Genomic DNA, 72,089 nt, shown 5'->3' on the forward strand with positions numbered 1-72,089 from the left:
CTTTTCATTTACAAGCCAGACAGCATTACAATGGTTTTTACTTATTGGCTGGTACAAGAGCTAATGTGAAGATGGGTAGTGCGAGTGCAACAGCCAGAACTTCATGCTGTTAACGGAGGAGGAAAGGAACTCAAGAGCCAACTTTAAATATGTGGCAGGGACTTTGCAGACACGAGTCCTACAGTCTGTTTACAGTCTGTAAACTGAGCTTCATTGTTTTTTTGGTTTTCTTTTTTCCCCCCCAACTTCCTCCACTTAAAAAAAAAAAAAAAAGGCTTTTAAACACTGTAGTGATAAGTAAAGTGTTTACACCTACCAGCATTCACAAATGAAGATATTTCGGCCCCCTGATAACACACAATATGTGCATTATCATCGAATGTGTATTCCATTAAGAAGCAGACAGACCTGGATGAGATTGTAGTGGAAAGATTATGGAATGTTTCCTTTGTATTCTTGAGTGAAAGGGAATAATGGGATTTACCTGATACTGAGATCAGCCCTTGCTAAGGAGAATAGACAAACCAAGAATGGGAACAGAAACTTTTTATATCAGTCCAAGGAGGGGGAAAAAAAAGAAATAAATAGAATGGCCTCGGCTTCTTCTATAACTCTTCTGTGCTGATGTGGCAAGATACAAATTACTTACTATATTTTAAAAAATAATCTTCTGTGCAACTATTCAGTTGAAAATGCCAACATTTAAAAATGTAAATTAAAAAAAAAGAGAAAAAAAGAAAGTAGGTAATGATACAACGCCTGGAGTTAACAAAAGAAGTGCTATATTGGTTGGTAGATCTTTTGTCCCTCTAACTTTAGGAAGGAGAGAATATTCCCATTACACAATCCACTAAACTCGTCTGGAGCAGTGAGCCCAAAATGGTGAGCCTTTCCCCCGGCCTCTAACAAAGGCCATTGTGAAGCTATTCCATCGGCTGCTTTTCCAGATTTCATGCCCATTAAAGCATCAATTACCCCTGACATTTCTATCAGCCTTCTATTAAGTTTGCACTTACTAAATTTCCAGAAATTACGAGCAAATTAATCCAAGCATTAATCAGATTGCAGAGGGAATAACTTTAAAAAGGAGAAAAAAGCTCAGTATAATTTATGATAATAGATTTTTAAATTAATTGCTTCCTTTAGTTAATAATTTGTTCTCCTGCGAGCGCACACTTGATATTACACTGGAAGCAGTTGTTTTTCTGACTAGGTCAATTAGTTAATGTTTACACAGTACTTTGAAGATGTAAAGCACTATGTAAATGCGGACCTGTTATTGCTAGAGCAGTTGTTAATCACCGGGCTCTCAGCCTTCTTTGTACAGCATCTAACAAATGGAGCTGCTTTTAGCCCTTCTTGGAAAGGTGTTGCTTCTCCTTTCTTTCTCGTATATTTAGACGTCCTTCGGTTGTGTTGGTGGTTTTTCAGTTGTAGGGGTTTTCGGTAAAAATACTGAGTGAGTCTCTTCGGTGCACTGAAGAATCCCACGAGGAAGACAGACTGAAGTTCTACTTCTTGTGTACGGCTCTCTTATTATTGCCTCACTTAACAGGTTTAAAAGCTCACTGGACCTGAAATCACATAGATTGGAAATGGGATGAATGGGTTTATTTTTCTCCCCATGTAGGACTGAATACTTATCTCTTAGCGCAGGGACAGGGACACAGCTCAGTGAATTTCAAACTATCAGTTTTGAAGTAATTTCAAAACGATTCGAGTTTTGCAATGGTAAGGTTTAATTGAATTGAAATAAACACAGTATTTTCAAAGACGCTTGTTTAGTGCTGCACAGCAGGGGACATTCTGCATTGTATGCTGAAGTCAGGATAGATACGGAGACTACAATGGTAAGTGGTTAAGCTGCGGTAGAATGTCGGGGTTTGAAATGCGTGGAGCTGGTGGGAGTTCGGCTATTTGCAAGGGAGCTCTCCGGCGTTCATCCACGTATCCCCAACAAAGAGAAGTGCCTGTTGAAACGCAATGTTTATTTTTCTCTCGGCCTTTTTTTTAATTTTAGCCTTACCTAATGATGAGCTTTTATATAGCAAAGTTCTCTGAGCATCACAACCTTGTTGGTCTTTCGGGACAAAATGGAAAGTAAGCAAAAACAAAACAAAACAAAAGAAAAAAACCGGAAAGTGAGAATAGGCATATTGCAGACACAGACACCTAAGAAATTGTGATTAATACCACTCACCAGTTTTATAACGCCTTTGTCTAGTGGCACTGGCCCGGAACAAACAATAACAAACCAACCATAATGTAACATCCCCTGAGAGCCATTTGGATCATGCGGGAGCTGGAAAGCCGACAGCATGAGCTAGTGAAAACTGCTCTAATTACTGCTAAGATACACTCCGCAACCTGGCAGAGCTGTCTGTGTCGAGAGCACAAATGGTGCAGCAGTGCCACCACCTGAAAAAGGAGAGACGCTGAGGGGAGGGGAGAAAGCCGGAGGACGATGAAAATGGGTAAAATCCTACTAAGGGGCTGGTTTTAAAATCCAACTGACTTCCTATGACAGCCTTGCACTGTTCTCCCAGAATTCGAGTTGTTTTCATCTCCAACACTAAGCCCAAGGCATAGGGGTTATGGTATGAGGATGAACCTTAGCAGCAGTGAGAGGAAACCATGACAGGAAAGGGTTCTGTCTGGCATGTGGAGTGGGAAGGGGCAATGCATGATTGCTTTTTCCCTGAGATCCTGCTGGAGGCTGATGCTCCTTTTGCATGCCTCCCACTTTCCTGCTAGCCTTTGCACAGACGTACTGGGGTAAGAAGGAACGACAGCCATTTCACGCTCCCTTGCTAGCTGTTGGCATCGATGCTTTATGTCTTCTCTTAGTTCAGTGGCTACATATCTTTACATCAATTTCATGTGGTTTGATGACTGGGTGACAGTAACAAGATAGTAAGGAGTGTGCTCACCAAAGAAATATGTTTGCTGTGGATAGCAATGGGGTAACCTCGAGCAAGGTTTAAAAAAGATGCTTTTCTGCTGCAAGGGCCCATAGCCTGTGGCCTACCTGATAGATCATCTCACAGCCTTACATGCATCGGGGCCAAACGATGCAAAGAAAAATAATTGTGCTGCTTTCTGATGGCAGCCTCTCTCCACTTTTTACCAGGAACCGTTATTACTTTATGTTAAGTGTCCAAAGTTGGAACATTCCTACAGGAAAAGTCCAAAATTATTAAGGAATCTTGAATGCTGTGATTATGTGTAGTGAGAATGCAACAGAAAGAGGCAAAAGCTGTCTATTTGAAGTTGTCAATTTAAAGCTTTAGAGGAGATAGTATTTCTACCCCTCTCTGATTTGAGAGACCTGAATATAGCAGCTCCTGAAGACAAAGACTGAAGTATGCCATGTAAGTAAATTTACCACATTTTTAACCAGAAATATATTAAAATATTTTCTTTGTGTAAAATGATCTTGCATTCAGAGTTTCAGGCTCTATTGCCACTCTCAGTCCTCTGCAATACTGATGTCTGTGCTGGATCCATGGACTCTTAACAATCGAGGATGTGTTTTCATTAGGAACATTACGTTCAATTTAATATCAGTTAGGTGGATTCAGGTTGGTAGTGCTTTGCTGGTTGTACTGCATTCAAGCCTATTCAAGCAGAATGCACCAAAGGCTACTTGCTGGTGATCTGCTGATTGCAGTCAGTGCTGTCTCAGTTATGTCAGATTTCCACTGTCATTCTTAAACACAATTCTCTATTAAACACTGTCTCCAGAAATGTAAAGTAAAGAAAAAAAAAAAAAGTTAACCAGCTGGGAAACAGGTTGCTGAAGTGTTTATGACCATTCCCTGGCAGCGTGCATGATGAAAAAGCTGAACAGGTACACGGCAGAGCTAAGATCTTCCGGGAGCCTGTAAAAACAAATGAAAAGAGCCCACTCTTTGCTGCAGAGATGAGGCTAAGAGGGAGCCTTCCTGTTTGTTTTTTCTCAAACAAGGAGGAAGCCTTGAGCTTTATTTTCCTATATCTTGTTTAGTCACCTTGATTAGCATCTATATTCAGGTTCCTTAATGGAGAGCATGTTATATAGGTTGTTTGAGGTTAAGTAACAATGGGGAGCACGGCTAGCACAGTTTCCCATGTCTCTAAATATAAACACAATAAGAATCCTGTTAAGACAATGCAGCAAGATAGAAACAGGCTTGCTGCTGTAGCGCGTAGGCTCTTTTTCTTGTTTTCTGGCCATTATGTAAACTGACATTCTGTTTTTCCCATTTGAGAGCAGACCTCTGCCTTATCATCATCACAGCAGATGTGCCCAGAGAATGTTTACCAATAAGGAAAAGAGACATCGCTGTTGTCTGGGTTGTTTTTTCCTATATAAAGAATAGAGGAGTTGGGATGAAGGAGGGGGACGGAAGGCAGCCGGTGTCAAACCACTGCGGGACAATGTAAGCAGAGCCCCTGACGTGCAGTGAGGAGCTGAGCCACGCTGAGCCACTTCATTCAGAGGTGTGGGTGTGTAGGAGGAGTGTGAACTCGCACTCAAATCTCTGTGTGCATCCATACCCACAAGCACAATGCTGCAGTGTCTTTTGAAGGCGGCTATGCAAGCTTTCTTCCCCCACACAGTTACACCAGATCAAACCCTGCCATGCACGTGTGCCACCTGTGTGAAGTGCGTTTCAAACTATGTAAGCCACAACTTCTGTCATCTTCACTTTATGCTACTGCAGGTCATTTGCACCAAGATTAGTTCTTATGTTGCTATATTAGTAATGCAACTTTGATATGAAAGCTCATGTATCTGTAAGGCCAACAGGTGTTTTCTATAGATAGGCAAAAGGTTCCACTAGAAAACTGAATTTCTCTGCAAAAATACAGAATGGCTGCTTGGGAGCAAAATCAACTTCAAGTACGAACAAAAGCTGAATATAACAACTTTGAGGCAGGAAGAAAGTTTGTACAATGATAGTAAAATTCCAACTGTTAAATATTCATGAATATCTCTGAGTTTAAGGAAGCCGGAAAGTTACAACGTTCCACTCAGCACCAGATCTGAACTTTTCCTGTTGTTCAGATACTGGGTTTCCTTCTGCCTAAAGCAACTGCTAAACAGCAATTTCTAAGAGTCATGAGATATTCAGGGCTGGTGTTTTTGGCTGCATCTTTGTCTGAAAAAAAAAAACAAAAAAAAAAAACAAAAAAAAACACTGAGATAAATATATTTTGATATTTACTTGTATGTCACTAATGTCAGTGGACTCCATTAACCACCTCAACACCCCTTCTAACCAGACATGGACTTAAGCTGTCACCTCACCTGTGGCTCTGTAATTCCCGCATCTGCAAATTAGGAATGATGGTTTTCCCTGCTGAAGCGTTAGGAGAAGGCTTTGGCTGATACTGGTGAAGATCTTGGCAGATGTACAGTAAGAAAGCATAGAGACTTGCGAGGTGGTTTTGCAGCATTATGAAAAATGAGTGCCTTCGTGCTGTTAGTAGTGAATCAACAGGTTCTTTACATTTTTGCACTGGGAATAATAGGCACAGAGTTCAGGTTCCACGTATCTGGCTAAAAGAAATAAAAGCCAGAGGAAAAAAGTGAAATACTGACCCTGTTAACAAGTAAATATACAGTGTCAGGACTTGGAGGCATTCTGATTTTTCCAAGCTATAAATGTCAAAAGCCCAGTAGTGCCCACATTGGAGTGTAAATGCACCAAGCTTGGTGTTCAGTAAAAACAGCTTCATTCTCCCTGCTGTAGCTGACAAAGCCATGCACTGGTGTAGGTATAACCAACAGCAGAATTTGTCTTTTTCCAACTGTTTGAAAAGGTTCAGCCCCACAACAAAGTGTCACCATCTGTGAGGTCTCGGCAGCTGTATTCCAGGCTGTCATTCAATTTGTATTAATATGTCACCCTCTGTGTTCATCCCTTTGTGACCCTTTGGAGATGCCATAGATATGGAAAGCAAGGGCACGAGGTTAGTTCTTCTGCACTGGAGTCACCACACAATATATTTTGACCTCCTGGGATTGTGTGGAGTGGTTCATTAGTGCAGTGGAACTTATTCAAGGCTTTAAGCTTGTTCTTCCAGGTGTTTGTCTCTCTAATGATGCTTTTTCTTGTTTTCATCACAAATACTGATTACTAGAAAGACATAGGCTTAATAAGCCTGGAATTTTTGAAGACGTTTTTGTGTAATTGTTATAGCACATTTTATAGGCGCTGCAAACTTCACAGTCCTGCAGTGAAAAAAAAAAAATCGATATTTCTCCATCATACTTTAAAGACTAATTCCCTGGAGTAATCTGCATTCTCTACTAGTTTATTCTAAATAAAATTGATTTTTTTTTTTTCTGGGAGATTAAAACATGCCTTGAAGATTGTCAATGGTTTTGTTGCGAGGCCCTATTCATAGACTCCCTGTAGCTTAATTCTGTTTATACTATATAAGTTGAAAACAATAAAAAGAGTTGACAGTTTTGTCAGTTGTGATGCTCAAAAAAAAAAAAAAAAAAAAAAAAATTACAAAAAAAAAAAAAAAGGAAACGCAGACACCTCCTCCTCCTGTAGCAAAAGACGTTGTTGTAAACACACTTCAGCGAAGCGTTTAGGAAGATCTGACTCACTGCTTGGGGTAGAGTGGGCTGCCGAGTTTATCTGTGAAATGTTCAATCACGCAGAGAGCGAGCCGTGGGGCTCGGTGTGCTTTGGTAGCTGGGGGACCGCTGTGTATCACGCTCAGCAATAACTGACGTAGGAGTCTGTGCGCAGAGATAGGTCCTGCCGGGCTCTGGGTGCTGAGCGAGGTTTCGCTGTGGTGTGATGGGCCCAGCATCAGCCAAGTGCCAGGATGTGCTGTAAGTGCCCCGTGGGCAGGAGCTTCCTGCGCGGAGACGCTGCCACTCGTGTCTGCTCAGAAAAAATTGTGCGTTCCTCCTTAACAGGCTTCACAGTTCATTGAGAGAATTTGCCTTGTGGATGTCCCTGCCGACAGGTTGCTACTGCCTTTGGAAGCTGAAGTCAGCCTTGCATTATCGCTTAGCAAACACAGTATTTGCATAGTGGCCAATAGTGCAAATTTACAGTTCCCAGACAAAGCTTCTTAAAAGGCAGAGGAGCTGAGATCCGGGAGCTAATGCCGAGACATTTCGTTCTAACCGTGCTATCTCCCAGGTACTGAGAGACCACTTTGCAAGTGATCAGATAACCTTCTGAGGAGCCTCCCTTTTAATTCTCTTCAGGAATGAACGATCTTCCTCTGCTACTCTACTGGCAGAGCTGCGAAGTTTTTATGATTATTATTAAAGCAGCATAAAAACAAAACTTTTGTTCAAGATGATCCAATGAATATGATTTGCCTAAATTTCCTTCAGTTTAGTTGTGATGGGGGACAAGCAACTGCAGCTGGGTTCTGCAACAGGTTGTCACCGAACACGTATCTTACAATTCCAATAGGATGCTATTAATTGGCTTACATTCACTTAAAACATCATCCAATTTTATTCTAGACATATCCTGTACATTTGCTTTTCAGTGAATGGCTTTAAAGTTTGGAATTCATACTTAAATCTTACAGCAATGTATTTTCTTAGCACAGATAAGAATCATGAGCTCTATCTACATGAAACACAATCACGACACGTTTTTCTTATCCATTCACTTACATTCTTGAACAGGAAGAAGACTTCACACGTGCTCAGCTTTAAGCCCAAGTCTATTCCTCCTAATTTGGGGTTACATTGCTCTTAAGTTATGTTGTCCTGAATGCTGGCCTTTAAACTGTTGTAAATCAGCAGTAGCCTCAGGGGTATTAAAGGATGTTACACCAGTAAGTTGCCCGAATAACAGCACAGTCACTTAAAGGGTTCAGTGCAAAATTTAGGTTTGAACTCATAGTTCTGGAAGAACTCTATCTAAACTCTCTGATGCGGTCCTGTCCTTTGTCCCTAAGCATTTTGTTATGTTTTGTTTAGGAAATAATTTCTGACAGAATAGAAACACCAATAAAGATCAGATTCACTAAAGAAGAAAGGTAAGTCCACGTTTTATGTATGTTTTTGTCACCAGTGTTCTTCAAAACAAATTTAGGATTTTGACGAACTTGTAGTAAGAGTAGACATAAGAGCAGATATTTCTTCCAAGCAATGCTTAAGAGATTTTGCTCTTTTGAGTAAAATAGTTGGAATATAGTTAATGAAGTATCATCAATTTATTTGTTAAAAAAGTTGTGTTAAATTTCACTATGAAGTATTTTCATGTATTTTTAATACAAAAAATCATGACAGCAATCCCTAAGTCATGGAGGTGAAAGAGTAATTAGGAGCGTGTTACAAACAGATGTATCAGGAGTGGATAACTTAAATATTTCTCACAGAAATGAAAAAAAAAAAAAAAAAAGAAACCAGTTATAGGTTGCACCAGTTGCAGACTGGTGTGACTTGTTATGAGTGTGAGCCAGGCAAGGTACTCAGAGCAAAATTATAGGGTGGGAAGAAACAAAGCTAGAGGAAGAAAATCCTCATAGGAGTCTTTCCTATGTCACTGTGCTGGGAACAGATGGAAGAAGTGAGCTGTCCTATCTTCCCTAGGTCAAACTGCAAGAAGTTTTGAATGTCAGTTATGTCTGATGCTTTCTGCTTGATATGGGAATTATCTTCAAAGTAGTTATCTGAAGTTTACTATCCGGTGGAAGAAAACCACACTTAAAAATAAATACAACTGAAAGCAGTAGAAATCTCCTAAGTGTTGAATAGTAATAAAAAAAATTGTTCCTTTATCTGTAAATAGGTAATTGATTCTGATACAGCAACATCACTGTGTGGGTGGAAGAAGAGCGCCGGAAGAACTGATCATCTCACAAAAGGAAAAAGAACATTGTTTTTACCACCAGAAATGATATTTAATTTTGTCTGGGCTTTTAGAGCTTATTTATTTGACACTATTTCTGTTCAGTTAATTATAATTCAAGAAACATGCTGTTATAAATTATTTGTAATATATGTTCTTCGGATTTCATTTGTCACCCTCTGAAAATGTATTGATCTCGTAATGAATGAATACTCCAATCCCAAAAGAGAAATAGCTGGCGTCAGAAAAACATAGCTTCCAATCCATATTTTGGAGAATTTGTTCAGGTCCTTGAAGTATTTTGATCTAGCTTGTACGTACAATGCCATGAGTATTCTTCCAGTGAGATCACTGTAAGCAGCAAGGTAAGTTTGTGTGAGGAAGAGAAGAAAGCTGATGGTAAAGCCTGATGCTTTAGGAAAAAAACCAAAGAGGCGATCAGTTAGAGACGTCTTCTTATGATAGCTGTCCTTCCATGTATTCTGATCACTGTAATTAAACATGTACATGTCACGTGAGAATAAAAGGTAGAATTAAATCATTCTTACTTAGCATCTTTTGTTGAAATATTTGTATTTTTTTCATTGAGAAATACTCCTGCTGCATAGCATTTTTTAAGCTATGAGAAGAAACTCAATCTACCTGCTGATGTTCTAAGAAAGATAATCTTTTGTGTAACTGGGAATATCAGGAATAAATGTAACTGTATGTAAATATGTAAATGTATGGCTATTTCCCATAGAGACAGAGATACATTATCACTGGAAAAGTTCTAGAAAACCTGCTGCAAGAACTATGTTACATTTGGGAAAAGATGAAAAAAAAAAACAAAAACCTTAGGTACAGTATTTTCCATGAAAACAAGCTGATGCTCCTTATGTATTGGGTTAAATGAAGTGTAACATCAATTAAGTTAGAGAGAGGCTAAAATAAAATTGCTTGCATTCGGAGAAAATCAAACCAGATATTTTAAAGCAAAAAAAAAAAAAAAAAAGGAGGGAAGAAATAGTGAGCTCTCTAGTAAAATTATTCAACTTATTTGTGACATATTTTTCAATGTTGTTTGAGTCTGACCTTTTTCACAGAAAAAAAGAAATGAGTTCCAGCAATAGGGAAAGGAGGTGGAAAGCAGTGCTGATTTGAGTCAGTTGTGAAGCTCCTCATTAGGTTACATAACACCTCTCAAAACTCATCCAATAGCAACTTGTCAATTCAACAGTTTCTTTTCAGCCCAGTTTATTGTCATTTCCCTTTTACCCAGTTTCTTAATCACCTTGTAGCAGCTCCACTACTAACTTCCTGTGCAGTGCTGCTTGAAGACTGTTGCTAAAGTCCATACACTGTTCATAGAGTTTGAGAGTAAATCAGAGAGAATGTGGTAAAAGAAGTTAATTACTGTTGCTAACAAATCTCTACTGTACCTGATGATATCGGCCTTTGGGAAATACTAAACTCCTTCAACTTCTGTCAGCATCGGCCTGCAGGAGAAAATCAGCAGGATATATATGACATAATTAAATTTTTAGGGGTATGTTGATCCTTTAGATTATTACCAGGAAACTTTTCCAGCTGCTGAGAAAAGGTTGAGAGAGTGTTTTAAATGAGAGTGTATATTTGATATATATGTGCTTCTTAGGTTTCATGGAAGGGTAGTTAGGTCATGTTATTATCTTATGAAACATATATTGAGTTGATACACCTATAAGACACCACACTGTAAAAGTACTTGCTATGCCCTACTTAGTATAAACGGGATAAAAAAATAATTCAAGTTACTTGTGAATTAATTTTATCTTTTCAGACCTCTGAAAAACAGCAGAATAATAATCATGGACCTCGTTCCATGAGTTGTGGTACTCCATTGTTTTCGGTCTTGCAGTGTTGTTCATACACTGAGATGTCATGCTTACGGATGGAAAATCATTTTCAAAGAAGTGCTGCAAGGAAAAGGTTGATGGAGTGCTGCCATCTCTTGGCTGTGCAAATCACATGTTGCAAAATAGCACATATTTTTTCGTACAACGGAAATGCTGTTCCTAAGCAGCTTTTCAATGTTTATATGAAGGGTGATACTCAACATATCTGCAGACATTTAGCATTTAATTTGTCCGGGAAGGTTATCTGTGATATTTGAGAGACATTGAGTTGTCCTTTCTATTAATGATGGAGAGGCTGGGAGCTATTGAGAAAGTGTCAAGAGCGCTGAAATGCTGCTCAGACATCTGGGTGTGTGCTCCCCGTCCTGGAGCTGGCAGTGACAAGGAGGCCATGTGTGCAGCCTTGTAGCCCAGCACACATAGTGCTGCCATTGCTGGTCCCAGCCCACAGGCCTTGTGCTAAGCTAATGACAGTCTTGGGACTTGTGGAGCTGTGCTGCAACTGGAGTTTGGGATTAGTTCGTTATACAGTAACAGTGTTATCTAACAGCCAGGTGTCTGTTACATGGAGTGTTTAAGCTTTTGCTTAGCTTTGTACTATTGCTTGCTAAAGCTTACAGTTACTTAAATGTCTGTAACCAATAGATAGAAATGACAAGCAGTGTTTAGTGCAGCGTGAATTATCTAAGAGCCTATAATAAAACACAGAGGGAAGTACGGGCAGGGGATGGAGCAGGGGCTGTGGGAGTGTGGGTGATACCAGAGGCACCAGGCCTATGGGCAGTGACCAGTCATCAGGCGATGAAGCTTAACACCCACTTGAAATGCTAATGTACCTTTCCAAAATGCCAACAGTAACGAGAAGTTAGTCAGAATCTGATTCCCTGTGGAGCTGCTGGTAACTCCGAATGCTCCAGAGCCTCACTCCAGGCATTTCAACATGCAGCTCTTTACCCGCTGGCGGCTGCTGGCTTATCCGAGCCTGACTCAAGCTCATAGAGCTGCAGAGCTCTTCTTGATGGTACATTTATCATGCAGGTTTCCTTGTGAGAACATTGTGGTAGATAAACATAATGTTGTGTGTTGATTAAATGATACATCCTGAGTTTTAACAGCAACGTTTTAATCCAACGGAGGGAAGTTATACAGCCTCTATATATGCCAGTTCCTTATACATTGTATTATGAATGATCCTACTGGTTATTATCTTCTACAGTGCAAAATGAATTTGGCTATTTATCCATTTACTAAACACCCAGAAAAATCCAGTAATTAGTAGCACTATTTCTTCAGTTAATGATAGGCATCTTTAAACACTGAAGTTTATGTTATTTCCTTCCATCTGTACATCTTCACACCAGAGATACACTGAGTAAATTTTCGTTAGTTCTTCAATAGTTCAGACATCCTGCTTGGTAGGCTGCTATCTGTCTGCTTGTCAGTGGCATCGTTGAGTTTTCCATGGTTTCAGTTGTATTCAGATACAACAATTAGATTTCATGTCTCTCCAGCCTTTGTGAGCTTTCAGCGATACCCTGAGAAATGTTCATCTCTGAGCTCCACCTACTAAAACTTTCTTGTTGTCACTTCTAATGCTTTCAGTGATGATTTCTTTTGGAACGGTTCTAGTTTTGAAAAGGTGTGAAATGTCAGTTTGATTAACGTGGCTATGTGCAAGTAGACAGTGTTTGCATGAATACTTGTTACTTCTACATTATAAACATGACTGTCATACTGTTTTAGAAATGAATGGTGGAGAATATACCTCCAACACTCCATTTGGGGAATATGGTGTCTCTAATTAGTAAGGAAATGGCATGGCTGCTGTATCCTAGAGACAAGGTACGTGCATGGGCCTAGTCAGAAGAAACAAAGAAAAAATACCTTCTTAATTAACCTTTAGTTTATTTTTCTTAGTTCTTCTTTCTTTACTCAATTGTTTATAGAAGGTGACAGCAGTGGCAGCAGAGGAAATAATTAAATGAGATTTTTGTTAATCCTTGTGCTCTGTCTGAAAAGCTGCTGCAGCCTACAAAATACCCTGACAATTTGCATACTCTGCTCTTTCAGAATTTGCAGATCTCCCATGTTGCTCTTCAGAGATAAATAGTCTCACTAATCGGTTGATTCAGTTTCAGATAACATCATCCTTACCAAACACCTTGTTAAGTGGGTGAGAATGAATTAAGATTGCAAAACTCTTTGTGTGTGTGTGTGTGTGTGAGAGAGGAACCAGTATTCATGGAGGATCTCTAAACATTTTCATCAGAGTTAAAATTCAAAATGACTCTAGTGCTCTTGAAGCTACTGCCCAAGGACACATTTTGTACAACTTCGAAAAAATGGTTTGTTCTTACCAAGAATGTGAAAGGCTGGAAAAGACTTAGAAATTCTTATCGGCTAGAAAGGTCAGGATACTGTTTCTGCATTGTTGCTCTTCTGTATAACCAATTGGGATAGCACATTGGAAACAGTGGTAGAAAACTAAGCTGTCATCTTCATTCCTCACTTTAGAAATCTTGCAGCCCAGGTTCCCTTCCAAAATGAGAAACACCTCCTGCTTTGCCAGTGTCACACACAGTGAAACTCTTCTCTGGGTATCAGAATCTTGCGTACTTTTTTAGGCATCATTCATGACCAAGAAGCATTTTGAAGCTAGAACAGACATGTCTGCGATATGTTAGTACTCTGAAACACCACAGCACTGGGCAGAAATGAGATTCCCTTCTGCAAGTAATAACAGGTGAAGTGGGATATACGGTAAGTTGCTGTGGCTGAGCTAAAAGGTTGGTAGAAATCAGGGAGCAAAGTTTTTATCAGTTCAGGCCTCATTTTGTACCCACTGAAGTTCATGAGTTCTACGTTAATTTTGATGGGTATCTTATAGTACTTCTAGGATAACAATACAAGTATCTGCAGTGCTGACTACATGACTCAGGGAAGTGTTGTTTACCCTGTTCCACTCTGACAAGTGAGTTGTAGTTCTCATGCCTACTTTGCTGTCTTAACTGCAATTAATGTGTTCGTGAAGAGCATATTGTTTCTTTTCAAACTCTCCACCTCCATATGAAGGTTGTTCTTGTGTTTCCTTGACCTGCACGACACATGCAACTTGGAAAATGCCTTACCTTAAAAATATATTTACTAGTTTAACCAGGGGTGCTAACAAATTATCCTTGTTTCCACTTCAAAAATAAAACAATTCTTCTTTTTGCTCATCATGAATCTTTTTTGGTAAGTCACGGGCCTTTTGAGAACACTGCACATGAGTAGGTAACTGATATTGTGATTGGAAGAGCAAAAATAACTTCTTGGACATGACAGTGACACTATGCATTTCAGAGCATTGCCGGCAAGGATTTGCTTCCTTCTCTAAGCCCTGAAATTTTGGAGGGTCACAGTGAGAGAACGAATGAGCCCATGTTCGTTCAAGAAAGTAGTCGTAAGCTGCAAAGTCTGCTGTTTACTGGGAAATGGCTATTTCGTTTTTTGTATTTGTGCTAGTAATGAACCCTGTCAGTACTCATCCACACGCGTAACTTTAAGTGCAACTGTCTTTGATCGATTACACTGCAAGGAGGCTGCTTGTAATTCCCTCTTTGTTCCAGTTTACATACTCGACCATCTCTTGGTCACATTATTTTTATTTTGGAGTGAATATATAATACATAATCTCATATTTATAGAAATTATTTTATTTCCAGGCTCTCAAGATAAATAAATATTTATACTTTATTCAAATGAAAATGATATATTTTTTTACACATTTGACCTTGTATCAGATAGCAAACCTTTCCCTGCTCTACAAGTCTGCTATGTTTTCAACATACCTCATCTTTTCATCACCTCTTCTCTACTGATGTAGACACTGGCAGCAAGCTTTACCAGCCTTTGTTTTATTTTCCACTCCTCTTATATGCTCATACTCAAATTTATTGCAAAAAATTGGCTATGAACTATCTTTATTATTCTGATCCATATGTCAGTGAAATTATACAAACAATATTTACTGCACTGAAAAGCTTAAATAGCATCCAGTGGAGGATCAACTTCTGTGGTAATAATTCCCAAAGAGAAATGGATTACCCTTTTCATAGCTTAAGAAAAAGGTTTAAAATTGACTGAGAAATTCACATAGTCTTCTCTCTTTTAGCATGTTCAGTCAAATAAAAGAAAGGCATGTGTATGTTAGTTTTAAGAAAAAAAATATAAACAATGTGAATATTTCTGGTTAGTTTGATTTTTTTCTGATATATTGAAACATTTAAACTTCAGCTTTGGTTGGCTACATTTTTTTTGTTACAGAGAGATTGATGTGTTACACGTTCTCCGTGTTCTATAACACAATCCATCAACTTCTCAAGCTGTTCTAGAGGAACAAACTGTAGCATAAAATTAAAGCACCGTAGAGACAGTACTTAAATTTTTGCCATATGTGTGCTACATCTTCAGGTTCAGGAAGTAAGCTGAGTAAATCTCTGTTTTTATATTACATTTAAGAAAAGAATAGCATTATTTACAAAGCAGTGTGCTGTATTTATTCTAACACTGTTCTTTGCAAGTCTGTTCTCATGAAATAGAGTGAGTCTTAGGCTGTGGATCACGTAGGCTGGAACATGATCGCGTGGCTGGTAGGCATTTGGAAAGGCAGGCTGCTATCTTCCTACCCTTTTCAACAAAGGTTACGTAAAACAAGTAACAGTAATCAGGAACCAACATCTGAAGCCTTCTTTCTCATTTCCCAGAGAATATGAATACGTCTTACACAAGAAGGAAGAAAATAAAACCCTGAGCTAAATTGGGAAATATGACGAGTGTAGTAAATTTTATTAGCAACTGAATTTTTGAACATAATTCTAGAAATTTCTATACACGCATGTCTGTGTTACCAGCCCAGTGCAAATACCTTTCATAGCACAAGTTATTTCTGGACATAGCGTAGAACTTTGCCCAGGAGAAAGTGCAAAAAAAGTGTTTATGGTGAGTCTTAAGGCAGACAAACCATGAAGGATCCAGCCTGGATTTGTGGAATGATCATTTGATGAAGTGAGATACCAACATACTGTGTGTTTTTTTCTTATGTCATTTACACCATGGGGGAGATGAAAACAAACACCAAGAAGTTGTACAGTGATGGCTGCCACAGCCTCCTTTTTAAAAAAGCTTGTCAACTCTTCATGCCTGAATAATAATTCAAGCAGAATGAACGGGTACACAAGTCCTAATGCAACTTAACACCCACTTGAAATTTTACAGCTCCTTTTCTACAGTGCTGAAAATAATGAGAATTCAATCAGAATCTCCTGACAATATGGTGCACAACTGTACAGCTGTAAATGAAAGGCGTTCACTAACACATTCTTGAGAAGAAAATCTGTTGGATACTTTGCGGGTGCCCATTTTTTTCTTTACTTGTGAAGAGCAGGCACAAATATTTTGAAGAGCAATGAAATTATGCCTTCACGATGAAGTGGCTTACATGCTCCTTTGATTTGAGAAGCTTGCAGAACAGAGTTATGAAGAAATTATAAGTACTGTACATTTAAACGTAATTTAACTAAAAAACAATTCCCCTCATGCAGCTCATTCAGAGACAATAGCAAAGTGACTAGTAGACCTTCCAAGTAAAAGTGAGTAGCAATGAGTCAGGAGGAGCTTCCATCCTTGCAGAAACTAGTGCTACTCGTTGGACTGTTGCATATTATGAAGAAGTTAAATTATGGCTTATTGCAAAAACTGAGAGGGTGAAATATTATCAAGAAAAATCAGTCATTTGGCTGCAAGTACTTTCATGCCTATGGGTTTTTAAGAGTCCGGATTGAGGACGCTGTCACCAGAGCATGTACGTTCTTTCTGTAGTAGAATTTGGGCCATATATACATTTCAATTTAAGCTGCAAGGCTAACAATGTAATTCACCTTTCATGGGGTGAATAGGCTGACATGCATGGGTTTTCAACTATAATTAATCAACTATAATTTTTGTGTAAGAACTATATAAAAAGATGTCATGCCTATTGATAAAGTGATTCATAACATTGTAAGCTAATAGATTGAAAACATAATTAGGCTATTTTGTAATTATGACATTCTGCATGTGCTATTGCTTTCTGCTCCCATGATTGAGAGAAAAAAAAAGGCTGTTTCCACAGTGTGATCCAGAACCTACTAAGCTGTGTTCTGCTCTGCTATGTGACCCATGGCCGGGTGGCTGATCTACAATGTATGTTGTACTGTCATAGAACAAGAGCACAGCTTAACACTGGGGTCAGCTAAACCTGAATTCTCCAAAAGGTACCACTCAGAGTCATCCAGGTGATGTCAGCTTGCTACGACGTCACTCTATCACCTCTATCCTGGTCCAGGCGTGGTACCAGAGTCCACGAACTGCTCCCTTAGAAGCACTGCTAGTTTTGTACTCCTTGTTCAGGATGCAGGAGCAGAGGCTGATGCTGTGAGCATATGCAGTTATAGTGGAAATGCTAAGCCATGGCTTGAGCCAGTGATTGAGCACCTGGTGGGAAGGTAGGGCCAACCCAGGGGAGTCAGTGCACGCAATGCACCTGAGTGACTGGAAGGGGTGGAGCCAGGATCCACCCCTTCCCAGACCTCATTTAAGGGTTGGCAGTGGAGGCAAGGATATCTTGCTGGAGTTCCCTGTGTACCTCAGGCCTTCCAAAGGTAAGCAGAGTCTTTCCTTTCTGTGCCCACAGCTGTTGCATTTGAGGAAGTTCTCACTTGCTGTAGCCTAGGACTTTGTAACTCTGCTATCATTACTGCACTTTTCATTGCGTTACAGCAGTAAAAGAGGGAAAATGTGGAAAGATGTAATCAGGATCTTGAATTGGGAGAACTGAGATTATCCTCAGGCTTGTGCCTGTGGTTCTGGGATGGAAATATGTCTCTATACATATCAGACCATATACCCCATGCACAATAAAACCTTGTGCTTCTCAGAAGTGACAAATGTAATGCAGATACGAAATAAATCTGCTGTCTTTGTTAAACTGTATATTTATACACTGAATTCTAAATACACTTCAATTATTTTAACTGGTAAGGTTTACGTAAGAGGGCAAATTAAAGGGACAAAAATCTAAACAGTAGGAAAATACTGTTGTGCACCTTTGTAATCTCCTCTAATATACTATAACATGTGGTTGTTCTGATGAATAACATAGTATTGGTGCTAAGGTAGTTCAGGGCAAGCCCTGCCAGAGTCTGCCTGACAGCATACGGCGTTGGTCCATCACAGCTCTGTCAGGAATTAAGAAAACTCACGCATATCCCTCCTGCTCAGACCTGGAGAACTACTAATTGCCTTAAGTAGAAGCTTAGGAGGAGAACGCTTAATCTTCTAACAGGTCTGAATCTTATCTCTTCCGTAGCGTGCAGAAACGAGGCAGGACTTTTGCTTCCTCCCTGGCGCTGGGCGAGCGGCCCTCGAGGAACGGCGCGGAGCGGGCGGGAGCGCCGGCAGAGGGCAGCGCGCGCCCCGGCAGCGGCAGGCCGCGCTGTGAGGGCGCCGGTGCGCGCGGGTCTGAGGGGAAGCGGGCGTGGTGCTGCGCCGGGCCGCGGAGGGAGCACCGGCACTGTGAGCGAACGCGCAGTGCTTGATGTGTGAGCCCCAGACTGAACGGTAATGTCAGAGCAAAAAGGCCATAATGATGAACCACCCACCTGTGAGCTGCTGGAGGGGAGCTAATCCTGTGAGCGGTGCAGTGGGAGCAGCAGAGGGAAGCTGGCTTCCTTACAGCTCAGGAAGCTGTCAAAGGGTGACCTTCAGTGGAAGTGCTTGATGATCTCCCTTAGGCTTGTTTTGTTTGATGTTTACTGTATTGAGTAACTCTTTGTAGAGGATACAGCTTTAAAAGTAGCTATAAAATATGCATGCTGCTGTGGCTTCTGCAATTGTAAGGCTGAAGTAAAATCCCGTACTCCATTCAGCAGGGATGGAGCAGCTTCAGTATCTTTTATGAAAATTTAGATCCAGATTAGGGTTAGGAGCAGGACAATAATATTTGAGGATTAACGTGAAAGCTGTAGCTTAACTTGAATGAATGTGGTGTTCTTGCAAGACTTTGCTCCTAAGTGTTATGAGTCTGGGAAGGCTGGGGGCTCCAGGAAAAGGACACTTCTATTTATACTGTGAAACCACCTTTCCAATTTGGGATCCTCCTTAGGACTTAAATCTGAGAGTGAATTTGGATCCTATGAGTTTCCTAGGTGCCCATATAATCCACTAATAGTCATTCAGATTATAACACCTCATACATATTATATGATGTCTAGAAAGCTTTAATTTCCCAGTAGTTAACATAATTCTCTTTTGAAGCACAGGTAAAATATTTTCTTTTCCTGTTGCCTATCATTAGCTTCTACATATCACTATGTTAACTATGAGTATGTAAGCAAAGTTTGTTGTAGGTATTTACGTCACAGATAACTTGTGTTGTATGGAGTTAAAATACTAAGGTATAGTCATAAGATATTCAACAAATAAAGTGACTTTAAGCATCTTCAGTATCAGTAATTCAGTATCACTGCCTGTATAGGGTGCTGATAAGATAAACAGCAATTTTCTGCATTCATGACTATAGGGACTCAGCAATGAGACAGCACTTCCCTGGTACTGCACAAGGCAACCCAAAAGCCAGATGGAAAGGCAGGGAGGAGGTCTGCAAACTCCTGGATGACAAAGCTATCTTTTCATAATAATCACCATAATCTTTTCTAAAAAAAAGGAAGACTGGGCATCGCTAAATAGCATCAAAAGCGATATGATCTCAAGCTGGGTTTCTTGGCAGTGCTCAGCCTTAGTGTTTCAGTGACAGTAGTTACTGACTGCACCCTGAGAAGTCCATGTCATCCTTACAGATGAATTTGTGGAAGCAAGGTCGAGGTAGCACTTGAAAAATCTTCATTCTAATCATTAAATCTGTATGTAATTAAAAATTGCATGATTAATCTTTAATGGAGTCATAGCAATGTAATTTGCACTACGAGTAGGTCTTTTTATTAAGAGAACAAGGAAGTTTCCTTTCCCAGAGTACAGAGCAAGGATTTCTTGCTGTGATCTGTTTCCTCTCTGCTGGTACTTCTTGCTAATTCTGGCTAGTTTTGCGTATTTAGTTTGAAGATCTTTTCCCACTTCTCACAGGGATTATTCTGTTTTCAGTAAAGGAATAGAGATTTACCAGATATTTCTAAAACAAGTTTAGATGGAAGATACAGATAGCTTAGATTGGTGAAGGAGTCTTCTCAAGAAGCCTTTGAGAAGAATGTGTTCTAGACAGGGAGTTAGTAGTTGTACTAAATAGGAGAATGGGATTTACGTAAATATGGCAATGGTGAAAATCAGTCTCTTTGCTCGGGGGGGGGGGGGGAGTGGGACAATTGTAGAGGCTCTGATAAATTAGTTTTGTTGTCGACCTTTGTGCAGGTGGGAAGACTGTTCTGACAAGTGAGTTTTATGAGAAGTGAACAAAGCATGACTTGAGTCACACGCTGCCTTGTCCACTTGCCTGTGTAGGCGTGTGGCTGCTGAGTCACAAGGGCTGGAAAGCTATCTTGCCTCCTCAAGAACAGCAAGCCTTACCTATCACCTAGCAAATTTATAAGTAGGTCGCCTACTCTAACTCTGTTACACCTACTCTAACCTCTCCATAATGAGCAGTAATGTTTTTGGGACAAGTCTTCTGGCGGTGGCAAGCCAGCGGCGTTCTCTGCAGTCAGCCTGGCTGGCTAGCACGGCTGAGCTTGTCAGCTAATGGGATGCAGCGCTCTGCATGACACAGCTCCCTCCCATCTGTCATATTTCCATTTTGTGACCATCCGTTGTTCCAGTGGGCTGGGGAAGCAAAACCACAGGTGTTTCTCCATCAGGTTCCCACTTAGTAGGCTGGAGAGCTGAATATCCCTTTTGTTCCCAGGAAACATGCTTGGAATAGGGAGTAGGAGGACATTACAGAGAAATCAAGCAGCCTCTTCTTTTGTTTGCCTGTGGCGCCGGTGTTGGCAAGATAAACTCATTTTCTTAGCAATGAGTCTATGATTCTTCCTAAGTTTAAACTCAGGAAAACATGCCCACTTTTGAATCATTTTCCACTCAGTGGAGCTGAAAAAACAGCCAGGAATCAACTGAAGTAAAGTTGAATTTGACAAAAATACAGGGGAAATACCTTTTATTTCATTGTTAGCTTAAATGATGAGCAACAGCACAACGCTGACAGAGTGAATGACATAAGTAACTCAGTGATTCCCATCTAGAGACACAGAAATGAAGACTAGTTTGATGTGATCCCAGTGCAGACAGGTAATTCCAAGCAGCCGGTGTGCATTATCTAAAGTATCATTAAAATATCGGCTTTGAAAGTACGAGAGACCTAAATTTTCAAATGTCCTTGGATGACTTGAATGTAATGTTATGCATCTGAAATGAAAACTTCCTCTAATGGATTTAAACCCATTGCACAGTATTTGAAGGCTTGAAGCAAAGAATTTTCAGGATTTTGACAGACATAACGTGAGTGCTTTCAGGCTTAGAGGTAAGCAATAATAAAGCTGAGTGAATATCTTCCTTCTACTTTTCTGTAACTTATAAAAGAAATTTTGCAGTCGTTTTGTGTCTTCCATCGTTATTTTTGATTTCTTGGATAGGAAGCATAATTGTAATTCCTCAGACTTTTTCCGTTAAAGAGGTTTTATCCATAATTAATGTAACTACGGATTCTTAGTACTGGAAGAAAGAAATAGAGGTTAACTGGAAAAAGATTTAAAATGAATGAGTTATATGAGAATGTGATTTATTTCAAATGTTGAACTGATATGTTAAGGGGGTGATTTTTGACATCTTATGTTTGCAGTAAAGCAACAAACACACTAAGAGCTACCTCCTGGCATTTCTTGAAAGGAAAGGAAGTAGTACCCAACAGAGGGTGCTTCAGCCTGCTAACCAGCAGATCTAACTGCCAGTCTTCCATAACTTGATCTTAAATAGCATCATTATAGAAGTAAAGTTGAATATCTGATCTGACCTTGGTGAGCTGGTAGTGAAATATGCACAAAAGCAAACCATCCACGCTGTACCATTTATTAAGCTTATTTAATGGTTGTTTATGTCTGTGTGTCAGAAATATGTGGTGCAGGTAAAAAGAATACAAGGACGGCTGGAAAGACAAAGCAGTGGTTTAGAAGCTGTGTTATTTGTTCCTGCTCATTACCTCTAGGCACGTACATTGTTTAGATGCCTACTGTTGGGCAGTTGATATAAGGAACTGCAAGTGACACTTTTTGGCAATGTGTTTGTTATTTTCTGCACATAAATTTTAAAGATTCCCAATGTTGTCCTCTGTGCTTGCCAAAAGTACCGGTATCTTCTCACAGTTGAAGTCAAAGATTTGATATAGTTACTTGAGTCCAAATTGTTCTGTGTTGTTTAAATATCCAGATATCCCGGAAACATTTGTTTAAGTCTTAATCTTCTATTTGGTCCAAAGCACATCATGTGAAAAGCAGAGCCTGAGGATTTTAAACCACAGTGGATAGTTCCTGCAGTCAACTTAAACAGTATCTGATTCTGATACTGTGATTCTTTGTGAATCAAAACGTCCATGTGTAGGAACTTATTTTGTATTCCTCTCTGACCAGTCAGCGATATTGGTATCAAGTCCTCTGATTTGGTATTCAACTTTAGATTTTGAGGACTGCAGTTTGCTTTCTGATGTAGAAAAGAGCTGACTGTCACAAGCTGTGTGAGAAGAGATTACTTCCTCGTGTTGAAGTGTAGACCTCTTGCATGTAGATTATTCCCAAGAAGAGAAGCGAGTATTCAGAGGCAGCTTCTCAAAATGCTTGCAGTAGCATGAAGCAGATGTGGGCAACGTCTAAGCTATGCTATCCTAGACTTCACCTGCATTTGGCTCCTGGGTAATATTGTAAGATATTTTTTTTTTCCCCTGTGTCTTATTTGTTGTAGCAGGAATAATTTTCCTACAATCGGAGTATTTTCCCCTTAAAGAAAAAGCTCCAGCCAAAGACCTTTGTGTCTCAGCAGTGTAAATATTGACTCCTCAACTCACCACTTGCAGAGAGATGTAAGGAAGGCCATGCCAATGGTGATGCAGAGAGATGTTCAGAGATTGCACTAGTGAGGCAGCTACTCTGAGATGCACTGTGGCAGGCCTCAAGCTCTTATGAGAGCTTAGCAGGAATTCCAGTTCATCAGTAAAGTGAAAAACAGGTACAAGATGTCTCGAGTTAAATAGAAATACTAGAGTGGAAACTTACTCGATTGGCTGGAAATTGTGGTTGTAAGTTACTTGCCTGAAGTCATGTAAGGACTCCGCTGTGCAGCTAGGAACAGAAGCCTGCCTGGCTTTTATCAGACATGAAAGTTATTTACAAAGCCAAATCTAGCCATTTGGAATAGGATCTTGCTGGAGAGCCACAGTTCTTATGAGCAATTACTGAAGGAATTACGTTCAAAAATATTTTGTGTATTTCTCAGTTATCCCTGTGTCTGGTGACAGTATTTTAAAAAGTTCTCAGGGACATCCCATCCATGAAACAGTTGTAAAAGGGTGTAAAGACTTTCCTTTTATCTTCTTTTTCAGAAGAAAGGCTGTTTGTTAAATAAAAGGCAACCTGTGTCAACTTATAATGCCTGTAATTTGTGACCAAAATAAAAGAAGATGCAGGATATGTGGATGATCATTAGAAAAAATGTGCACCTGAAGGGTGCACATTTGAATTTGAATTGCCCAATGCTCATGCATGTGAAGGATGGAAAAGGGTTAAGAGGTATTGAGAAAGTCTTAGAAGACTAATAGCAGAGAAATACCGCAAATGCTTAGCAAACATCAGAAGAAACAGCATGTTCTCAAGAATGTGCTATGCTATGCCCAGGCTATTAGTACTTGACTTCTATGATTGTATGTCTTAATTCTAGACAGGCTGATCTGCTTTAAATGAGGCACATTTGAAATGTTAAATGCACTGAAAGCAAATATAGCATCTTACTATACGCACAGGCGTGATAAGTGATAGCAAGAGAAAATTTCCCAATATTTTTGCGTTGGAGGTGGGTGAATTCTTTGTCTCTCTCTTGTTCTCCTCAAAAAATTCTGACATTAAGGCTAGGTCCTTGCACATAGCAGCACAAATGCCATTTTCATGTTGATTGAGGTAAAGGGCAGAAGTGTTGGTCATAGGGATGCAGAAGAGAAGAAAAATCCCTTATTACAAAACCAAAGCTTAAACCAATTTAAATGGGGGAAAAAAAAAAAACCCTTGTACTACCCAGGGAGGGAGTTACTCTCACAAATTTGGAGAAGGAACATTGAACTTGGTACTAAAGAGTAGCATAAGGGAAAAAACGTGGTGGGAGAGAGAATAAATCAGAGCAAGAGAGAAAAGCGCCCCAGAGAAAATCCTTCTAGAGGAGAAGAGGGACATGAAAAGCAAATCGACTGCTTTGTTTCACACTTAGCAAAGCCTGAGTGTGCATGGCAGCATAGGTGTCAGTTTTGAAGTTTTGAAAAAACAACAACCTTGAGTCACACAGGTCAGAAGCCATCCGAGCACAGCTTCAACCCTCCTGTGCTGACACATGTCTTTGGTTTTATCTGGACTGCTGCAGCCTCTTCTTCTGTGGCCTTTTTAGGCCCCCTCGTGGTCCCTATCAAAGAGTTTCTTTTTATATTTTCCTTTCTCACACCCCTGTTGCTACATGTTCCACTGGTCCTGACTGTACCCTTTGCATCTGTTCAGATCTAATGCACTGCTCTTGTTCTACCTGTTAAGATTTTACTTATATACTATCCTTGTTTCTACATCTCTTTTGCTTTTTTTTTTTGCACCTCTTTTCCATGAGCCGCATTTGTAGCGTTCTGTCCTTCTCTTTGCGCTGGCCCCATGCCCGTCTTAATGATCCCTCCCTTCAGTCTGTTGTGTTTTGGATGACTCTTGATAAAGCTCTTTACCTCCCTTTACTTCAAATTTCACAACTGCAGAATGCCGATAGCTTTGACTTCCGCTGTGGAATATTTGGAAACCTACTGGTGAAAGCTATGTTTGAAAGGTAAATATAATTGTGATTTAAATCAATAAATATGAAGAATAGGGTCAGCCATGCGTATCTCAGCTTTACTGCAAGATACTCTTTGATATTACTGTCCAACATGGACAAGTTTGTGGATGCTGCGTATCAAGTGCAGACAGCAACCTAAGCTTTAGCTCAAATTTAATGATAATGCACCACATGTACATAATTCCAGGGTTATATCATTGGCCTTAAAATCTAGTGTCATATTCTGAGGAGGGATTGTAAATAGCATCTGTGGCTGCCTTCCTGCCTGGGGTATAGGCACAGATGAGAGGAAGGGCTGCTGCAGAAACTTCTGTTGCTGGTCTGATGAATTCACAGAAGTTCATTGTTAAGTGCCTGATATACTTTCTACGCTTGCTAACTAAAAAATATGGTCATGGCTTTTCTTGAAATTTTCCCTCAAGAATCATTTATCTCTGTGTTGAGAATAAGCATGAGCAATTTTCCCCAGAAGGTGAAGTTCAAAGCTGCTATTTCTGAAAACAGAGCCTTAGAAAGGAAATGCCACATCAGTTTCGACTCTGGCAACTCATCAACACTTCCAGATCTCTTTTAACTTATCCTTTTCTGAAACAAACGATACGTGTGAAAACAGAACTGGCATACATCTATCCTTCATCTAAAATGAAGATTTTATTGAAACTATTTAGAGGGTTTTGGTTCTCTGTGTATTATGAATTGTAAGCTTTTACTTAGTGGAGACTTTGTAAATGTTTACCCTGTTAAGCTCTTACTACCAGTTGCCCAGTATTATGGAAGAATAACCTGATGTTTCATCACATTGAAGTATAAGATATTCTGACAAATACATGAAGTACCTGTGTGAAAACGTGTGTTCTCATAAGCAATAACTAAATTTTTCAGGAGGTCCTTTCCAGAAATAGATTCTACTCTCTACTGTAGGATCATAAAGAGCGTGTCAATCAGCCATATGTCATTGATTACAATAGTGTATATTTTTCTTTGTTTTTGGGTTGTTTGGGTAAGTTTTTTTCATTCAATACTGGCTTGTTTTTTACAAGAAACAATTGTTTTCGAAGATTCTAGGGATTTTTGTCAGAACTGATCAGCTATGGTCCTGATGTTTCCTTTTATGTGAAGCTGCTCATTCTCTCATTTTGTAACAAGTCTGTTGGTAGGAGTTGTCTAGAGCTTAAAATTGTGCTGAATGTCACACTTACTGGAACAACTCAGTATCCTGAGATTGTCTCATTTCATTAGGAATTATTTCATCTTTGTCAATTTTTTTTTAATAATGACAGTAGCCCACTGCATAGACCTTCAAAGGTCTGTGGAAACCAGAAGATGAAATGTAGAGTGATTCATCTTAGCACTGATTCAGTCCAAAAGCTGAACAATAGATTTCATAACTGTCAGTGCTGAGTGGAGTTCCTTGTCTGCTTCTACGCTCCAAGCTTCCAGTCCCCTGTGGAGGAAGCTGATTTCTACTTCTGACTGGGAATGTTTTGTTCACAGCACCATAGAAAAGCATCTAAAGGTATGTCTACGCTAGGAATCAAGGAACTTCATGCTAATTGACTTTTATGACTCATGTGCCATTCCAGTGTAGCCGTAATACTGAGATAAGAATATTTCTGGACACTTTTAGGTAATTCAGGAAGTCTTTAGGAAGAGGAGAGCTTGTATGGCTGCAGGCTTGGTCTGTAGATGCTTAGTTCTTCTCAGACCTGATTTGCAGGGTTCACATAAGCATGAACTCAGACCTCCTGCTCAGGTAGAGATGATATTTAGGCTGCATTCTGCTGACGTATTCCTGAGTTTGACAAAGAAGTAAGCAATGTAGTTAGTGTACAAACTTGAGTTGGCAAGGAGACTCTGCAGTTATATGAAAAGGCAGGTACTGGAAAAATGGCACCACTTTCTTATGGTGGTTACTAGGTTGCTGCATACTATCTCTAACCTTCTGTTCCCTGAGGTAGCCTCTATCTGTGATTTCTCTTGAGGAAGTATCATAGAGTTTTCACTGTCTTTTCTGGATTGTAGGCTAGTAGTCTATCTTAATCTCGGACTGTCTCTGAGAACAATGACAACACAGTTTCTTTAAAGCATAGTGCTCACTTAACAATGGCATCTTGGCAATGTGTGATAACACGTAACTTGCTTTAGTCTTTCTCTTCAGTCTTGCCATCCGCTGAACCTGAGAATGATGCAGCTTCTTTGGAAGCTCTCCTCGAATCTCTCCTCTGTCATCAAGCTCACCTGCATCCCTTGCTCCTATGAGATGTCCCTTTTAGCTTACTGCTCTTTGGCTTCATACTGCTGCCTTGGACAGATCAAGCTGTGGACGTGGAAATGGGTTCCTTGGTTGTCACTCATTTCCCTACCATCATCTGAGTATGCCCTGGTTGCCTTCTGTGTTGCATTCTTGTTAACTCTTTCTACTGCTACAGTGAGGTTACACAGGAGACTGTAGTATTCTACTGCAGTTGGTTATTTATCACCTAAAATTGTACCTCTAAATAGTGATTTTTGTGAACTATTCATCCTAGTCATTCCTCATATGCAACAGACTGGTCTGAGGTAGCTTTGTGGCCAGGTGTGATACCTGGGAGTGTTGAATGTCAATAATTGATCAGCTAGGGGTTGCTTGCTAGCTAATATCTGTAAATGCCATTTTATTCTATAATCACTTACTTTTGCAAACAATCATTTTATTAACAGTGGAGTCATGTACCCATGGAATGGATGATGGAATTTTCTGACTCTTTATGCTGAATTACATTTTGGGAAATGGAGAAAACTTGCTCCAAAGTGGAGATAAGAAAAATCATCATCTGAATTGATACCATCTTAGTCTAAGGATGGTAACTGCATAGGCAGAGGTCTCCAGATTCATTTCTTATATATCCAGTAGAGTTAATTTAAGAATAATATTCTTTTGGATCAGTGTGGTGTTAGTGGTAGAAAATCACCAAGAAAGAGAACTATTTTTATTAGTAGCAGGGCTGAGCAGAGAAGTACCTGAGCAGGAGAGATAGAAATGTCTGTTTGCACTTGATAAGAAGTAAATCACTGTATTTGAAACATTTTCCATGCAGTAAGTTACTATTGTTTTTTTTAAGGTATTTCTTGTACATGTGGGCTCCAGTCTTCCTGTGCTATACACTGTCCAAATATAAAGAAGAGTAAAAGCCAGCCTCAAATAGTAGAAAATCTAAGTGAAAGGCAAACATAAAGATAAAGCAAATACTTAAAGGGAAGAGGGGAAGATGTAGGGAGTACAAATGGTCTGAGTGAGTGAATCTCAGCTTTGTGGATGCTACCTAAAAAGAATGTAGTGGTCATGCTGGTACGGAGTTTTATGAAACATTTAGATAAAGTTGTTATCAAAGAATGAATCAAAATAGTTCCTGTAAAGGAAAACACTATCTTTGCGTCCTATTAGAATTTTTTTTGTTACTTGAACAGAGGAAATCTTGTAAATACAATAGTAAATGCAGTTTATGAGGATAAAGCCACTGTAGGAAAAAAATGATCACTGCAGTAGAAGAAAGCTCTCTTGTGGATTAGGAAGATTTTGAAGGTAAGAAATAAGGACTTGAGGAAAAGATTAATAGTTGAGTAATGTAAGGACCTGTATTTCTGGAAAGGGAGTAAATAGGGTTTCTTTCTGTTGGTGAGGTGAAGTTACACAGGGCTTGTTAGCTATGAGGAGGCGCGAAGAATGCAAAGGATCAAGCAGTGATAGAGCATTCCATAATAAATGACAGGTGAGCTTCAGGGTAGACAGCTGATGGTAACTGATCCTGAAGGGACAATTGGAACTAATCATACTACCTGATAGATTCTAAATTAGCTGTAACAACTCTGAGAAAAATACTTGATCGTTGCAGGGAACAGCATAGAGAAGGCTGAAGTGCTGTGCGGTCCAGAAAGAAATAGAGATGTTAGATTGTATTAAGACAAAATGAGCATCATTACAGAAATTTATGGTGCACTGTTGCTTGTATTAAAGTGTTCAATCTCCGTCATTCCATCTCAAAAGGCATATGAAATAATGGAAGAGGTCCTAAAGAGAGCAACTGAACTGATGAAGAAATACAAAAACAATTCCCAGAGAAGTAAACATGAGGATGTTTAAGATGGTGCTAAGAGGAAATTAATATGGGGCAGCATAATAGATGGATGATTGTGAGGTGAGTCTTCCCCTTTTATCTGCAATAAAACCAAGTAAAAGCTATGTTTCGGTTTACTTACATGCAGCTAAAAGGCAGCAGACTCAAAAAAGAATGGTAAAAGCAAACACTCTGAGGACGGCTAAGCTAACCCAATATTTTCATTCTTAACGCTTCATTGCGGGAAGGATTCCTCGCTGCAATCTTCAGAGCTGGCTGCTCCCCAGAGGCTGCTGCTCTTACTGGCTCTGGGCTTTCACCAAGGGCAGGTGGTCAGCCACAAGCTGCTGCAAGCCACTCCAGCAGCAGTTTCAGATTCCATCTTTCAGGACCAGACTTAGGCTTGTACCTTCTTTTCTAGCTGTAGGTCCCTATGTGTTGCATCATGTAGCCTGTCATGAGCGCTTTGGCAAGTTAATTACCTTTCATTGTGCTAAGCACTCTCATTATCTAGCTTCATTATCAGTGCCATCTGTTTAGTTAATACTTTATCTGGACAAGCTCAGGTCGAAGTTGGCTCCAGTATTGTATCACTGACATCTTGTGTACTTTTTAAATGAGCAGGCAGATGATAAAATGATCAGAATATCTAGAGTCTGTCATCCACTCCCTCAAACCTGTCATTGCTTCAGTTGGGTTGGGGGGACTGTAAGAGATCCCTCAGCCCCCTGAAGATGGGGTTAATAACTCCAAGTTATTCCTGACAAATGCTTATCTAATGTGTGCTTAGATGCTCCTGGCTGCAAGTTAACCATCCTGCCAGAGAGGGCAGGAACAGCAACTTCTGGGGAAACTTCTGTTACTTGAAGTCTGTTGTTATGAATCCTTAGGACTTGGCTAAGTTGAACGCAATTCTCCCAATGTTTCTTCACAGAATCTCTTCTAAACTTTTGATCACTGTGCTCTCAGCTATTCAGTGACTCATATCTTTCTTGATGTTTGGTGTATTCAAGTCTGTACAGTCTCCAGTCTCTGGCTGCAGAACTACTTTGAATGTCCAGTATGTAACGTCTTCATCATGCCCTCCAGCTCCAGGGCAATTTCATTAGGAAAAAGCACTGTGTTCTGTTTGTAATCCTTTAGCCAACACATCTTCCTCCTAATTGTTCTGTAGTTAGTTGTGCAGTGATCCTAATCAGTGCAGCTGATGATTTCTACGTAAATGCAGTATGTTGCACTTGTCTTCACTGAATTGTATCTTATTTATTACAGTTTCTCCAAATTGTCTACATAAATTTTGAATTTCAGTGCTGTCCTCTCCAGTCCTCATGCATCTTCTTAGCTTGATACTATCTGCAAATTTAATTACTGTGTGTTTTATTTCATCATTTGGGTAATTTATAAAAATAGCACTGAGCTCAGCTTAGACTCTTCCAGGAGCTTTACTCAGTATGCCGCTTTCTTTTGGCAGAAAACCAAGAGTTTTGGAGAAACTTTAGTAGCAGTTTTAGAATATCTTCATTGAGATTATATTTCCTTATCTCATTTTGTTTGTGTCAAAAGCATTTCTGAGTTTGATCCAAAACCAATCCTGACCTAAAAAGCTAGTTACCTTGTCCTAGAAAGACACTTGGCTCACTTAAAATAACCCTGTAGTTTTATAGATGTTTATACAGTATCAACGTATGAAATAAGATGTAACTGGATTCTGTTTTTAAGGCAAGCCACTTCTCATTTTGTTACTGCTCGCCAGTGATTTTCAAGCAGACTGTTCACACTTCTCTCCACTGCCTTTGTAAGTTCCAGTCTATACGGACTGGATACACTCTATTTGTGTATGTAGGTAGTAGAACTGCAAGTTCTTCTCCTGTTAGTCACTCCTCCAAATCCCTGGCACTCATACTGGAAGAAATAAACTCAACTGTGAAAGTTTTTCTGCTATATATATCTATATTTGTTTAAAATTGCCAATTTCTTTCAGATTTGGCAACGAACTGGTGATTGCCTGAGGCAAAAGAGCTGATGTGTATACACATGGCAACAAATTATGCCTTACTTTACAACAGTGGTGATTAAACATGAGCTGTCAGCGTAATCTGGTTTTCTGCAGTTAAATATGCATTGAAAATATTAATATAAATCATAGCTTCTATTGTACAGAGCGAGCTGCTTTACAATCCCTGCCAAGCAGTGACGTGTAGCCCCTGTGTGGGGCAGGTAGCAAGCAAATAGCAGAGAGCACACTAATTAACTCTGGGAGCATATTTGCAGAAAGTCCCTCTGTTCCAAAAAAAGAGGAAATTTTCCGATGACTTCAGCCCAAATATAAAAAACATTTCAGGAATGGAGCAGCTGGCGAGGTGCAGTTATGGGCATTCACTTTTTTCTGTGGGGTTATGTGGGCAGAGGAGCAGTGACTGAGTGCTGGTCTCCGAAGGTAATCTTACAGCTGAAGAAAGTATCTGCTCTCTGCAACAGAAGTGTGATTTTTTTTTTCCTAATATTCCTCTTCCTAGAGGAAGCACAGAAATGTATGTATGACTTAAAAATCAGCCCTCAGTGAAGTCACTTCAGTAATGCAGGCCCTTTCAAAAGCCATGGTTAAGCCCAATTGTGAATCTCTTTCAGATGAGTTAGTTTATGTTTGTGTTCACTTTTTATTGTGATGTTTCTGGTGGCAATAATGCTCCTAAGATAATAGCTGATCCTCTCTGTGATGATTCTCATAAGAAGTTAAACAAGAAAAATAGTATTGCCCAGTAATCTGTGTATCATCATCTGTGTGTCTCATCACTTGTTATGGTGCATATGGTCGGAGTGTGTAATGCTAAGAAAGGGATGGAGGACATACGGATGAGCTGTGGGTAATGCATCTGAAACGTGAGGTCTGGCTGGGAACCCCTGCCCTCCAGAATGATTGTATTCATTCTTCTGCAGAACAGAAGTGCTCGTGGTGCTGATGCGGATGTCTGTGTGCTATAACTTGGACCAAGTCCATCCCTTCTCTTCTGAAAGGTCACCAAAGAACTGCTAACTAGCAGCAACTTTCAGCTTTGTGTCAGAAGTAGTTTGCCTGTCACAAGGCAGCACTTCACGAACTTTTAAATTCATCCTGGTACATCAGGAGCAGTGTAATGAGCTCTGGTAGTCGCACAGGACGCAAACTATGCACTTGGATAACACCTAATGCATGCTTTGCCATCCCTGAAACTCTGCGATCTTGCGTAGAGCTATTACACTTAAGGAAGGATATGTACCTGGTGAATCACTCCTACTAAATCTGATTTACTTGTAGCAAAGCCTAAAACAAACAGCGCAACACATTTTTATGTTTTTAAAGATATACTGCTTCCTTTGCTATTCTACACACAGGATAATGGCAATGAAAATAACAGCAAAGGGTGCCAGAACAGCCTGAGGGACATGACTTGCTGTAATAGTGCCTGACCTCTATCTGTTGTCTGTCCTTCATAAGTTGCTTGTACAGAAGTGGAACCAATTCACATTATTAAAACCAAAACCAATTCTGTAGTTGCTGAGTGATAGGCAGGGTATGTATTTTTCAAATCTATTCGCTTGCATCTACCACCTTTCTGCTGCTGAAAAAAGGGCAAAAGGAAACATTTATTTGTTTAAAAATGTGTACCTTGCATTTCTCTTCTGATAACCCCCCCAAAAAAAACAGTGTTCCTATACTATTACTTATTACAGTGCATTGTTTGCTAGGGCTATGTTTTCTATCATGGGATTCAAATTGCTTCTTGTGCCATCAGCATTTTCCTTTTTCACATTTCTTTCAGGGCAAAATGGATAATGTATTTCTCTGCAGTAGCAAGAGCGATCAGGGAAAACTTTATTTCGGGTGAAAGGGAAAATAGTAGAGCATGTATCTACACTAAAAATCTGTTTAGAATATCAGAAACCAACATATTTGGAAGACAGCAACGTATCTGTTTTAAATTAAGCTCAGGAAGATACAGAAACATTGCATGTAATGAGCACTAACCTACCTATTTGTATTGTAGCTTAAATGTGAAGATTTAAAAATGAGGAATTGAAACGAAGGGCAGTATTTATGAAAGACTGTTATTTTGCAGAAAAGCAGCACAAAGGCAGTGACACTCTTGTAACAGTAAAACTTGAAGCGCCTTTAAAAGTAAACAAGTGTATTTCCATTCAGTGTTATTGCATGGGAGACTACATAAATAAAAATCCAAACACTGCTTGCTTAATTCACACATACAGTTACGTTTAATGGCAATAGGACTTCCAGCATGAGTAAAACCAGCAGGGTTTGGCCCATAACAATTATTCTTGCTTGCAGTCTGCCTGTTTTCTAAAGGTTAGCACTAAGATTTCATGTACTTTCTTCCATAGCGGCGCCTCTGATTTAAGGAGCTGCTGGCTTCTGCCCTCCAGCTTCTCATTCCCCCTTCCAAAGCACCTCTTCAGCTGCACCAACATGAGTGTTAGTTGGGCCATTTGGCTAACCAAATGTGGGGGAAAATACAGGCAGCACTCCCTGCCTCTTCCGTAACGGCAATTTAGAAGCAGAGAAGTGATGATCTGGGGAACTTAACGAGTGTACCTCATCCAAAGAGAAATAAAAGTGGTCATTAGGGAATGATAGATGCAGAAGCAGAACCTGTTTTTGAGTGCCAAACCTCTGCTTTAGTATGGTAAATCATGTAGTGATATGGTAAAGTGGTCACAGAGAAAGGACTATTAAAGCTGATTACCTAGTTTAAAAAAGCAATACTAACATGTGCATAATCCAGGTTCTTCTGAACTTTAGATTGAGTCTGCTTGCATTAGTGTAGCATTTATGAAATTTAGCTATGGCAGGAGCTGACAGTTATTTCAGATAACTTAAAGTTTCAAGTTTCCCCTTTCTCCAGGTAACTAGAAATGATAAGGAGTTATGTCAATAAAGTAACAGGAAAGAAGAAGCATAAATTGCAGTGCAATTAGCTTCTTTTTCCTTTCTTCTCTGAATAGACGTGTTAGTGAATACCATTCAAACTGCTTCATTCACAGACAGTGATACACTGCTCTATTCTGAAATCATTCAGATTGTGCTCAACTGTGAAAATGGGAATACTGTAGGTGCTGCAACTGCTGAGACCACTTGCACTTAGTCTGTAGGACATGCTTAATATTTTGCTGGATCAGGGCTAGAATACTGAGCCTTTCTTTATAAGAATGAATGTAAGCTGATCTGCTGCTTATGGGAAGGTATAATGGAAATTTCATTTTTCCTTTCTTTTGAAGTTCTGTTAATAGTCTTCCTGGCCCCTGCAGGAAGAACAGTATCTAGATAATGTTTCATTGTTACTGCAGCAAATGAGCCGTAAAGTAAATGAACTAATTAGTCTTTGAATCATTAGGTTAGGTGTAGCTAGTCAGATGGAATTGTAAGCTGGTGCGCAGGGATGTTTTTATTAGATCGGCCATGATTCTGAGGAGTAAACAGAGCCCTTTTACATGTTTTCATGGTTCCTTTGCCTTATATGGCTGTTTTGACTTGGTAGTCACTTCTGCTGCCCGTTATCAAGAGGGGAATCCTTATCTTTTGTTTTTATTTCTATAGCTACCTTTTTTGACCTGAGAAGATTGGAAAAGAAGGCTGGAATTGCAGGATGCGGATTTGGCTTCAGTCTTTACCTTGAGGATTGAAGGTGCAGTATATGTATTTTGTTTCAGTTTAACTTATGTAAATGAAGAATGCTTTTTTTCCCTCTAATATTGTCTTTAACTGTAATATGCTTCATGGGCATGTCTTAGTGTCCAGAAGAGACTTTTATGTAGGTCTTGACTAAATTAGTACTGATACTAACAAACAGGTGTACTGACATGAGTATATTGTCTCTGGAGTCTTTATGGGACGCACCACCATTTCATAAAGGTACTGTCCTGATCTGAATACCACAGAGGTCTTTTTAAGAGAGCATTAGAGCAGTTATTATAGAGATAGGTTTCGAATAGATAAGAATGAAGCAATGTATGTATAAAAACGTGAACTCCTGTGCAACTGGGGCTTAGGTGTCTGAAATTAACGTTGTGTAAAATGTTTGAGGACATTATGAAGGCAAATGCACTGTATTAGGTAAAGAAAGGAAGAAAATAGGGAATCATGAGCTGAAATTCCATAAGTTGGTCATTCCAGATTTGTGTGGGTATTGGCAAATGAATTGCTGCATGGCATGAAAACACTTCGAGCTCTTCCAGTAGAAGACCTTACTGAAAGTAAAGTGAAGATGTACTCTTGTCTATCATATTATCTCTAGACTTGGTTAATTGTCCATAAAGAATTCTACAGGCACAATACAATTCTCCAGGAAACAGCCTGGCAATGGATCCAACCTTTACTCGCAGCTGTATGTGTGCTGTGTTGTTAGAGGAATTCAGTTTCTCATCTCAGTAAGAAACTGTCGAAGATTAAATAAACAGTCATGGAAAGCATAATTCCTTTACCAGAGGACTTCCTCTTGGTACAAAAGCACTGCAGGGATTCCTATGTCACTGTTTCACCTTATCTTATCTATTAGCATGTTTGCTTGGATTTTATCTGTACCTTGACAGTTCTCCCACAAAGCTGTGGGCAACCAGAGGTAATACAGAGTGACATAAGGAGTGATCTAATCTAATCTGCCTGGGAAGCAGAGCTGGCTCTGATGCAATGCTAATGTAGAACAACATTAGGAGTGATTTGATTTATTGGCCCAGACCTAGCATCAAGGTTGGCTTAATGGCAGAGATGTCTCATCTGCAGCTAGTGCTGCTGAGCATCATGGCATTACATGGAGCTTTAGGAGTGTCAGTCTCCCTATGCACAGGATGGGTGTATGATGAGTCTATTACCATTTATCATGTAAATATATGTTTAGGGACCTCATAAAGCTGCAGAATTCTTGTATCTGTAAGCTAACTGCTCCTTGATAGTACTGGTGGCTTAGTTAAAAGGTTTGTCTAAAATGCATGTCATTAACTTGATAGACTAGAAAAGCTCCAAGGTTTATCATAGTGGTGCAGGTGCTGAACTGAGTGTGGGGATGATTCTATTGGCTAGAGCAGAAGAATAGGAGGTTGGAAATGTCATGGAGCCTTTCAGTGGAATGTTTTGAGTCTCTCCTAACCTTAGTTCTGACCCTTCTTACAAAAGTATTTGAAGAGAAAAATAAACGTCAGCAAAGACATTTAGAATCTTGGATCTTAGGTGCCTCAGAAAAGCAATGCATTTTACAAGTACTCAAAATGTCTCCATTCTGGAAATAACAGTTATTAATTCTTTCAGTCAAACTACTCAAAGCTTTTAGTTCTTGTGTAAACTGGTAGTCAAAAGCCTAGTTAAGTGAAAAAATAACCAAACAACTCTTTATCATGGGAGCACCAGAAATGATGCCACCGAAGTTGCACTTTTGGAGAAGACATATGGCAGTTAAGTTCTCTCATTACATAGCTACTGTCTCCATTTAAAGAAGCAACCTTCAAAATAAAAAAAAAAAAAAACAGCTTAAGTTTGGAATCCAAACTTAAGCTCTTTGCAAGCATGAGTCCTTCCCACAGAATGAACTTGCAGCTTCTTAGGAAAAGGTACTGTGGAAGGGACCTGTGGGGGTCCTCTGGTCCAACCTGCTGCCCCAAGCAGGGGAACTTTCTTCAGATCAAGTGTTGCTGAGGATTTGGTCCTGAAAACAGCACCAAATCTCTTAACTCTGCTTATTATTTTTAAAGCGTACGTATTTCAGAGATATCTTATTCATGCTTTCTGAGTTGCAAGTTTTAAAGCTTAGGCGTTAGAGGTCAGTGAGCAACTGTTGACTGAAAGAAGCTAGAAAACAAAAGTGGCCTTTCTTACCAGGAGGGAGATGCAAGCTGTCTCCGTACATCTGTGAATATTTTCTGTCTTTTAGTTTGTAAACAGTCCAAAAAAACTTATTTAGGCAGCTTTTTCCCTCTCTTTGATTTTGTTTTCAAGCTAAATTTTAAAGTGCACGACATTTTTACGAGTGCTATAGATAAGATTTTTGAAGTTAGGGTAAAGAATGGAAGAGCAGACAGACGGAGCTTTTATTATAGTGCTGCTAAGGATGTTGCTGTAGTAAATTAAGTACCTTTAATATTTTAGGATGGCATCTCTCAAGCCTCTTATGAAATTTCTTCTCAACTGTCTGTCTTTAGCTGGAAAAATGAAAAATAGATCTTCCAAACACAGTGCGTCTACTTCTTCAATAATGTATATATATCTTTCAGGCTGTGATTATGGTATACAATATTTATATATCTAAATTCAATATCCAATTTTTCATGCCAAATATCAATTAAAAATTTCTGAATGGTGTTAATTTGTAGATTTTTAAACTTCTTAAGTGGAACTTTTCTGCCTTAAAATAATGGCTCTAATTATAAAAATATTTCTCCAAAAAAGCCTCAGATGTGCTTAGGGTTGTTTATTGCAAACAGAAAGCTGATATTTACAAAACTTAACTTATGCACATGGATGCATCGTGAAATTATGTATCAAATGATTTAAACTAATTAATGAGAAAATTGTAAATTGTTCACAAATAATTCAGAGAGATTTTGTCAATCAAGTAAATAATTCATTATGAACTGTTTGTCCAATTCAAAGCAAATTCTTATATGACAGGAAAATGAAAGAAAAGAACATTCGACCACCACAGATCACCTTCACATTGCTCCAGCTTGACTGCTCCCTCACCCATGCGGGGTATTCGGAGAACTCTGGGATTTCCCTAACTTGCACTGTGTGCGTACTGTGTCAAATGGACTTTACCCATGCAGATAGTAATGAGAGTGGAAACTGGAGGTCACTTGAAAACTGTAAGACAGCAACTGCCTTAAAATCATTTCATGTATGTATTAATTAACGTGTGTAATGTGTTATTGTAAAAGGGCTTTGAAGCAGGGAATATTTTAATGAACTGTGAAGCCAAGTAAATGACTTCTTAAGTAGAAGGAGAGGACAGAGATGAGTGGGGGAAAAAAGAAATGGAACTGAAGAAACAAGATGGATCAGGTACGAGTAAAATTACTCTGTCATACTGTGAGTAGTAAGAGCAAACCTCATGAGTGCCACTTCTCTTACTGTTTTGAGAAAGGCACTCTTTCTCAGCTAGGAAATGTAGGCCATTATCTGTCACTGATATTAGAAGCATAATGTGGGAGGGGAAAAAAGTCATAAAGTAAACTCAGGCTCTATTTTCCCTCTCCTCTTCACCTGATAAGTGCAGGGAGAAAAACTTCAGACTACTAAAAGAAGCATTTATCCATTTATGTATTTGTATTAGCTAGCAAAAGTCAATGTACAGTTAAATTAGGTGATTAATTTCATCATAAAACATGCATGGATTTGTTTTCTGCTACATAAAACCTAATTTTATCTGCACCTCTGCTCTTAAACTAACCAAAAGAGTTATTAATTACTGCATATTGACCATTATGCATATAATTTCAGGTAGTACAAATGGTATAGTTGAAATCGGTCTCTTCTTACACCCTCTCTATCTCTAGTTATTGATAAGACATTGATTGCTCAATTTGAAAAAACTGGACACCCAAATGTAAGCAAGTTACTGGCTTATAGATGCACAGTGGTTGAAAATTGGGTCTGAACTTCCATTCCTTTACATCAACTATATTCCACTGCAAATGAATTTTTGCCACAGCCATCCACAAAATAGCATTTTCATTTCATGAGGTATCTGAGAAATAGATTTTAATTGTGCTGCAGAAATATAGATAAGAGCAGGACTTCGTCTTCTCTTGTGAGAGCTGTAAAACACACAGACTATAACAGCCATGTAGTTCAGCAAATCCTTCCTTAAATTTCACTCCATAGAGACAACCACTTCTGAATGTTCTGACTCTAAGCACCTTGATTGTTTAGCATGCAGAATTTTACACATGTCAGCTTTGGATGTTTGAGTTATACCTATGGCCTATCTCCTAATTAGTTTGACCTTATAATTTGCATAAATCCAATCTCTGCTGTCAGACTTGGAAGACAACAGAAATCCCCTTGTGCTTTGTGATTCCCTAAAGAAATCAGAGGTGTGATATTGGGTGGGTTTTTTTCAGGTGACCCTTCACAACTTCTACTTTTGACCATTCTAGTGGATTTTTGCACTCTTGAGAGATTGAGGGAAGAGGTAACTGCTGAGTGTCATGTTGCATTGTGGAAGCTTTTTTTGCCTACTTCTGACAAAGGGGATTGATGGCTGTCTGCCGTATTCATGCTGTACCAGAGCTACCCAGCTCAGCAGGGAGGTTTGGATTGTAGTTCTCGGGAATTTGGGTGTGAGGCATTGGGTGGCTTCATTATATCAACTACCACACTTCTTAACTGGGATTTGAATCCTGTTTTGTATTCCAGACACTGACTCATCAGGTGAAATGAGAGATCTCTGAGGAGCTGGGTGGTTCTTTCCCTGCAGCCAGAGTGGGAATGTCCTGCACAGGTGGTGACAAGACAGGAAATTGGAAACTTTACTTAGTTTGCTTTCACCTGGTGCTCCACCTCCATGCAAGAGATTGGTACTTCCTTACCTCACTCAAAGTGGTGGCAGGCTTTTGTGTGTTAAAAGCTGGGGAGCTTTTCTGGTGTTGCTGTAATGAAGGCCATTACAATCTAGTTGCTTAATTGAATTAAAATGTTAAAACACCTTCTGGTGATAATTAATTGTCTTGAGCATTGTCTTCAGATAGAAGTGTTCTTTGGTATCTCCTGTTTGCATGCTTGTAATGAGGAACTACAGCACTTGCTGTGTGTGTAACATCTCGAGACTTACAAGAAGAGGAGTAGCAAGTTCCTGTTAATCTACTTCTCCCATTTAAGAATGATATTTTTACTGATGTGTAGGAAGTCAAACTTCACTGATACGGCTATCTGCAGGTTGACTAATACTGGGCAAGAATTAGGAGTGTCCTTATGGCTTTGATTAGTGATATCTTCACTGTCCTCCTTAGCTAGCGCAAGAAGAGATCTCCATCTACCTTCATTCAACTCTTTGAGGTATGAAAACTGATAGTGGAAGTGCAATGTGTTCAATAGTAACGTAACAAATAATGCATTTAATCAGTCTGGCTATGGGCTACGTGATTCTTCCACATCCTGAGGCCTGATTACCTATGGACATCAATCCATCTAGCACTTAGCATATATATTTTAATCCTTTCTCTTCTTACTCTGCCTTCGTGTTGCCACTTCAAGGAACTGTGACGTACAGTGATGTGCTGTTGGCAGTGTCTAGTACAATTTGGGTGTGATCCCAATGTAAGCAGGAACCGGTTATGTCTTTAGATGCACACATTCCTTCATGGACTGAAGAAAAGGGACTGGGTTATGATGTACTGAGCTGATATGCTGTTCAGTGTCACTTCGTGTCACTTCAGATTCTAATCGAGGTTTAATCAGAGTTCACTGTTTTGCAGCCCATTGTATTTTAAATAATGCACATAAAAGCCAGCTGGAAGATTTTAAAAAAAATGGATAAATTATTTTTTCATTTTGACCTACAAGATGGACTCAGCGATAGGGCTGAGTCAATTCTCTTACCTGCTCTAGAAGAAAATTGTGAACTCCCATCTTAGAAGTCTTGTATGCTTGACTGTCTTTTTTTAAGAAAAAAAAAACCTTTTTTTGGAATGTCTATGGGAGAAGCAATGTATATCGGTTAAAAAACAAAGCCCCAGGTGAGAACTGAGTCATGGTATGTTCTTTGGTTAGACTGCTTTTCAAAGTTCAGGGTAAAGAGAGTGAACAACACATCAGTATTTTGCCAGTCTCTTTTCATGCACTTCATGTATATAAACCTCTAAATAATCCCTGCAGTAGAAGTTGACTGATATAAAGTCAAATACAGCTTCATGATAAAATTGACCGTAGGATGTCTTAATGAGTGTGTGTAGTGTTCTCTCTTTTTCTTAGCATTTTGGGTATTTCATTCACAGCTGGATTTATTTCTTCTCATCCCTCTTGCCAACAACCTGAATTGAATGTTTGAACATACTGACTGTGTTGTAAGACTGAAATATCAACTGGTTCCTCATTTCTATGCAAACACACTGATCTGTGAGCAAAGAGTCAAAATCAGTGTTGGAGTAATTGTACTGAAGGCAGACTTGCAACTGTGATTAACTTAGTTTATTATTACTGAAGAAATTAATTCCACATAGGGCAATTAAGTGCTCAACATTGCTGCTAAGTGGAAAGAGTCTTGACTTTCAAAGACAATAGGAACAGAGAGCCCAGTAGCCTCTGTATTTGCAGTACGCTGCACACCTCAGCTTTTGACCTTTATGGTAATGAGATGGCCATTCCACATCACTGAAACCGTATGTAGAGAGCAATTTAAAATAGTGGCTACATGTCAGACCTGTGATGCCGGAACAATGTGCATGTGACAAAGAGGAAGGTGATTATGCAAAGCAGGAGTTACTTTCTCAAACCAAACAAGTCATGGGCATCTTCTGTTCATGACACTTGGGAGAACTGTCAGGCTCCTCTGAGCAATTTGAATCAGCCAGCGAAATGCTTGCAGCCGCGGCTAAACACAAAACTCCTCTCCCCTGCTGAATGCACAATCTGCAATGGAGGAATTGCATGCAGGAACCCACCGTGAGGATTTTATTAGTTTAAGGGTACAACTTTGAAAAACTTCTTGAAATGCACATAACCAGTATTGGAATAAAGACTACGTGGCAATATCCCCAATTTATAACTCAGTACTTGCTGCTGTCTCCCTTTTGTGAAGGGCTCTGGCTTAAAGCATCTAACTATTTCATTTCTAGTTCTGCTCTTTATGAAGGGAAGGTAACTATGCACAGTGCTACTGTGATGAGCTGTTGCATGTAAACTGGCTGTCTTTGGAACAACGTTGCTTAGCATTTCTAGTTGCTGTACAACTAATGAAAAGAGTTTATGCCTAAATTCATTCCTGGTGTAATTCCAGTGAAGAGAATGGAGCCAGGCATGCATTTAGCGCTGTGTTTTACTTCCCTTCTCTCCATTACTCAAGTCTATGAGGCCACTGCAGAGGAGGGAAATAAAAGATGGTGAGGAAGAAACAAGAATGAATGGACAGCTGTCGACTCTGTAATTCCACCTGTGCTAGCATAGAGCCGTGCAAATGTACCAAAAGAAAAGCAACACATCACAAGGTTTCCAGCTTTTATCTGAAGAGCATCTCTTATCCATAGAGATCATGGAGAGCTTTACAGTCGTGGAAGTGTGAATAACACTGTTAAGTCCTTTCAGTCAGAGAGGTGAAAAGGCAGTCATTGGACTGGGAAAGGGTAATTGACTGATGGCTTCTGTGACCCTGCTACTCAAAGAGACAAGGACCTTGTCAGTCAGACAAAAATTACTACTTGGAAGCAGCACAGAAATTTAGTCATTTAGCTCCAGTTATCAGTGAGTTCTGTGCATTTTAACCCTTCATACAATGCTTTAAAAATATAAGAAGCAGCAAAGCTAACAGCACTTTAAAGACACTTATGCTATTAATAAGAAATATAGCTGCTCGTTCTTTCCCTTAAAAGTGCAATTAGAGAAGAGCAGGAGAGTGGGGAAGATGGTGAAACCTGAGGGGTCCTCTGGGAACTGTGCTCCTACAGGGCTAATGATGCTCCGTGGAGCCATGGGCACGTAGGGAGCATGGCATGTGGCTGGAGAAGAAGTCTCAAGGTCACTGCTCCAATTTTTTTTGCTTTTACACTGAAAAGTAAAAGGAAGGACTCGAGCCTTACAGTGACTGAGAGCAGGTTTTGGCACCATCTTCCATTTGTGGCCTCCCTGCCATAAGATTAAAGCTTTGCAGTCCAGCAGAGTTTGAGTGACCTTTACAACTTGAGGTCAGGCAGGTTTTTTTTCATCTGAGCTTCCAAGGCTTTCCTTCTGCTAATCTTACGAGTAGAAGTGGGAATTGTTCTTTGCATGTAAATGCACCTCTCTCAAATCAAAGCCTGAATTATGACTTCTGGGAGACACCGGGAGAGATCTGTTCTGTTCCCTCTCTGTTGTGCCGTAGCTCCGAGTACACTAGCTCGTGGATTTTACCTAAAGAAGAGCTCGGAGGAAACCCAGAGAGGTTTTTGTTATTGTCATCAAATGGACTTGAAAGAAAACAATTTGCTGTGTTTTGAGACAAAACAAACACTTCTTATTTTTCTTCCTTGAAGCTTGTTCAGAAGGGGGTATGCATTGTTCCAACTGACTAGAGCTTTCCCTATGTCTTTAGAAAAGTTGCTTTAAGCATTGAGGGGCCTCTATTTTTTTTTTCCCTATTTAAAAATTTGTTTCTTTAAAGTGTAAGCAGGTATTTAAATTGTAGCCTTTCCATAAGGAAAACCATCCTTTGCTGGATTGGATTTATCTGTAGGTTATTTCTTTATTCCTCATTGGCAAGGCAAAAAAAAAAAATAGACTATCTGGTAGTGGGCTGTCATAGTTGGAGCAGAGACTTCTCTCCTGGTGAAAGGCTTGGATGTGACCCATGCTACCTAAAAAAGAGCAGTGGTGGCTGGAGAAAGGCTGAGCTGGGTTACCACGCAGCTGAATCAATGTAGGACAATTTGAGTATGAATTCTTTCAGGTTGCTTGACTTCAACTACAGATGGCTGTCAGTGAGCATGACTGTACAAACATGCCCGTCTCTGTCATGGAAATGAGCATTTATTTTGGTGTGGGTAAACCTAGACAGTTCAACAATGCCTTTTTTTGTTGCTCTGAGGCAGATTTTTGTGGCTGCTGCCAGAGATCAAACGAAAGCTCTGTTCTGTGACTGAGCACATCAAGCCAGTTGACTTCTCATTTGATTTATTTTTGGTATTTACAAATGCTGTACTACTGCAGTTATGATTTCCTGAACTACATGCTATAGTTTTGCCTGAAATCTGAATACAGGTACTGTATGGTCAGAAAGATATTTCAGTTAACAGCTTTATAATGAAGAGAAAACAACACCATAAGAGAATGTTTGGAGATAAAAGCATAGGCTTCTATCACTTGTCCTTGCCTCATAATTAGCAGCTCATCATTTCTTGACCTTGTACAGAGTTTGTAGGAGGCAGTTGCTATGGTACAGATAGGTCAGGACTCAGTCTGGTATCATTGCTATTGATTTTTATAGACCTGAAATCCCAGGGAGCTGATGTGTATAAAGATAATACCCTGTGCTGCTTGGTGTATACAATTTATGTATTTTTTTCCCTAAAGTGAAGCTGAATAAAGAGTGTTTATTTTTCACACTCTTTAGATGAGCAACACAGTGATGGACCGTAGCCGTGAGATGTGCATATCCTATTGAAGCAAATTATGTGAAAAGAGTTGTATAATTCATTCACTGATGTGAACTAAGTTCATATAACACTGTCTCAATGACTGACTGATACTGCTGCTTAGTAGATGTGACATTTAAAAGTTTAATCATGATCCTGCAGCATTCACTGGCTACTTCTAAATTGTAGAATAAGAAATGGGGCATTTGGCATGCTTTCAGACACGCTGCTATCTGCTGCAAAGTACTCAGTAATGTAAGTGCATGTATCAACCTTTTCATCTATTGATCTCAAAATGTTTTACTGAGTTAAGTAAGAATCATCACCCTTCCTATTAAAAAAAGGAGATAGGCATGCAGAACCTTACCCAAGCCCTTTACAAAATCAGATTACTTCTTGTGATCATATATAAATGATCAGGGGACTAGTATTCAGCACTTCTGTGTATTAGGGGAGCCTTTCAGGGCCTGAGCTTTGGGGTTCATGTCTGCTTACAATGTGACTTTTTAAATAGCTTTCAACGTACCAATTCTGTCTTGACAGCGTTTGTTGTAGTTGGTTGTACAGGTGAAGACATGACAGCAAAGGTGTATCTTTCTTGCCAAAAGTAAATTATACGATGATATTGAGTTTGGTCTTATTGCAAATATCAGATAAAAATACCAAACTGTCAGAGAACAGCTTTAAAAATGTTGAAACATCAGCGGTGTTACCAACGTGACTTAAATTATTTTTCCCAATAGAGAATAACCATGGAAATGTGTTCAAATCTTCTCTCTATCTTTGATGAGCTGGCTCATCAAAGACTTTCTAATTGGGTGTTTAACCTAGTTTTCCTTTTCTGTATCAGTTGCCCTTAGCTATTTTCCAGAAATCAGAAGCTTTACTGGTAGTGGAAGCCCATGAGGCCCCATCAGGGAGTACCTGCATGATGTAGGCTGCTCAGTGGAAGAGCGAAAGGTGATTACATGAGGTGTTAGATCTGGTACTCAAGCAAGAAGAGCAAAAAAATGGGTTGCCATTCAGAAGAATTTGTCCTCTGGGCTCTTGTAAACTGCCACAATAAAACCATACTCGGTGAATGCTTAATCCCATTTATTAAGTAGAGATTAAAAGTGACTTTAGCTTGCATGTCAGAAAGATGATGGATGAAAACCTCTTATGCATTTGCTCAGTAAACTCTATTAAAGATGCAAGCGTAGGTTAGAATATAGTACACTAATTTCACAATAAAGCAAATCCAGTACATATCTGAATCTAACGAAGTATTTTTTCTTAGTGAACTCTACTGTGGTTCTTACTGAAAACAATGCTCAATATTATAAACAATGGTTTGTGCAGATGTACAGAATTCAGTAGCTCAGGAAAAATTCCTATTCATCTGCTGTTTTATTTCTCTGAGCTCTGTTAGCTTGTCCAGCACTTGTTCTAATGAGGGTTACATTCAGAGAAGTTTTACATCCCCTTTAATACAGAGGGATATACACTTGCTCTTTCCTTTCTGCACCTTGTTACTATTTCAGCTTCTTACTTGTTGGAGAGGTGTGATTTCTGGCTACCACTGTGAGCTGTTATTTCTGTTACTGGTGCAGAGGCAGTGAAATACTGCTGCTGCCCCTCTGTCTAGTCAGATGCATCTGTGACCCTGAGTTACAAAGCTATAGCTGTTGAGGAGCTTTTTTCTGCTTCTCCCTAAAGTTGCTGGAGAAGCATCTAGTGACTCTCAGGGCTCAACCCCAGCCATATTCAGATCTTAAATGCTTGCTGAAGTATTGTGAGTTCAATAAAACAGGTTAGCTGTTCAGTAAAACAGTGTTGTTTCCTGTGTGTTTTTGTACCTTATCTTACATTTTTTAGGAATACTCAATACTTATTTAGTTCAGAGAGATTTCTGCTAATGCACCCTTTTTATCATAGAATCCTTAGAGTTGGAAGGGACCTCTAAAGGCCATCTGGTCCAGCCCTCCTGCAGTGAACAGGGTCATGCACAGCTAGGTCAGGTTGCCCGGGGCCTGATCCAGCCTTGCCTTGAAAGTCTTCAGGGATGGGGCATCAACCACATCTCTGGGCAGTCTGTTCCAGTGCCTCACCATCCTCACTGTAAAAGATTTTTTTCCTCATATCCATCCTAAATTTACCCTCTTTAAGGTCGAAACCATTTCCCCTTGTTCTGTAGCCACCGACCCTGCTAAAGAGTAGGTCCCCTTCTTCCGTGTAGCTCCCCTTTAGATACCAAAAGGCTGCTCTCAGGTCACCTCGCAGCCATCTCTTTTCCAGGCTGAACAGCCCCAGCTCTCTCAGCCTGTCCTCATAGGAGAGGTGTTCCATCTCTTCGATCGTTTTTGTGGCCCTCCTCCGGATGCGCTCCAGCAGGTCCATGTCTCTCCTGTACTGAGGACTCCACATCTGGACGCAGTGCTCCAGGTGAGGCCTCACCAGCGTGGAGCAGAGGGGCAGGATCACCTCCCTCACCCTGCTGGCCACGCTTCTTTTGGTGCAGCCCAGGATATGGTTGGCTTTCTGGGCTATGAGGGCACATTGCTGGCTCATGTCCAGCTTCCCCCTAATGTAGTGTTAAGCTGATAAACAGAAGGTAACAAGTCTCTGTGGGAAGTCAGCTGCAGACTTAAAAACTGAAATCTCCTCATCCATGCTGCTGCACTGGTACTGGTCCCATTGGAACATGCTGCTTCCTTAAAGTGTATCTTTCACTCCGGAAATAAGAATATCAGAATAAAATGAATGAGAACAATAAAATAAAGGATTTCCTTTAACACAGAACTTGTGAGTAGATGGAGAGTAGATACAGACAAAGTTAAAGTGTTACTATAGCTATTTGTGTAGGCATTGTTCTGATGTGCATGAAAATGTTAACTTAGGGCTAACTAAGTCATTCTCTCCAGTAAGAATATTTTCAAGACTAAATATGTTGAGATATTCCTTTACTATTTCTGCTAGAAATCAGTTTTGATTGGGTTTTACGAAATGGCTTCTTCTTGCAATACTTTCATTTTTCATATCAGTCATTGTGGCTCCTGCTATTCCATACATCTTCTAGGAGCAGGTGGTACAAAAGCCATCAATTTCATATGTTCCAGGAGAGAATGTATTAAGGAAACTGACATGTATACTAGAAATACTGTAATACCTGTTGGAAATACAGCCTTGTATTTCTACATAACCTATTTACATGAAGTTATTGGCACCCAGAATTTCCATAGTTCTGAACCTACTCAGCAACCTGCTATAAAGTTTCTGTGGTCAGTCATCCTCTGCTTTGTACCTTATTCATGCATTGCACAGCTGCTGTTGAATCAGACCTAGCACATTGTTTATGCCACACTTATTTTGCACAGACACAAATGGCTGACAGGATTGCAATGCAGAAAGGAATGAGACCCCCTATCTGTAGGATGTGTGCACTATTCAGGAATTTAAATTGCAAATTCAAGTCGAAAGGTGCAGAAATTACTAGAAAAAATGTTTATTTAAAAAAATCAGCAATGTCAATTGAAGCTGAACTTGCGCAACCTGGAGAGATTTGCTGATGAAGAGTTACTGGGGCAGGTGGTTTCTGAATGGATGTATAATGTAACAGAAGTGCAGAACTACTCTTAGTTGGAAGAAGGGTTTTCTTTGAAATACAACGCTGAAAGTACAGCAGCCAAAAATTCAGGCTGCTTTGTCACTTCACTTCCAAGAGTGCAGTATCTCAGTGAATCCCCTTAGCTCCTACTGATTTCCTGTACTCTAAGCATTGAGTGAGATTGTTCAGTATGTATATGTCTGAACAGATTGGAATGGACTGATAAAAAGTCTGGATAAAATTAATGGAAGAATCACATTTTAAAAACTGAAATAGGAATTTTATATACTTCCACTTTATTTCTCTTTTGTAACGACAAAAGCATTTAATAATATTTTAAAATGACTATTCATATTGATTCCTAGGCTTCTGATAGGTGGTGGAAAAATTTAAAAAGTAAAGTAGAACACAAATGAATTGTTAAAGGGAGCCAGCTCACTGAACAGTCAGGTAGCTATGGGGAATGGGAGCTGTTATGGCAGTACAGAGGGAATATAGTTTCATTCAACCTTCAATTTTATGAACTGATTTAGTCAAGTGGCTGTTTCAAACCTGATAAACTAACTTGGCATTGAAGAGGTGAGAAATACTGCATTACAGGAATAAAAACAAGACATTGCTGAAATGGGATCTACTAGTTTTGAAGGCTGAAAGACACAGTAAGTATTTGATTATAGGCTGATTATCTAAATCAAGTTCAAATACAGAGCCTGGGTCAGAGAAATGATGGAGTCTATTTTTTTTATATAATATCATTGAAATCGATCACCTTTCATGCATACAGAGTTGATAGACAAGTCCCAGATATCACTGGACATAACCTCATTGATTTTCTTGATAATTCAAAAAAAAATGCCGCAGGAGAAAATGAGAGACAAGATGAAATACAGACCTCTGACTGGCTGATCTCTCAGTTTTACCTGTACTTACAGCTTGTCTGTACATGAGAAAAAAACAAGACGTATCTGTTTTTCTCCTCCTGTGATTCTAAAAATGTTGATTCCCTGAATGAGTCCTCAGGCAAAAACAGAAGAAATAGTAAAAAATAGTGTTGAAAACCAAAACTTTGAGTCTAGACTTCAGAAGTAGTTTGGATTATGTCTGTAATTTAGGCGGACAACTTCAGCCTTCCCAGCATGAATTGGCATTTTTAGGAAAGAACTTAATTGCATTACTTAGAAATTCCTTGTCTTTTATCCATTTTTTCCCCCCCAAAATTTATGTATCTTTTTTTCTCCGCAAAATGTAAAGCATAGCCAGTGGTCATATCTGAATGATGCCTTCTGCTCACACCTGTTCTTCTGGGTTAGCGTGGTGCTGTAATTGTGAACAAAAGGAGCAATTCTCCTGGGTACATAACCCTGCTGTGCCACACTCTGATGAGTGGAGGCCTTTCTAGTACTTTCTAGTAGGATGAAGACCAGTCTGGCACCATAGAGATGCTTCTTGCCTTTTTTTGTGGATTTTTATGTCAGTCTATTCTCTGCTGTTATCATATTTATTAATGGAAGTAATAATTCACTGTAAATAGCCATGTATTTCTGGACTATTTCAGATGAAATAAACATCAGAAAATTACTAAATAATGTTAGCATTTCCAGGCTTATGGATAATTAGTAAGCGTGTGGATAATACATTCAAATAGAAGAGAGTAAATGTTGCAGCGTGCGGGCAATCCAGTCTAATGATTGTTGAGTTGTCAGAAATTGCAAGCACAATCTTAAATTCTACAGGGCTGTAAGAAATCTGGCAATTAAGTGTGGCTAATTTGAAACTGTGTCCTCTACAGACTCATGGGGATTTTAATCTTCTGGACAGAAAGACAGCAAGTGCTCTCTGTTTTGGAGAGCAGGGTATGTTCCTTGCGTTAGTTCAAAACTCAGGGAGGACTCAAAGCATGTGATGAAGATTGTCTTTTGAACTGAAAGAATAGAAAACACTAAAGCTCATTATCGGTAATGGAAATTGATGTGCTAACAGTCTCACAACAACAGGTAAAACATTGAGCTGTCTGATATGGTTTACATGGCAGTGCATTTTGAGCACTCTGTTCCAAGATGTTTGTGCTCCAGGTATAATTCAGAGGGCTGTTCCAAGATCATCCTGGAGGTTTCTATGGACATAATTTGAATTTTTTTCATAGATTTAAGTAAAGCAATGTTGAAAATGTTGGAAATCTCTCAGATTAAATTGTGTCTTAAGGTAATCTTTAGCCACTGAAGGAAAGACTGCTGACTTACAGAATCTCTCTCATCTGCATCTGCCTGTGCGAGCCAGTTTAGACTCTAAGCCAAGGAGAGGCAGATATGTGCAGTGAACTTCAGGTTGCATTTCTGGATAGAAGAAAGGGGTTGAATCAATTTAATAGGAGATATGGGAAAGAATATTGATTTTCAGAAACAAAGAGTAGTTTCCATGTCAGTTGTTTAACTGCTATCAGACAATAGGTGTATGTGAAGAGATGATGGCAGGTAAAGCTGAGGCATGGGCTTGGCTGTAAGGGGCCATGTCTGTGAGCAGTGGCATGGCCAGGCCAAGGCTGAGGAGCTGGGAAGGGCAGAGAGCTCTGGGGGAAACCCACCTGGCCATGGAGCTTCTGTGTCAGCGCTGGGTGGAAAGATTGGTGCTGGAGAAAGAAACAGCAAGCAGCTGTAGACTGTATAGTTGCATTTAGAACTACAGGGAAAAAAAGAGGTTAGCACTGGTTTACACAGAAATAGATAAAGGACAGGGAGGAGAGGAAAAGTGGGAAGCGATGCCCGGAAATCCCATCTGAGGTACCTCGCATTATTTAGGGAACTTCTGTGAGACTGCCTAAGTTAACTCAGTGGGAGGGATGAAACAGCAAAACTGCAGTCCAGTCTGTAAGGACTTGCACGAGGGAGGAAAGAGGATGAATTCCTGCAGGGTGAAGGACAAAAGTGAGCAGACAATACGGCTGCACTGAATAGGTGAAAACTTCTCACAGGGTGCACTTCTGACTCAGTTAAATGTTGGCACATTTTTTTCTGGCACTGTGATAAACGTCTGCTCTGTTCCTCTGTATTCCTGTTATTTCTGTTGAGGAACCACAGTGCACATGAAAGGTCTATTATAAGTTACCAATCTGAGGACAAATATAAACTGGTTTCCTGGTGGAAGTGCACTTGAACTGCAAGTTGAACAAAATGCTCTGGGAACTATAACAAGGGTGCTGGAGATGGGGTGGGTAATGGGGCTGGAGCACTGCTGAGCAGTGTAGGAAAGGGCTTGTGCATGCATGCACATGGCTCCCTCCAGCCACCCGGCCCCATTCCTTCCCTGCACCATTCTCTTAGTCTTTAAGCTAATAAAAAGAGGTTTCTTCTTTCTTTCCTTCTTTCTTTCTTTCTTTCTTTCTTTCTTTTTTTTTTTTTTTTAAATTTAAAAACCTGTTGGGATTTGCAGACTTTAAAGAGAAGTTTCCAAGAAAGTAATTGGCTTTGCCTTCATTCAGACACTGAAGCTCAATTTTCAGTGCAGGAGAGCATTAAAAACAGCAAAGAAAAATGGCCTAAGTGCATATAGTTGTAATACATGCTACATTTGTAGCATCCCCAACAGGATACAAAAACAATATAGCTCAGGCACTTTGCTAGCATGAAAGAGCATCATTCCTTTGGTATTAGTTTATAGCACATGGAGTCATCTCTCACTTGCAGAAAAAGTCACTGAAATAATTTATGTCACTATTAAACAGCTTCACTGCTGATCCATTGCAGCCTCAGCACATTAACTATATTTACCATCTAAGATACAGAAAGGAATATGTCCTTTCTGACGAGGAAGCAATAAAGTTTTAGTGAAATGGATGTAAATCAAAGTTTAAGTTTTCCTGCTAAAAATACATAAAGCAATGTTTTACATCATGTTTTATGCATAGAAATACTCTGCATTTATAAATAAGCACTGAATTTGTTGATAAATACTATTTCCATTGTGTTGATTGTTTTGGTTTGTAAATTAAAAAGTGACAATCTAAAGCAAAAATGCTTTTTTTTTTTTTTTTTCCCCCATAACACCCCCTTTGTTTTTACAGAAATGAAAAGAGTTCTGAATGGTAGAAGGCAGAAAGAAAACAGCCCAAAAATGTAAAGCTGATTAGCATTCTTTTTCTGGAATTCTCTTGATTTCAAGTGTGTTGTTTGCTGCGTATACACAGCTCTCTGCTTTGCTTTTTTGCAGCCTGTGGTTTTGCATCAAGCTGTCACTTCATTAAAGTTTTGCAGTGTCTGTCGACATGACAGACTAGCCCCAGGATGGGGTTTATTGCTGCTAGTCCTTTACTGGAAGGTGATGTGGCCGCCAAGAACCTGCATAGGTAACTACCTTATAAGAGGGAAACCTCTGTGCTGTTCCTGCACTCACTCAATCTTCTGGAGATGCTCTGCTTAGATGTGTACCAAACTACTGTTATTAGCTAAAGCTGTCCTAAAAGCTGCTGGTGGTTACTGCTCTTGCAAGAGAGACCAAATTTTTTGAATGTGACTTCTTTCTGTAAGCATGGCTATCAGCAGGGCTTTGGAGGCATGCACTTGGCTACTGGATGAGCCCTGGTGTGGAGTGACAGTGTCCTGAAGATGGATTGCAAACCTGGTGGGCCTGGAGCAGTGAGCGGGATGTCAGAGCACAGAGAAAGAACTGTCAGGGAAGGCAGCGGTATGTGGTGCTGATTGCAGGTCAAGAAACCTTTCTTCTCAAAACAATTATTTTGTAGCCTGTGCTGCTTTGGAGCACACAGTCTGATGACAGCTAGCCACTCAGGCATTAGGCATCATCATCACTGCTGTAAATGTGGTGTGGGGTGTTCTTCTTCCCCACATGGAGGGAAGAGAATGGCATCCAGATTCTTGCTACCAGAGAGAAAATCCTGCCACAGTCAGAGGGCTTTGTGTGATCAGCTGAAGTACTGACATTTTGCTTGCAGGCTGGCCCCTCACACACCGGGGTTTTGACTTGGCTACCCCTGGAGACAGCCCCAAGCCCTCATGGTCTCAGTATGTGGCCTAGCTCCCCTTGTGCAGCATGGTTCCGGACTGCTCAAGGCGCAGGCTATGGTGCCAGATAAACTGTCCTCATTCGGCAGGTTGAGCTGCTCTCTGAGGACTTTGTGGCCTTGCGTGGCTTCCAGAATGAGGTCAGAAGATAACTTGAGCCTGCAGTAATCTTTTTTTCTTCTTCTTCTCATTATTATTATCTTCATTATTATTTCCATCAACCTTATTATTAACAGAGCCATAGCTCCTGCAACTTCTCGGCAGAAATAGCCCTTGAGGTCTGTTGTATATAGACAAAAGCAGATGTTACAAGCAGACAAGATTGTTAGTTTCTTTTAGTTTAAAACTAACTGTTATGGTTCCTTTAATGTATCCTTTTTCTTTTTATCTTGAAGGCTTAAAAAATTTCCCTGACACTTATCGGTAAAGCAGGAGCTGCACTGAAAGAGTCAGCTATGAGGTATCCATGCAAAAAGGTGTTTTAGGATGCATCAGCTTCTGCAGCATCTTTCATGTGGACAAAGTTACAATGCCCAGCAGCGTATCTCAATGTGTCCGATTGCCTATTTTAACAAACACATCTTTAGGCTTCTGGAAGTGAAGAAAGGTCATTGTAGGATGAGTAATCTGACACTTGGAAAGAGATGCAGTATGATGGGTATACTGCTCTCCAAACTGTGTGTACAGAAAAAATAATAGTAAAACTAAAAGATAACATATAAGCAATAAAAAATAGCAAGAGTCTTTTCCTAGGCGCATCAATCCTAGCATCATCAACCCAGCCATTTAGATGGTGAAGGGAAACAGAGAGAAAATGTGTCTCGCTCTAGCACTGAAGATTACATGCCATCAAAAAGATAAAATTACTGGGGACCCTTCTGGATCACCTAAAAGGTGGGGTTGTGTGTATCCAACACATTGAAAATCTATCCTAATTTATCATCTTTGCGACAAAGCAAATACTTGGTAGGTTTTGTATTTTAAGTAGCACTCAAGGTGCATGAAAATAAGTAAATAAGGTAACCTAAAAGCCCAAGTCCAGGAATGAAAAGCTGAGCAGACTTCAGCCTTCATCATCAGCTTAGCTCCCTGGGTGTGACAGGCAATTTTCCTTTTTAATTTTCTCCAGTCGCAAGGAAGCTAATGGTACATCTTAAGAGATATGACCTTATCCTTGTAAGTCACCTGAAGCTTGGCAGAAAATGGGATGGCCTCGCTTTCTGTGTAAGCCCAACTTGAAGGGAAAAATTCCCATCCAGCTTGCATCAGTGGACTGAGGAATGGGTGGAAGGATCTGATCCTTGCGCACAATTTTCATTCTGCTCCAGATTTGATCCTTGTGAAGGTTTTTAGTGTTGCCAGTTTATACATTTTAAAAAATATCTATGGCTGATCATTTTCATTTGGCCAGGATGAGGTGTAAGGCCAAATTTCTCCAAATCATGCCTAGGCCCAGGATTTTCTTCCCCCTCACAGTTCCCTCAAAGTCAATGGAACTGTCTGCATTTGTACAGTTATGGATTTGCTGGACTTCAAGATGGCAAGGGTTTTATGGAATAAAGAGTCTAAATGGCAGCCAGAGTTATTTCAGTGAGTGACCTGACAAAATATCATCGGTTTCGTGAATCTGTCATAGCTTTGAGTAAAGGAAACTATGAATTCTCCTGTGCTCTTTTCTGAAGGGTTACTGATCCAAATGCACAGTTAAGTGGGAAACTGCATACAAATATAATAGTTTTATGCATGCGCACACGCAAACACATTCCTCATTTTCATGTTACTTTGTTTAGGAAAGTCAGACTCTCTGCCGCTCTTTGGCAGCAGTTTCTCCATTACCTTGCTCTTTCATCTGATGTTAGAAAAAGAAAAGTTTAAATAGCATGAAATCCTCTTCTAAGATGTCATACAGGAGCTCTGTGTCAGAGCCCAGGTCAGCATGCTGTGGTTATGGGATGCATCCCTCTTCCTTTCACTGCCCACGTATGTTGCACTGTTTTTGATTTGTTGCATATTTTCTTTATAAATGGAATGGTGCTTCCTCCCATAATTCCTGGAATTAATAAACTCCAAGAGCACAGCGTGTTCCAAGAATAGGATGTGGCACTTTGCACTCATTGTTGGCTGATCCCAGGCCCGAGGCTGAATGCTATGCTCCTGTGCACATGGAGCCCCAGCAGGAGATGGGCTTCACGTCCCTGCTGGGAGCAGACGTGGTTTAAACCTTCTGCCAGGCGGCTTGTCCGAATTCCCACACCTCTGTGGATCAGCACAAAGCTAAATCTGAGCATCACAAATGCCAAAATAATGATCTAGTCACTGGACCATGCGGCCTCTATTTAACTTGGCTTCAGAGAGAGCGCTCCGCTGAAGTGAATAGGACAGCTCACACGTCCGACTGCTGTTATTACAGGTGTCTAAGGACTTGAGCACACATTGCTGCCTGGGTTTAAACTCATTTCACATTTCAAAGGTTTTCTTTGTGATCAAAGGGGCTAGAGTCTCCTTTGTAAATGAAAGCAGAGATTTGGGGACAGAAACTATATCCACCATAGAAAAGGACAGGCTAGGAGATAGGAGAAGTGCCGGGAACCAACCCAAAGCAGGCTTCTTTTCTGGTCTAGCTTTGTAAGAGCAAGATTTTGTTGGGAAGAGGAATATCTTCTCATTTAGTAGATGTGTTTAATCAGCAAGATTCTGAAATGCAGCTGTGACTGAAATGCAACTGCAAGCACTTGTGGCTCTAAGGAATGATTTTTCAGAAGAGAAGCCTACTCCAAACAAGCTGTATTGTTATTTCCTTGTCCTATTCTGCCATCATTACTTGCTGCTACAGAATCAACCAGCATTTCACATTCTGGCAAAATGACTCTGCGTGTTTACACAAACTAGATCATTTACACAGAGCTTAGTCATTGTTAAATGTGATTATAATAATTCCATAATAACATCCTAACCAAATACAGTTTTTATAGGAAATTAACAGAGAAGAAGCTTCACTGAAAGCTTCTGAGCACTGAGCACAAATCTGTTGTAGGCAGTTTGAAATGACAGAACAAATGGCTAGGACACAGGCAAAGTCATGTCCCTGCTGTGCTGCACTGGCCTTGGGTGACCCTTAGCAGGGACCAGACCCCAGTATGCTGTCCTTTTGCCTGAATCCTCTTGTTTTGAGCTACTGAGTGCGTTCGCTGTCTGGCTCTCTGAGTCCAAGAAATTGGCCTTTGTGATTGTGTGGTTGTGCATGTCAAGAGGAACTGTGCCTCATTTTCCCCTAGATTGGGTTCTTGAGATCTTGAGCAGTAGCTTGCTATTCTCCGTCCTGCCAGCTTATGGTTGTCAGAGTTCTGTGTGTTTGGAGTCTCCTCATCTGTACCACCAGGGAAAGGGCTACTAGATTGTTACCCGCTTTCTTGCACGTGTGTTAGGTTTAAATCTTCTGAACGTAGAGTGTGACTCTCATGTCACATTCAAGGAGTTGTGCTGGCTTCTGCCGTAAGAGATGGAAAAAGCCATGCTGGGTGCAAGGATTTCAGAGGGCTCCAGTATTTGTCTGCAATTCTCTGATCAGACACATGAGGAAGGCACAAGAAGGCTTTTTTCAAGGGCAAAATCTACCCAGTGTGACCAAACTGGCATTATGTATGTGACTCTATTCAGTCTGTGTGCCACTCCTGACCAGCCATCAACACCACTCCAGAGCTAAGTTGGCCTCTTGGCAACAGATTCTGGCAACAGTTTTTTGCTAGAAGTATCAAGATCATCTGCAAAGATGATAAGCAAAGAGGAAGAAAAGACTCAGATGCTGTCAGAAAAGGACAGGTCATTTGTTTATTTGCTTTAATTGCTGCAGTGGATGTTCTGGGTCATTAGTTGCAATTCAGGAAGATTTAAGCTAAGGTCACTTAGCCCAGCTGGAAAGCACAGCCCAAGCTGTTTGCTTCCACATGTGGCCGCTACAGATGCAGATGCTCTCTTGGATGACTAAAACTAATGTTTGTTCTGCCTCCTTTGAAGCTTTATAGGTTTAAGTGTCTGACATGAATGAGTGTTCTTGAAATCAGCAGCATCTGAGGGTCATGGTTTAAAGCGTGACTCTATCCCAGCTTCAGAAATACAGGTAAGAGATCTCCCAGAGCTGTTATTTTATCAGGAAAATAATAACTGACTGGATCTATCAACACTCCTTTGCTCTCTGACCACCAACTCTGAATATTTACTGATCATATAGCATGTTAAGGTTAATTTCTGGCTTGAGTGATATATTGATAGAGCTATCCCTGTGGCTTTGATGTTTAGAAGGGTGTTGATTTATTGAGGCTGTGCTGTTTACCTTTGGAAGGGGAAGAATTACTTTGCAACAACAGCAGTTCTCAGAAGGCCGGGCCGGTGCTTGTCATTCATTCCCCAGAGTCTCATTATTCAGGCCTTCCTCTGATAGCTCAGGCCAAATGTTATCAGATGTTTTATATCCCAGGAAATCCTTGCTATTTTGAGAACAAAAGCAGTTTCAGGTGAATCTCTGGGTTCATATTTGCAGTGCTCCTGGTATGAGAATTCCCCTTCCCAGGACTGTCTTGTGCAAGCGATTTGTGAAATTCTGAATGTCCAAGTACTGTTTTCAAGAGTAATATTGCTTATACCACATAACGCTTATAAGCTTAATCCCTAGCATAAACCTTACATTTCGTACATCTTGGCAAGTTTCCTTGAATAAGAGTACTTTGCAGCTAGATCCAGCTAAAAGAATAAATTCCATGAGTTAAGCAGAATGGCCAGTATTCATTTTGAAATTAATTCTTACCTTATGATTCTAGGCTTGCATGACTGCTATTGCCACTACATATAGTATTATAAAAATGAACATTTTCTCTGTTAAGTCTCTAAGAATGTTTGATGGCATTTATAGAAATTCACTACTTAATATTTTTCTCTTTTCTTTTTCCTCCATCTCCTGCCACCTCTTTTTACATCTGCCTTCACGAACTTGTCAGGACTCCGCTTATAAATAAATGAATAAATGGGAAAGTGGAGCACAATATTGAGGAATCTCTTTAGGACTTTGTAGATGACTATCAAGAAGGCCTCATAAGTGATTTTGCTTATTGGTATAAGTTGGCTTTTGTCATTTGTGATCTGTGAAGAATACTTGTCATGAATATGTCAATCAGTTGGAGGAAGTAGTAGCAAACCTGTTGGATTTTCTTTTGCAATGCCTATATCCCTCCTCTAAGCTATCCTTAAGATAGGAAATGCTGGTAAAAGATGCTTTTTCTGATAGTGACAGTTAAAACTGAAGTGTCACTTCCACTTTCCTGCAGCTTTGGAATAGAAATTGCCTGATTTATTACTGTATTTTTGAGTTTTACATACATTCCTACATATGGCTCCAGTTTTTAACAGGATGTGGTTATCTCCCAGGACAAGGGCTTTCACATACCATACTAATGGAAATATAAAAATACATGAAAAAAAATGATGTGGAAGAACTGCTTTTCCTTGCATCTTAGTCATGGATTTCTTGATAAATATGATATCAATAACACCCACTTTTAGATGATGACCTCTGTGATCATCAATACTCAATGCTTTTTGGTTCCTTGTGGCAGAAGTGGCCCCTGAACGGCTGAGGTCATCGCTGTTTCCATGTGAGTGCTTTGCAATAATTGTGATTGAGAATCCTGTGGTAGGATACTGTAGAGAGCCAAAAAAGTACTAGGAGGAAAATTAGATGGATTTCCCCCTTAACAGGAACTTATCTGATTTCTGTGTTCCTTAGATGTACAGACTGAATCTTAACTGCACAGAGTAGTTTTTGCTGTTCCTGTTGAGAAGGAGAAAGGAAGGATTCTGATTTAACAAATGACATGTGTGAGACACTGCTGATGACTACCAATCATTAATTTGTCCAGTGCTAGTTTTCAAACACTGCAATTGTTTTCCTGTTCTGTGGCCACAGTATCCGCAACTATGTCATGTGTAAGTGCTCTGAATTGTCTATATTGCTGTACTCCCTGGGTTGCTCCCACCCTTCTTCCCCCAGCTTTTAGATGGTCTTGTTCTTGGTTTGTTGTATCGCTCTAAAAGACATTCACTGAGCAAATAATGTTCTTCTGTTGATTGCCTTGCTGCTTAAATACTATTCCAATGTAATGGACAAGTTACTGCTTACAAGGGAGACTGGCTATTAATTTTTTTACACGTCTTTGAGAAAAAGGAAGTTATGCCAGGAAAACAAAATATTTTTGTTACGAAGGAGGAAGATATTGTGTGTTTGAAACCCATGAGAATGGTTGATTTTCAGTTCAAGGTAATACATTTAATTAACTAAAGAGGAGACTTTAAAAGGCAAAAGTATAAGTTGGGATCCTGGTATTCCCCATGGCTTCTCAGCTGTATGGTTTTGCAACTTTTTAACTAGCAATATAGTGATCTAGTAAATAAATGCCGTTAAATCCATTTTTAACTTTTGTAATATTCCAGAGAAAGAGAATTCCAGAGCATGCAAACAGAATGGGAGCAAGCTGTCAATGCTGTTCTCATCACTGGTGTCTAATCACCCACACTTAGCCTGAGTATCTGAGAACAGTGTAGTTACTTCAAATTTCCCATGATAAATTTACCATGACAAATTGGAACAGAATGTGGATTTCTATTAGATGTATAAATTATTGACAATTTTTCACATCCTGAAAGCTGTATTGATATATGGATAAAGATAACTGCTTCTTGATGAGCTCAAGTCCTTGACTTTTAGCACATGAAGAGATTTATACAAGTTGCCTGAGACAGCACAAAGTCTATGTAAGGAGCAGCGTATTTTTAGAATCTAATTTTTTTTAATGCATTCAGGTAATAGGTCTATTTTTTGTCTATAAGGTATACCCCAAACTAATGCTTGTAATCAATAGAGAATCCGGATGGTCAGCATCTCCGAGAATTAATGCTCACTAAGAGAAGCAAGTGGTTTTTCTTTTAAAAAGAAGAGATCAACAGAGACAACAAAATAAAACGCTGAAAAAAACCCTCTCAGTTCTTCTTGACTTTTCAGAAAACAAGACGCATTCACAATTATTACAGTTTATACTTCTCCTAAGTGTGAAAAACCAGCTATGAAGAAGAAAATTCCCAATCAAGCGTGTCATGTGTGGGAGAAAAGGAGCTGCTAGTTTTCAGGCTGTCACTTTACCCCTACTGCTTCAGCCTGAAAACAGCTGAGGCTCATTCTAGAAAAATCAGCCTGGTGTACTTACTTACAAAGGAAAGGAAGAGAAGCAGAGGGATTGGTTTCTGCTTTTCTTCAGGAAGTCCTGTGATATTAGTTTTGGAGGGCTCTGACTAGCTTGTTATCAAAAAGAGGTAATAATATATAGCATTAAAAAAAAAAACAACACACATAAGCCAAGTGATATTCTGAGCTTTGGGATTGCATGTATGATACTGCCCTGCAGCAGAAATAGGGTAAAATCAAAGGCAGCTACAGAGAGTGAAGCAATAGTAAAAATGCCTGTTGGTAGAGAAATAGCTCCTGTCTCTGTCAAAGCAACCTGGATCAACTGTAGACTTTTCAAATCAATATTCAGGATCATGGGGGATATAAAACTTTAAGCGTGCTGGCCTAAGGAAATAATAGGAGCTGTTGTAGTAGAGCTGAGTTGCAGGTGACTAAGAATGTATGACATGGGCACGGCGCTGTGCTCCTCTGATGGGAACGTGGCGGTGAGCTGGGACTAGGGGACCCTTTGTGGGCATGTGGGAAAGGCTCGAGGGAGTGAATGGATGGCTTCTGTGAGCTCTGCTCCACGGCTGCGTCCCTCGGGGTAGCTATAACTGATCCTTGGTCTTAAAGATTTTCAGACGTCTTTAATCTGAGGTGACCCTCTGAGAAATGATCTCAAGGCCCTTTGGGGGGGATTTCATTAACAGAGCCTGGAGAACTGGCTTGAGAAGGGAGCCCTCCTGGGGTGGAGGAGCCTCCAGCATTTACTTTGCAGTCAGAGTGCAGTCCTCATTTTGCACTTCTCTGAGGAAACGGGAGTTTGTCTGGAGACAGCCTAGAAATCTTTTCTGGCAGTGAATTGCTGCCTTACTCGGGAGCCAGGATGCTACGTAGGAGTTCAAGGTGCCTGTGTTCCTCTTAGCTTCCAGACCATATCTGAAAGTATTCTGTAATACCTTGTTTTATGGCTGATGGGAAAACACAAGGGAATTTGCCATGTGGTAAGCATTAGTGTGTTATTGGGCTAGGGTAACAGATTAAGACCAGTTCTATTGTGCATGAATGTGGAAATAGATAAACAAGGTTTAAAAAAAAAAAAAAGGAAGTAAATTGATATGAGGTATATTGCAATAGCTTCCTAATGCAAAAATGATCGCATACTGCCTGCTGAGAGGGACTTTATTTAATCTACGTAAGCTATAGCTTTGCAAAATTACCACAGATGGAACTTCCTCCAATGTAGCATAGAATTGCTGGGATTTGCAAGAGCCTTTTTTTTCTTTTTCTTTTTTTTTTTTTTTTTTGCCTGTTTTTGGACAGCCTGCAAAAAGAGGGCAGTGCTTATGATTTATAGGTAACTATGTATAGAAAAGCCCATGTTTTACTACTCCATGAAGTTAAATTGTAATTGTCAGCCACACTGTTCTTTTCCCCCTCCAAAATACAAGGCTGTCTGTCTAGCCACAGTGTGGCACTAATGGTATAAATGCAGCAGAACACAGATGGGAATTAAGCACCAGCTGTGTCATCATCTTCATAAATGCAATATTAAAGATATCATAATACCTTAATTTTTTCTTTCTGCTTGTATAAGGCAGAGCTGCACAACAAAGAATATCATAACTTTTCTGATAAAGTGTCCATTTTTACATCAAATGACTCTTTTGCCCTCCTGTTCTGCCAACAACTGCTCATCTCGCTAGGGCTTTCCTTGTACCAGTATTAACAATCTGTTATACACCAGATTGGGGTCATTAACCACTCATTAGTTCCTGTGTGAGGAAAGCCACCTCTTGTACGTTGAATATTGATTAGGAAGCAACAGAGCATACCAGTATGAAACCACCATGGAAGATGCTCAACTTCTGAAGCATAACCTCTGTATTTGTTTCGTAATGTTTTGAATTAGATCTGCTGCTGCTCCTTTCTTTTTCATTTTTACTGGTTGCTGTCTTTGTCTTTCCTCTTTTGTACAGGAGCAGGCACCAAATAATAAACAAAAATATGCTGTCATCCTCAACCTCTTGTGGGATGGAGGAGAAGTCTGACAACTTAACTTGGCTTTGCTATCCCTCATGGGCAAGCATGCTTCCTTTCCTTCCTCTGATGCATTGCAAGCGTAATGTGTCTTGTCCTGCTGCCAATACCACCACAACAGATTACAGTGCTTCTCTGAGCAGAGATACTGGTGAGTAACTTCCATCTCTACTGAAATTAATTCATACATTTTTCCCTGGTTTGCATCAAAATCAAGTAACTTGACTGATTTAAGGTCCAAACTTGTAAATCTTAAATAGATAAAACCCTTTCAAAGAGGGTGACCTTGAGGTAATAACTTCAAAAGCTGATAATAAGATTTGTGCTCTGATAGTAATAGGTGTTTAAAAATTAAACAAGCAAAACATTGTTTCAGTATTAAAAAAAAACTCATACATTTTATCATAATATGTGCTATAATCCAAGCCTGACTGTGCATAATAAGCTTGTAATTCCATTGATTCATCGATGGTGAGATAACACCTGTAAATGACAAATGGATTGTGTGCAGAAAACGGTACGTGTGATGAGCCTGCTGCAGCATTGTGACTTCTCTGTTGTTCCACTTTGTTGCCATCCTTCTGCCTGTTAGCAGCAGCACATCTAGAGATGGTGGGACTGGCTCGCTGCCCTCGGGGCGCTGTAAAACAAACCAGTTAGATTTTATAGATGTTTCCACCAGTTAAGACTTTACTTGTTAGCCCTTATGTCTCATACATTACAAAAACACACTTTTATTTAGGATGTATAGCTGGTTAAAGTGATCCTTTCAATAATTATCACACAAGAACCACACTGATTGTCTGTTACTGTTTTTGTATGTATGCTTCTCAGGAAAATTTTTTCTGGTTAATCTCCCTGTGTTGAAAGAAGGGATTTTAGGAGGATTGACGTTTTGTGGTAGGTACACGTACATCATGTCATTAAAATGGCAAGCTTTTAATATAAATGTAAAATTCAAATTCAGTGTGTAATAAGTGTGATATATCTGTGTAATAAGTGTGAGGTATATACGTGGATATATGTGTATGAAGACAACTTTATAGATGGAAGAAGCAAAAGTGTTTGAAGGTGTGAAATCAAAGGCAAATGGAGGGCAATCTCCTCTACATCACATTCCCGCAAAAGTCACAGGGCCAAAATATTCCATTTCTAAGGACACAATCCCCTACTACTGAAGTCAATGACAAAAACAAATCCATGCTATATCACTAAGGCTGAAGGCTTTTAAAAGCTGTTAATATCATTTTATCCATTACTTGTTTTGGAAAATGAGACAAGCTCCCTTGAGTCATCTTTTGTGGCTTCAAAGTCAGCATAGCAGATCATGGGCTGGAGATGCCATCTCACCTGATTGTATTCACCTCTGTGAAATGTACCCATCCTCTGAAGAGAAGGATATGTTATTTTGTTCTCCATTATACATTTCAGAAAAGGTAGCCTCATCTATTTGCCAGCCTGTGATGAGGCAGAAAGCAGGGTCTGCTTTTCTAATAATCTCCCTGTATCCAATTCAAAATCTTGCTATGCTTTCCTGAGGCAACACTGTCATCATTTCTCCATCCAATCCATGCTAACTGCCTCTCTTAGCTTGATGTAGACTTCATAAAAAGTAAATATCAGGCTCATGCAAAATAAGATTTGCTTTGCTGAGTGTTAAAGTCTGTCCTTCTGATGTAGACTCTTATTTTCATTCAGATAAAGTCTGTTTATGAGGCTCATAACTTTTTGGAAATATCTCTACCATCATGTGGGTTTTTTTTTTTTCAGAAGATTAATATGATTGGGGTTTAGGCATTTGCAGCTAAATAAATGCTTCCTGTTCTCATTTCTCATTGCTCCCAAAGAGTTCGAATAGAAACCAAAGAACTTTACTATATAGAGCTCTGAGGTAGATTGCTTCGGTGACCAGAAAATACTATGGATTTCTTAAATATAGTCTTGTCTTGAACGTTAAACAAGACCGTGATCTTGGCAGCTTTATTTCCAGAATCAGAGGTAGAAATATCAGCTGTGTTCTGCCTGGACACGGGGGACTTTTTTCTCCTGGAGAGCTTTTTTGGGCTTGTGTAATGGACTGGTTGCCTTCCAGCTCAGTCGTGGGGCCATGTGAGTTGTTTGTGTTCAGGCAGCACCTTTTGGTGCTGTGATAACTTGCATACAAAGTCGTGAAGTACTGTAGTGTTCAGAGATGAGACTGTTGTGGGAGAGGGTTAATGCTTTGCATTAAGGCAGCATTAGCGTAACTCAATGCTAGTAAACCAAGTTGTCTTCAAAATGTAGACCCATATCTCTTTTGTTTTCAAGATAAACTTGACAGTTCTCATTTAAGCTGTTTTTCCTAATTCCCTAGCCAAAATTGTGTATTGCTAAAAATAGAGATTGTAATGAAGTTACAGCTTTCAACTGTGGGGCCTTCTGGATAACTCCATTATATTGCAATTCTATTAATTAAAATGAAGGAGGAAAAATATGTAATAGGATTGCGTTAATAAAGCATGAAATGAAGTCTTACCTTAAGACACTTGTCTATCTGTTTTCCCTTATTGCATGAGCAGTTGTCTTTGTCTGTCCCAAAATACACTGAAATTGGGGGAAGGATTTTTCTTTTTTTTGAAAGACAACTTCTAAGCTTTCCTATTCACTATAATTCTGGCATCCTCTGCTTTGTTTTAGCTTTTTATGGGGGGCAGTGAGTGGGAATGCAGTGTAGCCTGAATAGGTGCTTCGTGTTGAATTCAGGCTGCTGAGAGTTGCAGACTGAATCACTGGGGTTGCTGGAAGAAAAAAACCACAACAATAAATCCTACATCCTTTCAGAGGAACTTGTACTGAAAAATAACTTTCACATCTCACCTTAAACCTAAAGGGTTTCTAAAATAGGCTATGATGTTATAAATCTGCAGTACAATTCGTAGAATCTTAATGGTTATCATAATGCGGAAGCAAAACTCTTATATCAATATGACTGTACCAGGGAAGAAAATTGAATCTTTCCCTGTGTTTTCTGAATTAAAATTTAAAACATAAAGCAGCAGAACAGATCTAGAAGCTGCAGGTAATGTTGAACTTGATTCTTCAAGCATGGTGTTGTGCCCAGTGCATTAATATTTTTTTTTGCATAGCTTTACTACATATTGCCTCATTTTTCATATACAATCTACACATATATAATTTTTACACATTTCCACCAAGTAGGATTGGAGCTCTCATGAAACAGATTGAACTGACCTCAGCTGTTCACAGGGCTGAGGTCTAACAAATGCAGGTCTTTGAACGATAACGTTCACATTAAATGACATATAAAATGTTAAATTTTACTGGTATTTTAAAGTATTGTGTGTTAGTATGAGCAATATTCATATCATTTTGAAAAGGAAAAAGAAGCCAACCGTCAGGTTTAAGTAAAGAGAAAGTTCAAGCAGAAGTCAGTTTGTCTCTGCACTTGCCAAGAGAGAATTCAGATGTGAGAGCAGAACATGAGGTTCAAATGGGCAGGTGTGCCTGGCAGCGAGGAGAGCATGGGAAACCTGCCACTGGCAATAGCCAGCACTGCTTCCAAGGGGTTATAAAATCCTGGAAATCAGAGCAGAGGCAAGATGTAAACTATGCCAGCTTCTGTCCCTTGTACGGCTCAGAGACACCTCTGTAGAAATAAAAAGTAATACTCTGAGTAAACCAAGATGACAGAGCACTCGTTGCAAAGTGCTGCTTGAGCATATGTGCAATCCAGTTACTAACTCAAATGAAATATTCTTCTGACTGTTATGGGCATCAGCCTTGCACCACAGCAGTGTCTGCGTCAGAACTGGAAAAAGTTCCATAACTTATCCTAAAAAGTCATTAGTTACTAAGGCGATTTTTTTTTCAGTATAGCTGGATCAATTCACCTGAAATTGTTGCTAGAAGGAAACAAAAATATATTTCTTGGTAAGGGTTTCCATAGCTGAAGTGATGTTTTTCCAAGTTGAAACGCATCAGGCTTTTGATAGCCATTATTAGATGATATACTGTTGGGAGACTTCACTTCTGAGGTGATCTTGTCTCATTTCGCTAAAATTAAAGGGTGATTTGTGAGCTTGCTGTAGGGAGAGCAACACTAGCAATTTTTGTTGCAGGGCTTGAGGTTTTATTGTGTGCTTGCAGGAGAAAATGAAAAAAACTCGATGTGCATTTTCATGTTCTACATTTGAAAAATCAGTGTAATGATGTATTCAGTGATTAAAATGGACGTTCCTTTTGGTGTTCAAATAAAAAAGAAGCAAACTTTTTGATCACGGTCAGATTGTGAAATACTTGAAAGTAATGAACAATAGCTCCAGTAAAGATTTTCATCTGAAATATCAATGAAAGATTCTCTGCCACTCAAGCTGCAATTGGATGTTAATCCAAACCAAAAAAAAAAAACAACCCTAAGAAATGCTCAAAGAAACCACAAACTTGTCTGCTTCTTCTCTGATGGTGATGCAGGTTGCATTGCAGTGTGCTGACCACGCTGCCAGCTGGGTGCTGTCTAGTCTGATGGTACCACTCATCGCATCCCTGCCCTGCAAACTGTCCCTCGTGCTGCTTTCAGAGATGATGCTGATGCAACGTAGCTCAGCAAAACCTCTGCTGAGCGTTTGCACTGATGTAGCAGGAGGGAGGAAGCACTGTGCAGGGAGGAGGAGGGTGGCCAGGGGATCTCGATGCTGCCAGTGTGACACTTGTCAGGTCACACGCATTAAAAACTTACACTACAGACTGTACGACTAACTTGAGCTGACGTGTCTGATCTATGGTTTTGTTTGATGTAGTATTTCAGCCTTGCTGTGGAGCTTTCTGGGTATTCCTCCTTGTCCCTGCAAGGTGCTGCTGCTGCAGGTTTGCTGTCTTGGCAAGTATTCCTGCTCATGCTGCTGTCACGCATCTAACTATAATGTATGTGTACCTAAACCCAGGGGTTTGTATTTCTACGGAGCGTTTTCATTGAGATTCACATCTAGATTCTTAGCTAGTGTAAAAGAAAGTGCTAACTGCGTGTTTCTACAGTTGTTTTAACAGTGTTTTCCTTTGTGGAGTGAGGCTTTCCAAACACCTCTGGGATAAAGAAAGGATTTCAAATTTGAAGCCATATCATTTAAGAAAAAAAATAAAATCAAAGTCTTCAAAAGCAGGAATGATTTGATTTTCAAATCATGTTAGAGGGAAAAGTTTATACAACAAGAACAGAAACAAATCTGTTCATGTGTTTCTTCTATTTTCTCTCTCTTTTTGCCAGGCATCAAATTCAGGGTATCAAATGGATTATTACTGGTTCTTATCTAAGTTTAGAAAGAGCTGTGGATATATAATGAATACAGCGGAGATCTCAGTGTTTATTGGTTTCCTGGTTTATTGATGCTTCACTTGCCTGTCTTTGCAAGTGGTGCCATTCAGGAAGGCCTGGCTGATGTCCAAAGGCAGTCGAGATTTGTTCCATTTATTGCTCTTCTGAGTTTGCCTTCTGGCAAAAAGTTTCAGATCAGGAAATTTTTGCATATCAAGGCTCACAGGTCTGCTTTGAAAAACTCGGAGTTCTTAGAAGTCACAAAGCCTCTCATTATAAATTAAGGAAACTATGATTCAGTAGATTCTAATTCTTAATTTTTTTGTGACAGCCATCCTTCATTTTACCATAACTTTGTGTAACTAAATAAAGATAGCATTGTATGCTGGCTTACAGCTTTTACGAAGGTGAAGTACAAGGAAATATTGCAGAGGGGAGGTATTTTGTACAGGAAGTTAGAGCAGAGTTTGGGTTTATTGTGCAGACTGGAAAAGATCCAACACTGGTCACGCCACAGCTGATGTTGGTAAGGAAAGGTCAAGTGGAGTTGTTTCATTTCTTCTAGAGGATTCAGAAACTGCTTTGTACGTGTTGGTTTATGTTGGTCAGCAGTGCAGGGATTGCTGCACAGGCAATTAACTACCAGCATGGAAAGGAAATACCTTAACGTCTCTGCTTCGTGGGTGAATGCAGCCCAGCAGCAAAGAGACCTTAGGAAGGACAGCTCTTGTTTTGGTTCATTTAAACTGTAAGCACCCTGATGATGGTGGCCTGGGCTTATTTAATGTTAATCCCAGAGCCATGTAGTACTCTGAAGATGCATCAACAGTGTTTCCTAATTTGGCCCATCTTTGGGCTAAATATGGAGGCATTCTTTTAAGAGAAGAAAGCAAAATAAGTGCCATCAGCATGGAGCCTGGCAGCAAGTGTGCGTGCTAGTGTACTGCATTGTTTGTTTTCCTATCAGTCCAAAAACAGCTTTTTCCTTTCCTCTTTATACAATAGCAAAGAGTTCAGGGTTTGTAAGTCCATCAGGTTCTTTATGTCCCCCAAATCCTCTTTCTGTGCTGTAATCACCTTATTAAAACTTCCAGGAATGTAATTATTATAACATTCCCAATATGAAGTCGAAAGGGTCACTGTTCTGTTCTGTATTCTATAGATCATCTCCCATATGTTTCTGAATTAGTTATCGATGTTGTAATATGTTATATCTCTATGTTATAATGGGGTTATATTTCATTCTCCTGGTGTCACATATTTACTAGTATGATATTGATGCTACACTAAGTGTTTTATTCATAGGAGCACAGTCCTGTAGGTCCAAGGTAGGATTAAACAGAGACTGGACTGGTTGGTTTGCATCCTGATGTCTAAAATGACTTCTCTTTGTAATCTTAGCTCTTATATATCCTATATTTTATAGCCGTGTCATACACCATGTTATGCTCTGTCAGTGAAGTTCTTCAGTCTTCATAAGGTATTTAAATATATTCTCTATTTTCTACTAGTCTAAAAATTGCTGTTGCATTCAATCTATACATTTTTTCTTGCCTCAGAATTTTTTTCCCATTCTATGAAAGTATTGATTATATCACTCACTCATCCTTTATTATGAAATGATTTTTTGCTGCATTGGTAGTACTCATACGCATTCTAAATCCAGATCAGCTTTTCCAGTGTGACACTGATACTACGAAGAGGGAAAAATTCCTTTCCAGTTGCAGTTTACAGCAATGTTGGTTTGTGCTCAGTGAGATAAGGTGATGTGTAACACACACGAGTTCTAGCAGTGGAAACTGCGTGGACAGACTTGTAAAACCAAAACCTGAAGTCTCAAAGTTCATGACAAATACAAAATCCTGAAATTTCAATTCCTGTGATATGAAGGACAGCTTGACTTGTGACTCTGGTATGCTGCCTACCATTATTGCAAGGAGGGGAAATAATACAGTGGGTGACTTTCCTCTAAAATTGAAAGCAGGAAAGATGTCTGAGTGCAAATGGATATGGCTCCTGTTAGCTCCTGGTGTGCACAGAGGTCAAAGGAATTTGCTTTGTACAAGATATGGTTCGTGAAGACTTGTTATTTCCTGCTTTGTATAGTTTGCCTTACTTGGCATCTTCCTCTAAGGTTAAGGGATATTGCCAACTTGCTGAAAGCCCAAATAACTGTTGTGTATTTTGGAAAACTGATATATTATGCTGAAAGACTAAAACATTCTTACTTATGATGGCAGTTTTTTATTAGGGATAAAACAACCCTAACAGATATTGCACAGGGAGTTGATGTGGGACAGGGTCATCAAGGCATGAAATATTAAATCAGCTCAAATGTGGGGATAAATCTTTAGGTTTTCTCTTTAACTTTTTTAAATGTCTAGAATGTTAGATGCATATAATTTACCTTATTTTCCTCAGAAAATAGAGAATGTTCTTACAAACCCTTTTTTCCAGCAAGTTTCACTTCAGTATTCCTTCCTAATGGCAACGATGCCTATTACTGTCAGTGATGAATCCTTTGGCACTCTTAACTAAGCATCTAATGTCATGCCAACCTTTCATTCTTAACTAATCTAGATGTTAGCTGTTCTATAAAATTCATTTGAGGATTCGTTACCAATGATAAAATTCTTGCTCTAAATTGTGATTTTTTTAATATTAAAACATTTTAATTGGTAAACAGATCTTCATGTCGAACAACTACTAGATTAAAGATTGAATGCACATTCATCTTATTTATGCAGTTTTGCCTTTTATAACTTCATGAATTAGGAAGACAATAGCCCAGTTCTTCTGTTGATGACACCATTGAAAACCCTCACTAACTGTTGCAGTGAATGGTGCTGATGTGCATTTTCATACATCACTGGGCAAAATACAGTCCAGAGAATGGAGAGAAGGGCAGCATGCAGGGAAGCTATGAAAGATGTAAGAGGCACTGGGTGTAGCCGAGCAGCCTTGGAGTCCGTCCTCACTGTGTAGGTTGGACGGCTCATCATCCCAAGAGTCAGTTTTGCAGTCTATGGACTCTCCACTCCTCTCTGTGGCCAGAAAACCTGGATCACGTTCTCACATCATAGGAACCTAGAGTCATTTGTATTGGAAAAGACCCTTAATTAAGATCATCAAGTCCAGCCATCTGTCAGCCTTGATTTTCAAAAATCCTCTCCTGAAGGCACTCCCCAGTGTTGTGTCTTGGCAGAAGAGGCAGGGCTCCCACCCACTTGCTCTGCCTGTGGGGTAGAGGACTTGTGAATTTGGCTGTTTGCCTCCTTCGATTCCTGCTTTTTTCACTTCTTTTGAATATTTGTTTTTTCAAGTCTTTCTCTACCCTCCCTGTGGTGTGGGGGACAGTGGGGCATTTTGTTTTGTTAGGGACAAGCTAATGCCCATTCTGTAAGAGGAACTTCAGTAGATGCATGCTCAAACTGATACTCTGGAGAGAAGACAGACTTGTGAAATTATCACAAAAACCAAATCCCTGTCCCCAGATAGAGGGAGAATGAAATATGGAAGGCTTTTTCTCTCCTCATAGGTGAAACTTTGCTGGCATATTTTTATGGGCTTGGAGGCAGATGTCATGGTAAGGCTGGAAAAAAAGCGAATTGTCCAGATGTCTGGAGTCAGAGGAAAGCTGCTATGTGGGGACCTTTGATAGGACAGGCAGGTTTAATGAACCGCTGCCTGGCAGACAGCAAAGTCCCAATATCTGCTACTGCCTGACCTCCGGCGCAGTCAGCTGTGAGCCCATTATGTTAGCTTTCATATGCATAACCATCCCCATCCTTGTACTTCCAATATTATTTGAAAGGAACTGAAGTGAAAATACTGTCAAGACCCCTCTTTACCTTGAGGAAGGAGTAGGAAGAAATGATGTGAGAAGCTGTATTTGCAATGAATAACTCCCAGAAAAATAACTTACTGCAGAGAGAGATCTATGAAAGCGTGTCCAGGATGAAGAGCAACCATATGAGACCACCAAAACTATTAACTGAGGTTATCTGAGAACCGAGGTATCGGTAAGAATCAACAAGAGAAGATTTTGCACTTATTGCTGGAAAAAATGCCAGTGTCCTCTAGGGATTTCTAACTGCCCTTTGATAATAACTGCTAAAACCCACTGTTTTCAGGATTTGCAGGTGCTGGGTGCTGTACCAATCTAAATGGGTTTTTTTCTCACCTGTAATGTAGGTTTTGGTCTAAACTTTTTCTTGGTTTCTGTAACTGTGCTGCTATAAAATGTGTTTAAGCAGCAGACCATAGGTTATGTAGATTTTCAATGTGTCATTAGTACAGAGGATTAAATGTAAAATGGGTTGTCTCCTGATCTGAAATATTCTGGATAGTGCATTCTTAAATGCTTTTATGTTTTCTGGAAAATGAGGTCACGAAGGTAATATGGTTTCTTTATGATGGTTTATCTCAGTATTTTGAGGATTATTTTGAATTATCACTGTGTGACGGCTGGGAAAGCAAAACAAAACAACACAAGAACCCAATGCATGTTAACCTCTTTGGAGTTCTTGCTGACAGTGACTTGGAAATGTTCCACAAGAAAAAACTAAAACAGTTGTAGTATCCTGTGATGGTTCTGTGTAACTTCCTGACAAATGCTTTGATATTGAAAACTCCCATTGTGATATTTTTTTCAGAACGGAACACTTTTTAATTATTGAAACTGCTTTAAATATTTCATTGTTTCAATGTTTACAAATTTATGTAGCATAACAACATTTT

General features: G+C 39.7%; 1 long non-coding RNA gene across 4 annotated transcripts; it reads left to right on the forward strand.

The window, feature by feature from the left end:
• Window positions 17,269–43,086, forward strand: LOC110400513. 4 transcript variants are annotated; one of them, XR_002439913.1, is made up of 4 exons: window positions 17,269–17,385; window positions 34,478–34,565; window positions 37,538–37,763; window positions 39,284–43,086. It is a non-coding gene; the product is annotated as an uncharacterized LOC110400513 (long non-coding RNA). The 4 variants fall into 4 exon arrangements; XR_002439914.1 differs by lacking the exon at window positions 39,284–43,086 and adding an exon at window positions 18,093–18,343 and having other exon boundaries at window positions 37,538–37,770; XR_002439915.1 differs by lacking the exon at window positions 39,284–43,086 and adding an exon at window positions 28,818–28,968 and having other exon boundaries at window positions 37,538–37,770.

This window comes from Numida meleagris, chromosome 5, assembly GCF_002078875.1.
Source record: "Numida meleagris isolate 19003 breed g44 Domestic line chromosome 5, NumMel1.0, whole genome shotgun sequence".
NCBI lineage: Eukaryota > Metazoa > Chordata > Aves > Galliformes > Numididae > Numida > Numida meleagris.